A 71914-nucleotide genomic window follows, 5' to 3' on the forward strand; every position below is an offset into this window, starting at 1 on the left:
TTCAAATCAACAGTCTGAGTAGGACTCAGAAAAAATACTAAAATACTCTACCAAACTTCAACTCCATTGGAAGATTGCCTTGTCACCCTGTGAATCAACTCTACATTCAGAAGATTAAAAGTCCCAATTATGGTGGTTTTGGTATGGTTAGGAATTGGGGAAGGGTCTTCTTCCTTCTCAACTCCATGCTGCAGTGCCTTTGGGATATGGCCTGCTGGCCGTTGTTTGTGCAGCCCTGGTATTTCTCCATGAGGCAGAAAGTGCAATTGCATTTCCAGCCCAGAGCCCGTGAGGAGTGGGGCGTGCAGGGCTGTGCCAGACACAGGCCAGCAGCTGTGCCGCCAGAGGGTTTTGGTTCCTGCCCAGTGCAGCTGGTGCATCTCTGCCGTGAGTGCCTCCCCGTGCCAGGTGCCCATGGACAGCAGGTGCAGAATTCTGCACGGGGCATGGAACAGGGTGGGGATGTCTGCTGGCAACAGAGTGCAGCGGAGAGCAAACAGTCCAGGATGGTCCTGCAGTGTGTGACAGAGAACTCCTGACACAGCTGGGGACTGAGCCAGTGAGGGAAGGCACTGCTGGGCCTGCTGTTTGTGAGGAGAGAAGGGCTGCTGGGTGACAGGAGGGTTGGAGGCGGCCTTGGGCTCAGTGATCACAAAATGCTTGTGTTTGATTCCCAGAGAAGGAACGAGAGATATTGGGGAAGTGTTGAAATGCAACGAATTGTGAATTTGTTAAGCTTTACCAGGCAGTGCTTAGTCGTACCTTCCCTCACACCAGTGGTTAATGTGTGCAAGTGGATGTCTTAGCCTTGAGAAAAAACAGAGTGGGCCTACTGAGGAGGTAGCTGTAATGCATTCAAGGAGAAGAAGGGTCTTAACCATGGGAGGAGAATTTGAGGAATGGGTTGTTCACCACATGACCACCAGAGACCCTCAAGAGACCCCTACTCTAAATGTCAGTAATTTTGGGGAAGTGATTTAAACACGTCAAATATTTTGTAAGAATGTTTCGCATGTGAGTTTGAGCAAAGTAATGAATAAAAGTAATGAAAGTAATGTCTTAGTTCCATGGATACTAACACGTGGGTGTGCATGTTTCAGGGAAGTGATTCCCACACACCCAGCACTGAAATAAAGTAATGCCTCTTTTCTCACACTGAGCTGACAGTGTGGATTTGGCCCTGCTCAGTAACTTTCATTTTGGTCATTTATATTGAAGCATAAAGAAAGGTCGAAATGAAATCTTTTCCAGCTTATTCCCTTTGGTTTAGCTTTTTGAGGATTAAAATTCTGTGCTGCAGGTGTCCTGGGTGTGTGCAGAGAAGTGCAGCCTCAGAAACCCCTTGGCTTGCCCACAGGTTGTCATGCCTTGTTGCCAGGTGTGCCCAGCTGTGGCAGGAGAAGGAGCCCGCAGCGCAGTGGGCACCGTGCCCTGCCCAGCCGGGGCTCTCTGGCACAGAGCAGCAGCAGCATCAGCACCATTCAACCCACTCCTGCCTTGGCTTTCCCTGGCACACAGAAGCCTCTGGAAATCAGCACCGCCAGCGGCGTTCCCAGCTGGGAGCAGCTGCTGCTGGCGGGCAGATGCTGCCAGTTCGACTGCTGCCAAAGGGGAAGAGAGGCAGAGATGTACACGCACCGGAGCCCTGGGCATGTCCAATAAAGGTGCAAATATGTGGGGAGATTTGTTAGGAAGCATTCCATCTGTGATGCCAACAGTGGCTTCTCTCCTGGTTCTGTGTGTTCTAGACGAGTAATGCAATGGTTGGCTCTGACAATTAAGAAGCAGATGTTATGTGGATGTTCAAATGTGTAGTGATTATATTGTAATATATCCTTCCATAGTCCTCTTTCCCGTCCCCCTTGTAATAGCCTTGGTAGTCAGGGCATTTGGGAAGGGCTGGCTTGTGACCAGCAGGCAGGGTGTAACAACACCTGACCTTTAGTCAGGATGCAAGAAAGTAATCTCCACCAATGGACAGCAGAGAAAGAGTTGACTGACAAAACTTTTGGAGGGGCTGAGGGTATAAAAGGCAGAGCGTCCTTTTTGTAAATGACCACGTGGCTGCTAGTCACAGAGACTCTCATTGCCATGATTTTTCTTATTCAGTCCTTTGTTAAGGTTTGCTAAACTTTTAAAATGTTAAAAGTGAGAGTAATTTCTCACATGTGCAATGCTGTGGGCCATTGTCTTGGTCTGGTTTCCTTTGCTTGGGTCCCATTTGAGTTCTCAGTTGGGGTACAGGCTGTAGGTGCTTGGGGCACCCTTGGAGTTCCTCTTGGATCCCTGAACAACAGGGTTTGGCCCATGAGGGAAATTTGTGCTGCTTTGTGACAGATGAGAACTTCCCAGGCTCTTTTGTGTTTGCTGTAGGGAAGGCTGGTTATTGCTTTGCATAAACTCACAGACCAACATGGAGCTGTTCCTTTGTGATGTCAGGGCATGGTTGCCACGTTGTCATAGTGGCATCAGAAGGCTGCTTTTGTGCACAGAAGGCCTGAGTGTCAGAGCAGCCCAAGGCATGCTGAGAGCAGGAGTCCCCCCCTGGTCCAAGCATTTGTCAGTGGGAAGCTGCCCACTGACAAGAGGCTTGTTCTTTTAGCGTTGGGGCAAACTTGCACAACACTAATAGCATGATTCACCACCTTGCCAAAGCAACTTTTGCTGCTTATGGCATTTCCTTTTCTATTTATTATATGACGCACTTTGCACGTAAGTAGAGGTTTCCCTTCTGCTTAGGTTAGGGTGTATCCTAACCTGGTTTTTGCATGTCTTCCTGCTCTTTCTTAGTGCCTGAGTTTCTGATTTTGAAAGAGAAAGGGCATTGAGATGCCACTGCTTTGGTAAAGCTCCTGTCAAGAGGTTCAGGCTAAAAAGGGGGTGTCTGTAGCCACAGGGGCAGCATTTGCAGGGGAACCTGCAGGGCTTCCGTTCCCTCCACAGGAGACTCTGTGGCATCAGAGTCTGTCATTTCCTCAGTTTGCTGGGACAAGCAAGACACCTTTGAAAATGTAGACTGACAGAGCTTCTTGGAATGCCTTTTAAAATCTCTGCAGTTGTTCCCAGAATTCAGGGAAAGCTTTTTTCTTTCTCAATTTTGTCATGAAAGGATTTAACTGTCTAACTTGACCCTTTACCAAGTGCTTAACTAGTGATTCTCTTTGCAAGGAAATGCAAACTCTAAAGCAGTGAGTGTCTGCCACAGCTCAGGGGTATTTTGGGGAAGCATTTCTGGGCAAGCATTTCCAGCAAATTAAAGAGAATTAGTGCATGCAACTGATTAAAAAAAACAAAAACAAAAACAAAAAAAGACCTGAAAGAGTGGATTTAAAAAGCCGTTTTATGTGCTTTCTAGAACAGGAGCATTGAGCGTTAAAGAACAATTTGCATTTTCTTGGTCATATTGGTATTCATTTACTGGCAAAACAGGTTGAAGTGTAGGCACAAGCAACAATATTGTCCTGATCCCTTGCTGGCTGTGTGAATGAAATGTGTCTCCTGGAGAAATGTTACAAAATGGGAAATCTTCCCTATTTGGGTTGACTTGTGCTGTTGGATTCAGCAGCCCAAGCAGTTTTCTCACACCATCTGGTTCATTTTTCCTGCCCACTACAGGACACCTGAAGCGTATATTCAGAGGTGCTGACCCTGAGGTGAGTGAGAAAGGAACATTTCATGTTCCTGGTGTTTAAGAATTGTAGAGGAAGCTGAGAGCTTGGCCAGCAGCAATAGAGTGTAGAGAGCCAGCTAGGAAGGCTGAAAGAAAATCAATTTTCATGCCTGCAACAAAAATAACAAAGGCATAGGTGGATATTTTAAAATTTCCATCTCAGACCTTTGAAGAACTACAAATCCAGTTTTGCAGAGATTACCTTGCTTGCTGATGGCAGATAGGGTAGAATATTTACTTAAGAGCAATTTCCTGTACAGTTGAATTAGACCATTTTGATTTGGTCAGAGTGCCTTACAATTCTATTCTTGTCAAACTTTATGATATCTACTTAGAAGATGTGGTTATAGAACAGGAAGGCCATCTTGCAATGGTGCCTGCTGTATCTGAAGTGCAATGGGCACCTTTGTGGCTGGGGAGCTGCGTGGGCCCAAAGGACGCAGGGCTGGCGGCCGTGAGCAGCTGAAGATGAGGCAGCGTGGGGCCAGGGGGCCAAGAAGGCCAAGGGCACGGTGGCTGTGCCAGCAGCAGTGGGGCAGCAGGAGCAGGGCAGTGAGCGTGGCCCTGTGCTGGGCAGCGCTGCGGCCACAGCTGGAGTGCTGTGTGCAGCTGTGGGCCCTGGGAAGCAGAAAGTCATGGAGGGGCTGCAGCGTGGGCACAGAGGGACAGGGGAGCTGGGCAAGGGGTGCAGCACAAGGCCAGGGAGGAGGTGCTGAGGGAGCTTTAGCCTGGACCATGGGGGCTCATGAGGGACCTTCAGGCAGACTTCCATTGATCCCTGCCTTAGATCCATAGAGTCAATGCTCAGCAGGAGGGCTGTTTCCCTGCCAAACATCCCTTCACTGCATCCAAGTGCTTTAGACACTGGAGTGGGTAACACTTTCATATTTTGTTTATTTGTTTCTTTGCTAGAAGGAGAAGCCTTGTGTAATTTCTCCTTCTCCAGGGAGCTTTTTCTCAGTCTTTCCTGCCTTTTTCCAGCACTGGCAGAAACACATCACTTTCAGGTTAATGACTCCCGTGTCTTTTGGCTGCCCAGGGAATCAGTGTGTGTTGTGTTTGGGAACTGAGCAGGAAATCAATGCCCTTGCATTCCAGCTGGTGCTCAGAGATTAGAGGAGCTGGGAGGGGCTGGGCTGCATTTCTGATTCCAGCCACTTTAGCACCATCAGTGTGGCCGAGTCTAAGAGAAGAACTTGCCGAGCACAAATGCACAAAGAGTGCAGTTCCCAGTGCAATGCTCTGGGTCTGGTTGCATTCCATAGGGACCCACACGCTCCAGATTCCCCAAGAGTGTGGGTTACTGAAGCAACAGGAGAGCAAATTCAGGATGGCTGCTGGTTGGGGCACTGCTACCGAGTGCTGATGTGTGTAGTGACAGAAAGGACAGGATTGATTCAGGGTGACCCCCACGTGAGGAAAAATGTGCTTTGACTCTATGATTTAGAAGGTTAAACAAATGCTTTCTTAGGCTATGCTATATTACACTTAGTTCTATATTAAAACTGTACTAAAGAGATACTTTACTAAAAAGCTGCTAAAGAAAAACTCGTGACGGTCTCCAGAAAGTCATGACACAGCTTTTATCTAATTCGCTAGTCAAGCTAAACAACTATCACTAAAATCCAATTAACAAATCACTTTCAGTAAACAATCACTATAACATATTCTCATGTACTAAACAACAAGAACAGCCAGTAGAGATAATAATTGTTTTCTCTTCTTCTCTAAGTGTCTCACTACCTTCCCTTAAAAAAAAGCCTAGGAGAGGGAATTATATCTCTCTGTGTTCAAAGAATGTAAATACCACAGCACAGTAAAGAGAGATTATAAAAGTGAGATCTGTCTATCTATATATTTGAATCTTCCTGGCTCTGCTCCAAAGCAGTGGAAGATGCAAAGCTCACCTAAAGGCATCCCTTCAGGAGAGAAGAGACAAGTTCCATTGACTGATCCTGAGCAGGCAGAGATGTTTCCCCCTCCAGAGATGGTTGTTTCTTCCCCTCCTGTTTTCCTCCTCCAGCCTCTTGTGCCTTGAAGCCTTCTTTTTCTCCTTTAAATTTTTGCATGTCCTGAGGGAGTGGAACTATCCCATGCTGTAGCTGGGGTCTGGTGACTTTGCTCATACATGAATTACATGGCACATGGTTTCCTTTCCTGGCATCCCCAGGGCTGTGTAAGTGCATTCGTTCATGGGGCCTTATGAGCTTTGTTACTGCTGGTCAGAATTCTCAGTTGACAAAAGAGGGAGAAGAAACACCTTGGTCCTCCTCCATATACTGAGGTGGCCATAGAGGTTCTCTGACTTTCATCAGAGATCTTTGCATGCATCCTTATCTCCTGAATGACCTGGTTTTCTAACAAGAGTGTAGATGTCAGGAAGGAGGAATGCTGGTGCAGGCCTGAAGAGAACGTGAACTCCAGAAGTGTCTCTCACAAGGAGTGAGCTCACCCAGGAAGCCCCTGCAGAGTCAGGATGGAGCTGTGGGACAGGGTGGGGTGTCAGTCACTACTGAAAGACAAACAGGACATGGTAGAAGCAGAGGGAGGCCCTCACTAGACCCTTGAGCTGTCAGCTTCCTGAGAGGCTGTTGGAGCTTCAGTCCCAGATGGCCCCTGATTGGAGGGCCAGGGTCACTTTGGAATCTGTGCCTCCCCTCGGGCAGAGAACGACCCAGGAGAGCAGCAGCACAGTGCTTTGGGAACGTGTGAGCCCAGCAGCCTTTGAGTCTTGGCCCACAAAGGGCGTATGGGAAGTTGAAACCCATCTTCTCTTGCTTTCTGTGCAGGTGCTTCTAGAGAAAGAGCAGGAGCACACTGCCTCATCTGAGCTGCCATGCCAGACTCAGGGAGAGCTGTTCCCTGCCCGAGAGCAGGAAGAGCAGCTCAGGCAGCAGGTGGAAGAGCCACAGGAGAATGGCCAGGTGAGCCTGAATGGCAAGGGGACAGAGGGAAGGGCAGGAAGAGGGGCATAAACCAGAGCTCTTGGGACTGAGGAGGCCAGGAGTCCCACAGGCACTGGAAGCACAGAGCCTTGGAACCTGCAGAGATGAGCACCAGGACAGGATGGTTACAGTGGAAACAGAGCTGGGTGGGGAAGCAGAAAGAAGGGGCTGAATAAATGTGATTTTGAGGCTAAAAGAGGGAAAAGCTGAGCCTGATGGCAGCTCTCAGTCCCTTGCTCTGCTTTTGTGTGTACAGAACATCAAGGCAGAACCACAAGCAGAGCTGCCTGAAGCTCAAAGTGCCATCATGGCAGTGAAGAGGAGGAATGAAGACATCCAAGAGGAGAAGAATCTCCCTATGCACAGGGGTAATCAACAAAAACAGGTGAATGAAGGAATGGCAGCCACTCCACTCATGAGAGAGAGTCCTTTCCATTGTTGTTTACAGAAAATTGACAAACAGTTGCAGGCACACCTGCAGGAAACTGAGGCTAGGATCAAGGCAAGGAAGAAGAGGCTAGACGAAAAAATTAAAATCATCCAAGAGAAAATGAATCGCCTCCTTCAGGAACAAAAGGCTCTAGAAAAACAAGTGACTGAAATAGCAATAGGCACCGCAGTCACCCAAGGGGTGGTTTCTGCCCTCCTGGCCTTTCCAGTGCAGAGCAGCAGGGGTGGGTGATGCCTCTGAGTGCCATCCTGACGAGGCCTTTGTCAGAGCTGCTCTCAAGGACACTTCCTGCTCTGCTGGATCTCAGCTGATGCTCTGGACAGTGGCATTACTCCTCTGGCCATTTAGCCAGCAGTCATCCGAATGAACTCCTGCTGGCTTCTTCCAGGTGACCTTGTTTCTTGAGGTGTTTTTGCAGGTGAACATGGTCACTCACACAGATTTGGAATACGAGCTACAAGCTGTCTGTATCCCTTGCAGATCTGCTCCTGTCCTTTACTTTCTTCCCAGTCGATGACTCCTGGCTGACGGGGACAAGCTGTAGTCTCTGACTGCTTTGTTCTGTTTGACTGGAGGTGGAAGTGTCACCATCCTACCTGGCAGCCTGCAGAGAGTTCCAGCAAATGACGGGCAACCAAGAGCCCCGAGGCTGGCATGAGGCCCAGGAACTGAACCATCCAGAGATGCTGCAGGATAAGCACGTCCCAAGGAAGGTGCAGAACAAGAGAATTTCATGGCAGGAGGTAGAACATTAGAATGAGGAGCTGCAAATGTATCTGCAGACCTAGGAGGGGGAAAGGAGTCTTTGGGAGGAAGTGGAGCGGTCGTTGCTGCAGTCATCCTTTAGAACAACAAACTGGCTATGAACGAGTAAAACGAGCGTTTGCTTTTGACCATTTGGTTTCACAAGTGGACATCCAAAGCAATCCAGTTGATGAGCTCTGCATGTGGCTGACAGCAGCTTCCTATGGGCTTGCATTTCAAATAGCAATCTCTCTTGTATTTCAGGGCAATCTCTGCCACACCTTCCTGACATCAACTCATTTCTTGTCTCAGATCGACACCGACTCTGACACTGAAGCTGCAGCAGAAGCAGCAGCGGCATCCCAAGGAGCCTTTGCTCTCCAGCTGAAGAAATGGAGCCTGAGCCCTTGGTTCACCTGCCGTGCTGACCCAGCTGCTGCTCAGCAACAGGAGACGGCGGGTGACTCCCTGGAGCAACAGAGTACATCTGGCATCTTTCTTATCTGAGGGACAGTGCGTTGTGTGCACGTGTCAGCTACCTGTACCAAAAGATTCTCCTCAGTTTAGTGTCACAGAAGTGCTGGCAGTGCTCCGAGGCAGCAAGAGAGAGCTCTGGGTGTTCCTGCTGCCTCTGAGGGCAGCTTAGACTGGCTGGAGTTTGCCTGAGCTTCCTTCTCTGCCGAAGGCAGAAGCAGGGATTGTTCCTGGATAAGCAGAAGTGTATGACTGCTTGAGTCCTAGCCACTGGCAGAAGCCCTGCTCAGATCAGTCTCTAGGAGAACACATCAAGCCCTTTGTGATTCTGCAGCACAACCCAATGAATCTGCTTCTTGCCCTTAACAGCTGCCACTGCTGTGCTCTCAGATAAGATCTGTTACGGTTGAGAAGAGAGCCCAGTGGATTCTGTGTCTACCATCACCTGTTGGGACAAAAAGGCCACCGATCTGCGCCTCGGTGTGGCTGATCTCAAAGCCCATCCCGTTGTGTCCTGAACGAGGCAACAGCTTGTCCGGGGCTCAGGCTGACTCTGGCTTCTTCCCATCAGTACCTGTCAGTGTTCATGCTTGGGCTTTGCCAGCTTTGTTGTGGTCTCTGCCCTGCCCCTGAGGGCTGTGGGAATGCAGAGACTGGAGCCTTCCTTAGCTGGGAGGGTCCCGCTGTTGCCTGGCTGCTGCAGCGCGGAGCTGCCTGAGGCAGCAGCCCCTGCTCTGGGTCGGCTTCTGCCTCGCACGGCCTGGACTCACAAGAGGGTCAGCATCTCCTCCGGGCAGCTCTCTGTGTCACAGGGGTGCCTGAGGAGCACTGCTGTCCTCTGTGCCCGCCGTGCTGAGTTGGGAAGATGGGGACGTGTGCGGTGCTGAGAGGGTGAGTGCAATGGGAACGACTGAGCCATGCTGTCAGGGTGAAGAGAAGTGGCACGGTTCTTCACGTGGGGCACGGGCAAGGGAGTCTTTGAGCTCAGCCTGCTCATAAAGGATGAGAGTCCTGATGCTGAAAGCCCTGTGGGAATTGGTTCTAGCATGAGCTGCTCTGGTTTACAAACACAGAGGCATTTTTCTGGCAAACTGCTGCAAGGTGGAAAAGATGGGAACACTTGGAAATATTCCTCCTGTTCTGAACTTGGCATCTGTTCAGAGGAATTGATTCTAGATGTCTAGGTGCATTTAATCTTAGCAAGTAGGAAACCTTTCATAAATCTCACATGTTTATTCCCCAGAAAACAAAGGCATTGTTAGTTCCAGCTCTCCTTAATATTTCTAGATGACAAACTTACTTGCCTTGGTAGGTATTCTCTTCTGGACTCAGTCTCCTCTGAATGTATCTCTCTGTGCTTCCCTGTGTGCCTGCTGTCAAGAGGTCTCTCCCTTCAAAGGATGCTAGAAATCAGTCTTTGTGCCAGCCACTTGTGCTGTGGGCTTGCTGTTCTTTTCTTGTTGTTCCAGTTCCTGTTCCTGTTGTTGTTAGCCAGCTGTCCACCAAGGGAGGGCTCAGAGCTCCAGACAGTGGGGCTGCCTTTTGTATCTCCTAGAAGGTGAGATTTCTGCTTTAAAGTGAACATCTTGCATTTTGTTTCCCTCAGGGAGAACGGTGAAGATGGAAAATCCTATTCTAAAATACATTGAACTGGGAAATATTGGCAGTGGGTGAGTCCAAGCAATGTTACTTTTACAAAACTATGCATCAGGTGTTTTGCTGGTGGAATAGGTATCAAATGTGAAGTCAGACAAGCTGCAAATGTGTTCAGGCACTGGGCTTAGATTGTCAGTGCTGATCAGAATTTCTAAGTGTGCTCAGAAGGCATTGTCAAAGACATCTCCATGCTTCCAGTGTCCTGCAGGTCTGCAGCATTTACAGCACAGATCTCCTGTGTGGGCTGGCTTTCACTGCAAGATCTAAAGGGTTTCTCCTTTCTCTGCTTCTGTTTTGTTTCTAGGGGGTTTGGAGATGTTTATAGAGCACTCGACACTGCCACAGGAGGAGAGGTAAATGTCAACAGTCCCTGCAGACTCTACTGCACTCAAGGGGTTTGCCCTCTGGTGTGAGCTGTGGCTGGAGCTTTGGGCAGAGCTGTGCTGAAAAGGCACAAGAAGCACAGACTCGTGCCAGCCTGCAAAACACATTTGGTACTTTGTCCTCCTCAGCTTCCTTCAGGAAGGAAGGCACGGAGTGTCACAGGCATCTTCACATCAGCATTTTTCTTTTTAATTTATTACAATTGAAAAGGGTGTAATGTCACAGACGTCTTCTGTGGAAAATCCTTTCTTTAGGAGTTTTCCTCTTCTGGGAAGCGGAGACACCAGAAGAAAAATGTAAACAATGGTTATCTGCTGCTGTGGAATGTAACAGGTACATCAGTGATTGATCTTCTGTGAGTGTTTGGATTTACTGACCACTCACAGGAGAGTTTGTCCTTGCTTTCTGCCTGGACACATGTCCTGGGGTGACGTTATGATGCTTGTATCCCCATTCATCTGTTCAGTGCCTTTTAGACCGACTCTGAAGAGTGGAAGTTGTGGAGAGCATTATTAATAATTGGTTAGCTGAGAAAGGCCACACTGATATAATGCCACTGGTTAAGCTGAAGGAGAAAAGTCAGCAGTCAGCAAGCTGAAAGGAAGAGTCAGCAGTGACCTTGCTGCAACATGAGGATAGGGAGTTGAGATTAGTCCTGAATATATCCTAAGAATATGTAGAAAGTATCAAAAGTAGAACCATAGGAATGTAGAAGTAGGCGTAGGTGCTGATATGGAAGCTGACCAATCCTGAGCTCAACTTTTGCAATATGTATGAAGCTCATTATTAACTGTATTTAACCCGCCGTACTGATCAATAAAATTGAGCCTGTGATGATCAAACTGATGTCCTGGTTCCCTTCCATCGACAAATGGTGGAGAATGCGGGCATAACCGAATCTCTGCCCTTTTTCTCGGATTAAAAGAAAAAGGGATTACGCCACGGTCGGGAAGTTGGGTTTGGGTCCCAGCAGCCGGGACGGTGCCGGAATTTGAAGCACCCTTAAGGTTCACAACTGTGACTTAAGCCAATACGTGTCCGCCGGAGCCTGGAGAGCTGCAACAGCGCGCGCTGATTAATAGGTATGGATAGGCAAGCGGCATATGATTTATTTACCGCCTATTTAGAGCGGCGTGGGATAAAAGGGATAGATTTAAAAAAGGAGTTACCAGGGTTATTAGCTTATGGCCATGCTAAGGGTATCTTTTCTAATCCTCATACAGTTCATGAGTTATCAGAGTGGAGAAAGTTTGGGGAAATATTGTGGGATACAGTACTAGACGATGATAAGTCAGCAAAGAAATTCGGGAAGTTATGGCGGCTGGTGTATAACACGTTACTTCAGCAGGTCTCTGAGAGAAAGGCAGCAGAAAGGGCAACAGAAGCTCATAAGAGGAATATAGGGTATGGTCGTGAAGATGATCCCCTGGCACCTTCTGTAACTAAGGTACCTATGCCTAAGGGTCCCCAGCAAAGTGGTGTGGAGGATTTCTCTATAGGCGCAGTGGAACCGTCTGCACCTTTCCTGTCAGAGGGGGAGGGCGAGTCGGATGGTGGGGGTAGGAGCAAACCAGCTTTGCCTCCGCCACCAGCTTCAGGCGGGTCGGATGGTGGGGGTGGGAGCAAGCCAGCTTCGCCTCTGCCGCCAGCCTTGTCTCCGCCGCTACCCCTCAGTGAGCCGGCTCAGGTTACAGCTTCGGTGGGGGAAGGGTACATTTCCCCGCCAGAGCCGGCTCCAGCGGGGGGGCGGATTGCCCCCCGCAGGCTGGCTCCGCGTGAGCCGTCTCCGGTTTCACTGTCAGCTCCAGCGGGGGAGGGGGGGCCCCCGCTTCCCCCGCACGAGCCAGCCTCTGCCTCACTGCCCCCCCCGCGCGAAAACTCGGTGTCTGCACCGAAGCGCCAGCAGCATAGCACCCTTAAAGGGCCAGATCCCATCCCAGGGGCACACCGTGATCCATGGGGGGAGATGGCTAAACAGAGGAGGGAAGCTTGGGCTGCTTTGGCAAAAGAAGTAATGCAAATGGGGGATGGTGAGGCGGTGGAAATAGCTTCTAGTCTTGCATGTCCAGTTACATACACACCACAGTATGATGCACAGGGGAACCTTACGCATAATATAGCAGAATATACTCCCTTAGATTGGAAGCTGTTAACTCAGCTAAATTCTACGGTTAGTCAGTTTGGAGTAAAAAGTGAACCTGTTAAGCAAATGTTAGATTATCTTTTTAATACTCAGGTTTTATGTCCTAATGATTTAAGAGGAATAGTTCGGTTGATATTTACTCAGCATCAGCAGTTATTGTTTAATGCACATGACCCATTACATGGAGTAACAGTAAAGGAGCTGATGGGCTTAGGGGCATATTTGCGTACAGAGGCACAGATGATATCGGGAGCTGATAAACTTAGAGAGTCTATGAGGTTAGTGCGTGCTGCAATAGATATGGTTAAAGAGCCAGGAGGGTTACCAGCTTCTATGGGTATTAAGCAAGGAAGGGAAGAATCATTTGGAAATTTTATCGATAGAACAGCTACTGCTATAGATCGGGCTGGTGTTGCAGGGCGCTATTGAAGCAGGTGTGCTTTGCAAAATAGCAATCCAGCAACCCAAAGAGTGTTGGCTACTTTAGGGGCAAATTAGACAATTGAGGAAGCATTAGAGCGAATGGCATTAATGCCAACAGCTTCACAGGCATTTATAGCAGAAGCCTTAAAGGAATTAGGATTAGGGTTGCAAAAGCAAGCATAGTCTACTCAAAATCAGGTGTTAGCTGCTCTTGCTTCTCTCCAAAATGGCTCACTGGCATTCACGCAAGGAGGCTCGAGACCATTCATCACACAAGTTGCCGCCGTGACATAGGAGACACCAGCAGCTGCCGTGACATCGTTGCTATCTCCTGTCTGCAACCCGCAGCAACCGGGAGCCTTGGCTTGGACTTATCAGCAGCAGTAGAGGTCACACTAATGACGAACCGGCCTGAGAGGATACCCACTGGAGTAAAGGGTCCTCTTATATTAAATGGACAAACATGTGGAGCATTATTGCTGGGACGTTCCTCTATAACTATGTTGGGATTATTTGTTTTGCCTGGTGTTATCGATGCGGACTTTACAGGGGAAATACAAATTAAGGCTTACACCCTTTATCCTCCGATTAAAATTACAAAAGGACAACGCATTGCACAATTGGTACCACTGTCACAAATGACATCAGGAATACAATCATTTACTGGGCAAGCACGGGATGAAAAAGGTTTTGGCTCCACTGGTGTTACACTTTTAACTGTGGATTTACAAAATAGACCAAAACAAAAGGTCGAAATTACCTATGGGCATCAAAGCATAACCCTTTATGGATTATTGGATACAGGAGCAGATACTAGCATCATTTCTCCAGAAGCCTGGCCACAACATTGGCCTCTATTTCCTTCATCAAACATGCTCACAGGAGTGGGAGGATTTACATTGGCAAGCAGGTCGCCGTCTTTGTCTGTGTGCATTGAGAATCAACAAATATCTGCTGTGTTTTCAATTGTTCAACTGCTTCCTACAGTTTCCTGTTTAATTGGAAGGGACATTTTAACACAATTGGGAGTGGTGTTAACTAATCAGCACCCTTTGGGGTAATTGCCATTGCTTGGACTTTCCCCATTCCACTCACCTGGAAAACGGATACACCGGTGATGGTTAAGCAATGGCCATTAAAAGGGGAGAGTCTTATGCATGCCCATGAATTGGTACAGGAACAATATACAAAGGGACACCTGCGACTGTCCACAAGCCCTTGGAATACACCTATTTTTGTAATCAAAAAGAAATCAGGGAAATATCATTTGATACATGATTTGAGGGCTGTAAATGACCAAATGGAACCAATGGGGCCTTACAGCCTGGTCTTCCAAATCCAGCTATGATTCCAGAACACTGGCCACCTAAAGGATTGTTTTTTCACTATTGGCCTGCATCCTGATGACATGAAGAGATTTGCTTTTACTTTACCAGCAATAAATCGTGGGGAACCAGATAAAAGATTTGAATGGACATCTCTTCCGCAGGGCATGCGCAACTCCCCCACTTTATGTCAGCTTTATGTTGATGCAGCATTACAGCCACTACGTCGTAAATGGCCAGCAACTATAATATATCATTACATGGACGATATTTTGTTTGCACAGCAACAGCCATTCTCCTCTTTACAGATTAACACCATTAAAAATACTCTTGCTGCATATTCACTTGTTATTGCTGCAGAGAAAATTCAGACTACAAAGCCCTGGAAATATTTGGGATGGACTTTGACGGATCAAATAGTGATACCACAAAAATTGGAACTACAATTGGACATTAAAACTCTACATGATGCACAGAAGTTGCTGGGAGACTTACAGTGGCTGAAGCCTATTGTGGGAATACCAAATCATTTATTAGAAGCCCTACGGCCTTTGTTAAAAGGTGTGGATCCTACTACTCCTGTACACCTGACAAAGGAGCATCATCTTGCCTTGCAGCAAATTAGTAACTGTGTACAGCAAGGGTATGCGTCTCGTCGACAACTCGACCACCCCATTGACCTTACAATTTGGAATAGCCCTTGCCACTTGCTTGGTGCTCTCTCTCAGTTGCAAAAGAAAACAGGGGAGATACGGGTATTGGAATGGTTATCACCACCACTACAGCATAAGAAAACAATATCTTCAAAAATTGAACAATTGGCTGCATTAATCAAAAAGGGGCGTCTCAGAATTCTTGAAGTGGATGGTAGAGAACCTGCTACTATTAGATTACCTATGGAAAAAGAAACCTTGGACTGGTACTTGATAAATTCAAAGAATTTACAAGAAGCATTATTGATGTCACCTGCTAAAGTAGAGACTAGTAAATTAGTGCCTAGAGTTTTGCAATGGATGACAGAATGGAACTGGATTACTCGACCTTTAAGAGAAGAAAACCCCATAGAAGGAGCTATTACAGTTTTTACAGATGCAGGAAAGAAATCAAGGCGTGCTGCTGTTACCTGGCAAGAAAAAGGACAATGGAAGCATCAACTCCTCACAGCAGACCCTGCAGATAGCTTACAAACTTTGGAATTGTTAGCAGTAGTATGGGCGGTGTCCAACTTACAGGAGCCTTTAAATGTGGTCACAGACTCTATGTATGTTGCAGGAGTAGTCAAACGAATAGAGGAAGCAGCAATTAAGGAAGTGAATAATAAACGATTGTATGAGTTACTGATACAGTTAAGGAAAGCTTTACGGGAAAGAGCAAATGGTACCCTTAAGCAGTATATTGAGAAACATCAAGATTTGACAGATCCACAAGCATGTTTGGCTAAGGTTTTGTATGTGATTAATCATTTATGCATTTTTGGGGAAGATGATACCCCCCCTGCAATGAAACATCATCCAAGGTCAGGTCAGGAAAATACTAAGGAAACAGAGGTCTGGGTTAAGTATAAGAACCCAAGTACAGGATTATGGGAAAAACCTGCAAAAGTATTATATTGGGGTCGGGGGTATCTTTGTGTTTCCTCACCTACAGGGCCTTTGTGGGTGCCTGCTAAGTGGACTAAACCTGTTTTTGATGCAGACTCTGGTGGATCACCTTACGGAGGAGGACAAGGAGCAGCTGGGGAAGAAACTGCTTCTAGTCCTACAACCACTACTGTTTCAATTGAAGGGGTACTCAGAAGCGGTGGACAGAGCACTGGCACGTCACTATCGGACGGCCCAGGAGTTGATTCGTTTCATTGACTCATTATCAACTTTTCATTTAACAGATCCAGCGAAACTACATTGCCTTGACTGTCACAATCCACATTGTGCTGCCTGGATAGCTCTATGTTATGGGGGTTGTAAAAGAACTTTTTGGATAGAACAATCATTATTACGGGATTTGTGGTGTCATACTTGTGAACACGAGCATACGTGGGGAAAAAGCTGGCAAGATGAATTAAGGAGACAAACGGGGAAAAACGCATATATAGCTTTAAATCTTTATGAGTCTCCTGAACAGAAGGTTCTTGCTTATTATCGATGGGAAATACAATGTATTGTAAATAGAATTAAGGTTCAAAGTAAATCACGTATAGTTTCTATAAGGTGTAGGAAATTAGTGCCTTTAACACAGCATTCAGTTGTAGGACCCTTCCAAGGGGATCCTGATAGAGCATTAGATTGCTGCATTGATAAGTTGCAAAAATTAAGTTTGAAAGTGGCAGGACCAGTGAAATTAGGAGCAGCAAGATTGAAGGCAGATAAGAAAAAGAAGGCAAAAAAGGGAACTCATTTGAATAGGGGTATCAGTGATTGCTAATTAATTTTCTATGATTAGAACAATTTTACTGTTGTGGGACCCTCGGGAGGATATAGTTGTTGAGGAGGATAACGAACAAGAACTACGATTACGAAATAAGATACACCTTGTGTTAAAGAAAGACCTTGAGCTGTTAGCCTCATATAGTAAAAAGGCTGAAGAGGCTTTGCGATCACCACCATTGAATTGGTTGCTTTGGGTTGAAGATACACAATTTTATACTGGTCCTTACTTACATTCGCTTCCTTGTTATGTTTGCAAAAAGTCTAAAGATAAATGCTATGCATGGGTAGCTTTGCATTGTGCAGATTGTAATCAGATTTATTGGTATTCACAGAAGTCATTGGGATATTTATGGTGTACATCTTGTTTTGGAAAGTGGATTCAAAATCATATCTGGGTTAGAGCTCTTGAACAAAGTACTGGCCTGCCAGGACGGACAGGATTACAGCTTTTTGAGAGTGCAGAACAAGTGGTTATAGCATATCTTAGGTGGAAGTTACAGGAAAGCCTTAGAATATTTGAAATTACTAGAGCCTCATGCATCATAGCAGCTCGCTGCAAAGCTGATTTGCCTTCAAACTTACCTCGTGCTATACTTGTTAGCAAGGATGCTGATTTAGAATTAGATCAGTATATTCAAGAATTGACTCAGCCTTACAATAGACAATCTAGCAAACCAGGGAAAAGACAGCGAAGAAAGGAAAAACAACGTAAGCAGAAGGAAGGAAAGGAGAAGCAAAGCAAGCAGAAAGAAAAATGAGGTTTGTTCTTGTAATACTGCTCAATGCTGTAGCAAGTGAAGCAGTAGGAGTAACACACTTTAGTCAACCAAGGGAAAATTTATGGGTAACACTTGCTAATCAAACTAACCAATCATCACTTTGTCTTAGTCTTGGAGGAGTCACTAACCCATTTCGAACATGCCTGGTGGGACTTCCGGTGTGGTCTCCTGGAGAATTTTGCAGTTTGATAAACAATCAAACCTTATGTATGTCTAACATGTCAAACATCACATTGCCGGTACAACAAGGGTATACTGCAGGTCAGAGTGATGGCTATCGTCAATGCTTACTAATCCAATCACTTAACACCTCTTTGCATTCTCCTCCTGAAGAATTGGATCTTTTTGGAAGTACAAATGCCAGCATATCTAACACTACAGCTGGTGGATGGTTTAGCTTCAAACTTTCGGGTGCTCAGAATTTAAACCAGCCTAAAGAAACATGGGCCACCCTAGGTTCATCCCTGAATGTGAGTGAATTCTCTCCACAGCATTACAGTCAATGTAACGGCACAAATATCACAGCACCAATGAAATTACCCACAGGAATATTTTTGATTTGTGGAGACAGGGCATGGAATGGTATACCAGCTAAACCACAGGGTGGACCCTGTTTTTTTGGGAAAATTGTCACTGTTTCATCCTAATGTGTCCTTGCTAATGCAGCTGAGTCAAAATTCAAACAGGAGAAAACGTAGCATACATGACTTAGACTGCAGCAAGATAGGAGATCCACGGTTTTGGGGCACATTCAAACAGGTGGTGGTTTCAACTATCTTACCCGGAGGATCTGCCAATAAAGCCATGAATTTAGCAAAACAATTAGGATGCTGGGCAAGGGATGAGCTGAACAAGACATCACAAATTCTAGACATGTTAACTGCAGATGTGCAAAGTGTTAACCATGCTGTTTTGCAAAATAGAGCTGCTGTAGATTTTTTGCTCTTAGCACAAGGACATGGATGTGAAGAGTTTGAGGGAATGTGTTGCATGAATCTGTCTGATCATTCGGTGTCCATTCACACTAAGATAAAAGAATTACAACAGGGACTTCACAAACTCAAGGAAGAAGAAGGTTTAGGAATTGACGAATGGCTTAAAGGCTTAGGACTTGGACCGTGGCTGAGGAACCTTGTGATCTATGCTATAGGACTGCTGGGTGTAATTTTACTGTTTTTGCTTATTTTGCCTTGTATCTTTAACTGTATCCAAAACATGGTCAGCTGTACAATAGCAAAAACATGGCAAACTAATCTCCTTGCACAAGAAGAAAACGGGGGAAATGTGGAGAGCATTATTAATAATTGGTTAGCTGAGAAAGGCCACACTGATATAATGCCACTGGTTAAGCTGAAGGAGAAAAGTCAGCAGTCAGCAAGCTGAAAGGAAGAGTCAGCAGTGACCTTGCTGCAACATGAGGATAGGGAGTTGAGATTAGTCCTGAATATATCCTAAGAATATGTAGAAAGTATCAAAAGTAGAACCATAGGAATGTAGAAGTAGGCGTAGGTGCTGATATGGAAGCTGACCAATCCTGAGCTCAACTTTTGCAATATGTATGAAGCTCATTATTAACTGTATTTAACCCGTCGTACTGATCAATAAAATTGAGCCTGTGATGATCAAACTGATGTCCTGGTTCCCTTCCGTTGACAGGAAGTTTTGTTTGGGTTTCTCTTATCAGGGACACAGAGACTAGCAGTACATAGGGCTGTTTTTCACTTCTTGCTTTCAGCTTGCTGCTTTGCTTGCTTGCTTTTCTGCTCTTACTTCTGCTCTCGCTTTTGCTTCTGCTTATTAGCTAGTTTAACTAAACAGTCCAAATTCCCTCCTGGACTGTTTCTCCTCTCCTGTTTCTGTGACCATCTTGAACCTGCTCCGGACTGGGACTGGGAACACCGAGGATGCACACCGTTTGGCTGCAGCAGCTGGCCCAGCACCAGAGGGACTGAGAACAGAGCAACCACCCCCGAAAGAGACTTTCTGATTTTGTCATCTTTCTCAGAGCGGTGTCAGCTGGTATTGTTCATTTTGTGTGGTAGGGGTGCTGTGCCAGTCAAATAAACAGGCTCTTTCCACCTCTCTCCAAGGTATTTTTTCCCGAACCGGTTGGGGGAGGGGCCGTGTGGGTTTTGCTTTCTGGAGGGGCCCTCCTTTGCAGATTCTTTAACAAATTTGCCCTAAACCAGGACAACACAGAACTTTGCTATTAGATTCCTATTCTATTCTTAGCTTAGCAGCTTCTGAATTTCTCTCTCTATTCCTTTTAATACAGTCTTAATGTAATATGTATCATAAATTAATAAATCCAGCCTTCTGATAATGAAGCAAGATTCTCGTCTCTCTCTCTCGCCCTGAGGAGCCCTCACAAGCCATGTAACCTCTGGTGGATCCCTCGTGTAAGGACGGAAATTAATTTGATAAGACCAGAGGAGCAAATTGCTGCACTGGGTAAAATCCTGTATGTGTAGCATTTGATGGTTGCTTTAGAAGTGACCACAGAAGTGGATTCAAGCCGGGAGCTGAAGAACTGAAGATCCTGATTTGGACAGCATTCACAGCCAAGGCTGACCACAAGTGAACCTAGACACCCCCGGGAATATGTTTGAAAAGAGCAGCAGAACCGTGGAGCTGGCCAGATCTTGCTGGACTGTTTCAAAAGGTACTGTTGGCTTTTCCCTTCCTGACAATCCAGCCTTTCATAGTTTGTGGCTGTTCATATTGGGAAGGTCCCTTTTGGATGATGAGGTTTCTTTTTCTCCTTCAGAGGAGGCTTATTGCCCTCTGGCAAAAATGGGTTGAAGAGGATGGACTTTTCATGTCAGAAACAGATCGCTGTGAGTTTTGTCAATGGGGAAAGCTTTTTGGATCTTTACTGATGTGCTTTATGCCCTCGATGTTTTTGTGTGGGAGTGCATGGACTCTATTTTCTGATTCGTTTGGGGCCAAGGGTGCAACTTCCCTAGCATTTACCCAGCATTTAGAAAGCTCTTTCCAGTTTTGAACCGGAGAGCAGCTGTTTCTCCATGGATTGCTAATTGCACAGGGCAAGCTCCGTTCCCCCCAGATTCAGCGGGAGAATACCTTTTGGGGGATGAGTTGCTGCTTCCCAGCCCCCCCTGCTTCCCGGTGTGGGGGGAAAAAACTCTTCCGCCGCGAGAAGAAGTAGGTTTTTTTACTCTTTCTCCGGAGCGTGTGCAGATGGAGCAGTCTATTTCCCCCCCTTCTTTCTCTCTGGGGGAATGGGAGTGGGCGGCCCCGCCACAGCCAGCGCTGCGGGTGCCGCCCCTGGAAGCCCGGCAAGCCCCGCCACAGCCGGTCTCTTGGACCCCGCCCTGCTCAGAGATGGGGTGGTACCAGCCCCCAAGGCCCCGCCGCTTGCTGGGCCCCCGCAGCCGCCTCCCAGACCCGCGCTGCAGCTGTTGCCCTGGCTTCCACCCCTGTGCCTGCGCCAGTGTTGCTAGGAGACACCTTGGGCGAAAGCAGCAACTCGGCGCCGCCTTCCCGGGTGATCCTGCTTCCACCTCCGCCGCTGCCCCTCACGGCTGTTTTCACTGCTGTCCGTGTGCACTCCGCTGGCGACTGCATCTCCACGGCTGACCTCAGAGTCAGCGGCAGAAGACGGCGCCGACCCTGCGCCTTGCCTGCTGCCGCTTTCAGAGGCATGGGACACAGCAGTGTCGTTTCCTGCAGCTTAGCCACTGTTGCTAGGCGATGAAGGTGCATCTGCATCTTCCTGCTCAGCGGAGGAGGGATCCTCTCCAGCCCCTCCAGCCCCCCGATGGCTTCCACCAGCCCCCCCGCCGTCTCAAGCCAAGACGGTCCCTGTTCCGGATGGTGCTGAAGACAGCAGCGAACCTGCGGGACACTCGGAGCAGCCTACGGCCGCTCCTACACCCTGAGTGTTTTGGATTGTCCTGGGGCTGCCCCTGCAGCCCCTGCGGGGGCAACTGGGACAGGGGAAGAGGGCGTCAGCCACTCCTTCCATGGAGCCGGCATGGCCCGACAGCTGGGAGGGGGGGCAGCCCGTCTGCCTGTATTCAAGATCAGCATTCTCGGCAGGTTGGGGAGTTTTTGGTCAGTTGCTGTCCCTTGGAGATTGCCATCTCTGCCGCCTCTCTTGGGCCCTAGTGGCGAGGAGCAGAGGGAGAGGGCACAGCTGGAGCAGACCATGGCTTGTTTGCTATGGGAAACAAACATTCCTAGATCCAAGATGAGGATTTTTGGGTCTGCTTCTATTCCCTCACTGCTGGCATGCCTCAGTGGTTTAGGGGAAAGGGAGCGTCTCACTACCAGTGCTGCCATTGTACTGGCAGCAGGATGCAGGCATGTGGGAATGCAGAGGCTGCTTCGTGGGTTTGGCCTGGGCTGTTGGGCTCAGGACATGCCTGGGCCAGGGCCATGACTTGGCCTCCTGATGTCTCTGCAGGTTGTGGTTTCTGCTACCGGTCCTGGCCCGCCTTTTGTGGGCCAGCTTTGGGGTTCCTGGTCCATTCTAGGGCCAGGCCCCCCAGGGCCTTCCTTTCTCTGGCAATGCTCTGCTGCTGCTGCTCTTTTCAATCACACACACACACAAAAAAAAAAAAAAATTAAATAAAAAAATATTGAAATAGCTGGCAGCAGCTCTGAAGCACTGAAGCATTGAAGGGCCAGAAAAGGACATTCCATGAATTGTTCAAAATTGTTTGAAATTGTTTTATCACTGTCAATGGTTTTTGATAACTATTGATGGGAATTTTCTGCAGCAAGTCTGTTTCAGGACCAAAAAGGACATTCAGATACATCCAAGAGGAAGATTTTTAGCCCATAGGCTGTTCCTGAAACTCACCTGTTTGGACTTGAACTTTCTGTGTATTGTTTTTTGCATTTTCCTATATTGTAAGATTGTTTTAGTGATATATTAGTATTGTATGTTCTACAGGTGAAGAAATTTCCTGTTCATTTCACATCAGCATTTTTCTTTTTAATTTATTACAATTGAAAAGGGTGTAATGTCACAGACGTCTTCTGTGGAAAATCCTTTCTTTAGGAGTTTCCCACTTCTGGGAAGCTGAGGCCTCAGAAGAAAAATGTAAACAATTGTTATATGCTGCTGTGGAATGTAACAGGTGCATCTGTGATTGGTCTTCTGTGAGTGTTTGGATTTACTGACCACTCACAGGAGAGTTTGTCATTGCTTTCTGCTTGACACAGAACTTTGTTATTAGATTCCTATTCTATTCTTAGCTTAGCAGCTTCTGAATTTCTCTCTATTCCTTTTAATATAGTCTTAATGTAATATATATCATAAATTAATAAATCCAGCCTTCTGATCATGAAACAAGATTCTCGTTTATCTCTCTCACCCTGAGGAGCACTCACAAGCCACGTAACAACGGAGAGCAGCGGTTCCTTTCAGAGAAGGACGCGCTCACTAGCTCTCCATTGCTAAAACAAAGGTGGCGCCTTCGAGCACCTCACTGCTCTTTGTGGCTACAGCTTCAGAGTCCTGAATTCTCATTTCTGGCTGCCAGAAAATCCATCTGAAAGTTACTGGTAGTTCCTTAGCCACCTGCAGTGCTGCACTTGGGAACTGCACATAGGGAAAGATCTGCAAGGAGTCCCTGAAAGACCTAAGCCCTGCCCATATCACAAGATGTATCCACAGAGTATTAAGGCATGGATTACTTCTTCTGAGTCCCAGACAAAGCAGCAGAGAGTGTGGTCAGGGTGGTAACTGAGACACCGCTGTTACCAAGTGGTCAAGGCAAAATGTCAGTGGCCCCACGTGTACTGTAACTGGCTCCCAAGGGAGCAGAGAAATGGGTTGTTGGAATCACAGTTCCTAATTACAGCCGTGCCTAATCACAAGGCAGTTTGGCACAGCTCAGCTGTGTCATTGTGAAATCACTCGCTCCACGTGCCTTGTGGTCTTGTGCCACCAACCTCTCACGATACTGATTTACAATGTCATTTTAGGTGGCCATCAAGAAAATACAGCTTCAAGGACTGAGGAAGAAGGAGCTAAAAGTCAATGAACACATGGTCATGAAGGTGAATAGAAGTCCCAGCCTGTCAACTGTTTAGACAGGTGAGCTGTGCTTTTGTCCCATGAATGTTTGTTTGCATGTGGCAAACATGCAAGGTAAAATCCCACTTTGGTCACTGGCAGAAAATAGAGCTGTAATTATTGGCTGAATATTATTGCTCTTTTCATCTCCAGTGGATGGGAAGAGATTGCATTTTGTCTGCATGAGTCTTCGCTGGCACATGGTATTTGAAAATTGTTCAAAAACCCGGATGAGTTGTGTCTTACTAAATCAATGATCTCTATATTCACAGCCACCACTTTGTTTTGGAGCTTGATTTTTTTCAAGTGTCTTCTTACGTCCAGGTAAACTAACAAGGTTTTCCCTTGGATTGTTGCCACTGGTTTTCATTGCTATGCATGCCAGGAAGACTAGGTGCTTTTTTCCAGAAACACCATGCATGACAGGTTTTTTATCTGGGCTGTTACTAAACTGCACATTTTACTTGCTGCCCATCTAAGACATCTCCTTTTTCGCAGCTGTGCCTTTCTCCTTGAGACTGTACAGATGGCAAACAATGCACAGCCAAGAGGGAATGTCTCTTCCTTTATTTTGTCTTTGTCTCAAAGAAACCTGAAAAGAAGAATCAACCCATCTTTTCCGAACAGCAACCTAGCCATTTACATTCATCTCTACGCCCTCGTTTCCTTCTTTCAGCTACCTTGTGGGTGAGGAACTGTCCCTGGTTATGGAGAACATGGATGGAGGCACTCTGAGCAATGTCATCAGCCAGACCTACCTGTCGGAAGATGAGATGGCAGCCATCAGTCGGGAGGTCAGCAATCCCATCTGTGTTTCCAAGGGCTTGGGCAGGATTGTCTGGGAAACAGGGGCTCAGAGCTGGAGTGATTTCCTGTGCCAAGCTTTGTTTCTGTGTTGCTGCTATTCTATGGGCAAGTAAAAGCATCTCAAGGGAAAGGCCTGCCAGTGCCCCTGCACTCCCTGTACTCAGTGCCAGTACTCTTATCTCCTGTTGTTGTATTCTCATTCTGTCTCTTGTATTTGTATTTGCTGTTCTCCACCTTGCCTCTCTAAATGTTTTCCTGGAGTCTGTCTTCACTGCATTCCTTGCCTGTAAAAGCAAAGGCGCTGGTGGCAGGATTGAAATGATCAGCAAAGAAAAGACTCATTTCTCACAGTCCTCAGCTAAAAAGGATACTAGTGAAGCCAAAATGCTCTTTGCTTATGGAAAGTGACTGGTGTGATACTTCCAAGCCTGTGCTGAGGCCAGCAAAAAAATCTTTGTCATGCAGCCTACCACCCAAAAGTGATCTGCTTCGCACCAAAGGGAGAGACTTTTCCTTTCAAAACCCCTCCTTTGTCCTCTGCATGGAAAAAGCACGTCCACTGCAGCAGGAGTCATCCTGGCTGGTTTTCAGGGGACAGCCTACAGCAGCAGGTGCTGTTGCTCTTTCAAAAGCTGGCATGTCTTTCCTCAGAAAGGTCCTGCTCTGCAGGTGTTGGAGCAGCAAGCTCTTCCTCTCAGTGGCCATTACTGTTCTGGCCTTACTCCCCATTTCCCTGGAGAGGGAATCTTTTAGATTCTTTGTTTCCTTTCTTTTTTGATGAAAACACATCACTCATTTTTGCGCTCCTCTTTCTGTTTTCTCTCTCAGTGCCTGCAAAAACTGGATTTTCTTCATTCAAACTACATCATCCACCAAGATGTGAAGAGCAGAAACATCCTTCTAAGAACTGACAGTTCTGTCAAGCTGGGTCAGTATATTCTTGGTCAGGTGCAGCATTCCAGGGATGTGGGTGTGGGGCTGCTTGGAGTGACTGCCAGCTCCCCAAAAAATGGTGCTGGTGGCAGTGCAGGGACCCCTGCTGCGAGCTGAGGGCACAGTTGCAACACACACAGAGGGATAAGGAACCACAAGCAGTCAAGAGTAGCCCTGCTCTGTGCGTGTCCCTTCCAGACAGAGGAAGCTACAATCTAAAGCTTCAGGGGAATGGAGTCCGCTGCTGTGAGCAGTGTTAAGAAACCTGGATTTTTTTGGAAGTGGCAATTCCATACTCCTTTGGTGTAAGCCCCAAGGAAATCGAGCATGGACAGTTCTCCAGGAGATCCAACAGCACATTCTTAGCCTGAGAGTGGGGAATTCTTTTGCTTGGTTTCCTAATTGGAGCTGGCTTTCATGGTTTGTTGTTTTCTCCACAGCTGACTTTGGCCTCTTTGCTCAGCTCAGCCCTGAGCAGGGCAGACGGAGCTCCGTGGCCGGCGCTGCTGGCTGGCTGGCGCCTGAAGTGGTGACAGGTCAACCATGTGGCCCCAAAGTGGACATATGGTCTTTGGGAATCGTGGGCATCGAAACGGTGGAATGAGAAGTTCCTTCCTGGAATGCAACTCCTGTCTTGGTAAGGTGCAAATACTCACTGATCCCATCTGTCTTTCTCACCTGTCCCATGTTCTGTGTGCCATTGGACAAAATTCCATTGCCGTCTGCTGGCACCACTTCCACCAAAGTCCCCTTCTAAAAATGCCCCTGCAACACATCAGCATCTGCTGTAGCTGTGGTTGTATCAGAAAGGGAACTGGCAGTTCAGAAACCTAACCAGTTCAGAAACCTGCCATTTTGGCCTCCAGCCATGCCTGACATTTCTCACTTGTATTTTGAACAATGTTGGAACTCTGTTTCTGAAGGACAAGAATTTTTCAGTGGAGAGGGTAGACATGTGATAAATATCCTGAGAAATGGGGGTTAGACCTTCCCAGTTTCAATTTTATAGAAAACATAGGAAAAAAGGAAAAAGAAAAATAAACAAAAAAGGAAAGGAGAAAAAAACCTACTACCAAAGCAATGCCCAAGCAGTTCTTCTTGCTTTTTCATTTTTTAAACACAGGTCTTCTCTTCCATTCTGTAGCATCATTTCCAAATCCTGTGGATCTTCGAAACTTTCAGGGTCTTAAGTCATCTGGACATTGTTTAGTCATGTGTGTGGGTAGCCTGGATAAGTTGAAGATGTGTTTTTCTCTGACTGCAGTTAGAATTGTTTGCCAAACCCTTGGCTGTTTCTGGGTACTTTAACAAGTTGATAAGCTTGCAGGCAGGTGCCTGGGCTGGAATCCAACGTGGGCAGTTGGCACCGGTGCTGTGTTTCTTTATCACATGAGCAGGGCCATCCCTGGCCTGCACAGTTCTAATGACAGGGAGGGCTCCAGCTCCCTACCATGGCCAGTGGCTGAGCTCAGCTGAGAGTCAGGATTAAACCCTCTTTGTCACCTCTGGCGATGTGGGAAAAGGACAGAAAGCCGCATAAATTATTTGTACACAAGGGGAGTGCATTGCCATTTCTGGATTTGAAATTCTCCTTTGGGTTAAAGAGGATAATAGCAAAGTCTCTTTGGTCACCATCTATTTCAGTGCCATGAGCACAGAGTTATCATGACAGTGGTGGGCATTTTTATGGAGACTGCAAGGCCTCTTGCCATTGTTATTTTTGTCTATTTGAGATGGATTCTGCAAGTTGAGGTTTGAATAGTTCCAAATCGGTGTCTTATGTTTCTAAATACCATCTTGCAAAAGCAGAATGAGCTCTTTCCCTCTGACTTGTCAGCGTGTTAGAGCTTGGTTCCACATGAACCACACTGGATAAGGATCAGCCGATGTCTTGCCAATCTACACTGTAATTCCTTGGACTGAGGAGTATCAGAAAGACCCGCTGAGCTCCATGGACACTGTCAGCTGCATGGAAATGAGCATCCTTGGCCTTGCTGAAGAAACTGGAGCTAGGCTTAGGTTAGATGCTCTTGAGCAGGAGAAAGGCTGGAATCGTCGGGTGTTTCCAGAGGCCTGCGTGCCCAGAGGGACTGAGTTTCGGGGAGCAGCTGGATGTTTCTGCACATCATGGAAGGGGATTGCCAGACAGCTCAAGCCTCACCACAGGCAAACACTCCCCAGCTCTTCTCAGGCAACATTTGCTTTGGGTTTCAAGTTGTTCCCACTTGTCTGTCTGTGAAGATGCCCCTAAAACCACAAGGCAAGCCTCTCAGAACTGGTGTTACATTTGCAGAAATGAAGAAGCCCAAACTCAAGAAAGTTGCTAAGGCACTGGTTTTTAGAGAGGAACTTAACCCCCTGTGCAGTTTCTTCTCACTGGGAAACGTGCCTGAAACCTGGGCATGAGGATGTAAAGGCCACAGAGTCTCTTCTGCTTCTTGTGCAGTGCTGCTGAAACACTCAGTGACCGTGTTTCTCTCCCAGCCCAAGTCACATTCTGCACATCACCAAGCCAGAGCCTGGTGATATGGAGAGCCTGCCAGAACCTCCCATTTGTTTCCTGGCACTTTCTGGGATGGGCCTACCATTCATGCATTGACTTGAGTAGCCAAATGAGTAGAGGGTGACCATAGGGATGGAACCTCTCCTTCTGATTTGACCATGGAAAGTTTTTCTTTTCCATGTAAGTAAATCAGAACTTTTCAGGCTGCTGAGAGACAGAGCTGCAGGTGGCTCCTGTGTGTCCAAGCAGGTGTTTTCATCCCAGTACATTTGTTCAGGCATCTTAATGTGTCTGTCTTGAAGATGAGATTCCAAAGATTTGTTTCCTTAACTGAGGAATACCTGGTGGATTTCCTTTCTTTCCCTCCAATTCCCATTCTTTTCAAGAACAAAGCAAAAAGCTTGATTCATTTTGTTTTATGGCAGCTGTGCTTAAGGGACCAAGAAGCACTGCAGAGATACTTTTCATGTACTAACCCTTGGATACAGTAGAGTCAGTATAGCAAAGTCCTTCTTCCAAAAAGTCTCTCAAGCTGGTATGAATCGTCAGGGAAGGAAATGTGCTTGTGCTGATGTAGTTCCCACTAACTAGGTCAGTATATAAAATCAGCTGCCAAGGCAAGATCTGTGGGATGTTGGAGAGGCTGTGGCTGCATCGGGGTTTGGGTTTTTGGTTGGTAAAGGAAAGTCATCTCTGGGTCTCTGCCAGGGCAGAAACTGCCACTGCAGAGTGGAGCTTAATCAATGGGATCTGGGAGAGCAGTGACAGATGGGAAAGAAGCAGATGGAGCCTGGTGTCTCCTTTTCCCCCAGCCTCAACTCCTGATCGCCAAAGGAGGAAGACAAAAGCTGCAGCAGCCCAACCTATTTTCATCTTGCCTGGCTGACTTCCTGAGCTGCTGCCTGCAGAGAGACGAGGCGCGGCGCTGGTCTGCCAAGGAGCTCCTGCAGGTAAAATGTGAAGGGGCTGCAGGTGAAACAGGCTCTGAGGGATGGGCGCCTCCTCCACTCAAGTCCAAGGCAGCAGATGAGCCCCCTTCCTCCTCACCTCCACTCTTGCTGCTCTTCAAATGAAAACGGTGAGGAATCCTAGACTGGGCTTTGCTGGCAGGGCCCTGTTAAGGTCCTCTGGTGCAAGTGTCCTGCAATGAGCAGGGACATCTTTAAAGAGATCAAGTTGCTCAGAGCCCTTTGCCACCAGAGCTGGAATGGTTGCAGGGATGGGGCACCTACAAGCTCTTTGGGCAAGCTGTGCCAGGGTGGCACCATGCTCTGAGTAAACAAGTTCTTCCTTAGACCTACTCTGATTAGATGCCCTTTGTGTTTAAAAATATTTGTCCATATCCTTCTGTGACTGGCCCTGTTAAAAAAGATGTCCCCCACTTTCTTCAAAGCCACTGTGAAGTCTTGGAAAGTTGCAATAAAGTCTCCCTGGGGCCTGTTCTTCAAAAAACTGAATAACTCCACCTCTCTCTGCATTTCCACAGAGGAGAGGTGCTCTGTCCTCTGACTGTTCCTGTCACCATCTTTTGTAATTTGGTTCAGTTTGGAGTGTTCAGTTTTATCTAATGGCAAAAGAATTGAAGTAGAGCAATGCGGGGTACAGAGACATGAAATGGTGGTGAAGGAACCCAAGCAAGCCAGTCCCAGCCTAGGGGTCAGAGATTTGGCTGTGGGCAGGAGGGGCTGTGGGGGATGCAGTGGTCAGTGGCCTTTGGATGGCGACGGTCCAGCTTGCAAGGTGCCCAGCGGGCTGCTGCAGCAGTGGGGAGTCGACCCCGCTGGCAGGGCCCCAGGGTCGCTCCTACGAACGCCCCTCAGCGTCAGTGGCTTTGGGCTGTGTCTGTGTGGACAAGATCGCTGCGGTGGAAGACGAAACAAAGAGATGGACACTATCTGGGGACAGTCAGGTTTCTTGCTCAACGAAGGTCATCCAGACAGTGACAAAGAGTAACAAGTGACAGAGAGTTCTAAAGGGGGGAGGAATCCAGGGGAGGCGTTTACAAAGGACCAATCAAGGGAGGTGAGGGAGTGAACTTGGGATAATAGACATACAAGGAAAACCAATAGTTACATAGTTAGGGAGGGGCCCCGGTACCACAGCCAATCATAGCCTCCAGGGTGGAGAACATTCTGGAAAGAAGGGTGGAACAGGGAGTGAGTGACTGGGCCCAGGGAGGGAGGAGCATGCTCCCACATAGGGAAGCAAAGGGAGGAGAGCTTACATAACTAGGGGATTGACATAACATAAGGCAGGGGTAACCATGGCAACAGAGTGACTGGCATAACTAAGGCGGGAAAACCAGTTGAGAGCAGAACCATTATACAAAATGGGGGAGGAATTAAATAAACTAACAGAACACACTACAACACCTCCCTGTTTTTTGTTAAATAAAATTGAAAAGAACAGAAATGTCCATGCAAAATAACTTGAAACGCAGGGACCTGCAGCTGGTCTTGCCCCTTGTCTTCTTATACTTGATCAAGTCCATCGACCCACGAATAGCTGAGTGGTAGTGTGGTGGGCCTCTTTTCATACACAGCTCTTTCCGCCTCTGAAGAGAGGTCATGCATCTCAATCGGCCCGTTGTACTGAGCCAAAACATGATTGACACTTGAAGTGGTAAGCTTTAACATAAGTCTTTTGACCAGTCTGCAGATTAATGAAACAAAAACTAAAAGCAAAATTAACCCTAACACAATCTTACAAACGGTTTCTAAAATAGAACTGGCCCAGCTGCTCAGGCCCCAACCCTTAAAAATGTCCCCTAGCCAGTCCGAAGTTTCCTGCTTCACCTGATGGATTTGGTCTTGCAGGCGTTTGATGGAAAGTCTAGCGTCCTCGGCTCGAGATGTCAGGTTCATGCAGCAGAGGCCCTCAAACTCCTCATAGTGATGGTGGTGGAGCAGCAGCAGGAAGTCAATTGCTGCTCTATTCTGGAGTGTTGCCTTCCTTGTTATCTCCTCGTCCGTAAGAAGGTCATATAAGGCGGCTGATGTTAAATTGGCTTGTTTAGCCACCCAACACTCCAGGCGGCCCAATTCACCTAGAGATTTAGCCACTGATACCCAAGGCAATACAGGGTAAGGGCAACAGCTTTAGGTTCTGACCAATGGGTAATTTCGTCGTCACGTTCAGCTGTGAGATCCTTAAGATCTCTTTTAGATCTGGCCAATTCTGATGTGACGTTTGTCTTTGTCCAATTTATAATTTGCGTCATGTTGGGGGTAAACAACGACAGCCTCCCAAATGTGCACGGCCCTCCAATCAGACAAGAGGGGATGCCTGCCCACGCTCGGTTGCCACAAATTAAAAAAAACGCTCCCCTGGGTAGGGCGAATGGGGTCTCACCAGTGGTGGTGGGTGCGTTGATCTTTAAAACTGCTGCACACAACTGGTGAGCCTGATATTCTTTCTTTTGTTGTTTGACGATTTTGATGCCCTTCTTGATGGCAGCAAAGGGGTAATCAAACTGAAAACACACTGTGGCATTCAAGGAACCGAGTAGTTCTATCTCTGCAGGCTCGGAGGCTAAGGGGACCAGCCCCTTTACTCCGTCTCTCCAGGCACCGTTGGTATCAAAACCAGAGGGAATTGTGAGGCTCCAGGCCAAAATTGGGGCAAGGGACAACTGAAAGGCAGAAGGGAACTCACCTGGAGAAAAAGGGATCCCCACAAGGCAGGACGACATAGGGTCCTCTGCTGAACCGGTGTCTAGGCAGATGTGGTCCTGCCCTAATGCTTGAGCCAAGGTGCGCCACACGTTAGCTTTTGGCTGGGGGATGACCCACGACTCCAGGGGTGGTAACAGGAATCCGCAGGTCATCAGCAGTAGTACGCAGCTTGGGTTGGGGGCCATCAGTGATGTTACTGGTGGGCACTTGGGGAGAGGTACTAAAACATAAAAGGAAAACAGTTCAGACACAAAACACTTAAACCGATGGTTCTGTCTCAAATAATAGATTCAACTCAGATGAAAATGGGGAGGAAACGGGAGAGGATGGTCTAGAACATAAATTAAGGGTAAGTCTGGAAGGGATGGGGAGAAAGAGGGAGAGGACTCCGTTGGGATAAATAGATCGAGGTGTGAAGAGTACGGAGATGATAGGGGCGAGGATTTCCTTCTCCGCCGCCAACATGCCTCATGCACCTGTGGTACAATCCCTGATGTTTTTGCCTGCTTGGGGAGGAAGGGCCTGACCCACTTAGATGGAACCCATTTTGGCCCCGAGGGAATGGATATGCAAGCGTACCCTCTCCCCCAAGTGACCAGGTTGAAGAGCCCTTCCATCCGCCAGGTCTCTGGATCCTTGATAAGGACCGGTGGCCTGGATTTTGGCTGCAGCTGCTGGTGACTGCTGAAATGCCGGACAGCTGGAGGGTTCAGGTTGTCAAAAGAGCAATTTAAGAAGTTGAGAGTATAGAGCGCTCTTGACAACCGGATGTGGGGGGTCTCCACCTTCACAGCCTCTTGTTGACGTTTTAAAACTTTCTTAAGGCTCTGGTGGGCCCTTTCCACCATGGCTTGGCCTGTTGGGGAATAGGGGATGCTGGTCTTATGTTCTATTCCCCATTGCTGCAGGAAACTCCGAAGCTCCCAGGAGGTATACGCTGGGCCATTATCTGTTTTAAGGGCCCTAGGGATGCCCAAAACAGCGAATGCCTGAAGAAGGTGTTTCTGGACATCCGTTTCTTTTTCCCCTGTGTGGGCAGAGGCAAAGATAGCGCCCAACAAGGTATCCACGGAGACTTGGACATAACCTCCCAAAGGATGGGATGTGTGTTACGTCCATTTGCCACACTTCACAGCTCGCCAAGCCCCTGGGATTTGCCCCTGCAATGACGGTCGGCATTTGGTGAGCTTGGCATGGGGGACATGTGGCCACGATTGCCTTAGCTTGATCTTGAGTCAGTCAAAACTGTCGGACAAAGCCTGACGCATTTTGATGGAAGAGCTAGTGGCTGATCTTAGCCTGGCGAACACATCTGGGAGTGGGCCCACTGTGACTGCAGCTGCAGCCAAAGAATCAGCTCTTCGGTCACCTTCAGCGATGAACCCAGGCAGATCGGTATGCGACCTCACACGCATCACATAAAAGGGATGCTCTCGGTGGGAGACTAAATTTTCTAATCTGGAGAGCAGGTTAAACAAATTTTGATTAGAGACTTCTTGGAGAGCTGCTGATTCTGCCCTGGAAACTACCCCAGCAATATATGCAGAATCAGTTACTAAATTGAAAGGTCCAGGGAACCTCTCGAATGCCCGGACAACAGCATCTAACTCAGCAATTTGTGGAGAACCCTCCACAATGGCAACATCAGTCTCCCACCGCTGAGTCTGAGGATCTTTCCAAGTCATCACTAACTTGTGAAATGCTCCAGACGCGTCAGTGAAAACTGTCAGGGCATCCAAAGGGGTTCTACTCTGAATCCTTTTAATGGATAATTTAAACTCCGAATTAAACAATTTGTGGGCCGGCCGATCAACTGCAATAAGGCCAGAGTAGCTATCCAAAGCAAATTGGAGCATTTCATTTGTTTGCAGCAATTCATCCAAGGTCTTCTTTGTGATTTGGCCCGAATCTAATTCAATTGGGATGTGAATGCATGAGAAGTAACAACCTGCCAGCTCCCTGATCCGAGATCTTGCCTTCCGGATCAGTTCGGCTACCAGCTCTTGTGGCCTTGTCATTCTTTTGGATCTATGGTGGCTGAGAAACACCCACTCTATAATTAAGAGGGGATCTCCCAAGCCCTGATCCTTCAAGCTCTTGTCCCACTGATGAATCAATCCATGAAGGTGTGGCAACTTCCCCAGTACAATGAATTTGAATGGCAAGCCCGGATGATAGCGATGAGCCTGCCTGGCCAAAATGGTTTTTTGGATCTTCTTGAAGGCTACCTGAGCCTCTGGGGTGAGAGCCCTAGGAGAACTAAGCTCCTCTCCCCCTTTCAATAGATTGAAAAGGGGGGCTAGGTCTTCAGTTGGTAAACCCAGACAGGGTCTCACCCAATTTAAAGACCCACACAGTTGATGAGCATCCGCTAGGGTCTGGACATTTGTCCTGATTGCCAATTTTTGCGGCACAATGGTCCGCTTAGTAATTTCAAGGCCCAGGTATCTCCAGGGTGGCATCCTTTGAATCTTTTCAGCCTGGAGCTCGAACCCTGCAGCAATCAATGCATTGATTGTCAGGTCAAGCGCATGGGCAAGTAGATCATTGTTAGAGGCACACACGAGGATGTCATCCATGTAATGATGGAGAACGATGACATCCCCAAGGGCTGTACAAATCGGAGACAGCAGAGAAGCGACATACCACTGGCAGATCACTGGACTGTTCGTCATTCCTTGTGGAAGAACTCACCAGTGGTATTGCTTGTCCGGGGACTCACCGTTGATGGCGGGAACCGTGAATGCGAAACGTGGGGCATCATCAGGGTGTAGAGGAATTTGGAAGAAACAATCTTTGATGTCAATAACTGCCAATTCCCAATTTTGAGGAAGCATTGCTGGGGATGGCATCCCTGGTTGAAGAGACCCCATATCAACAATCTGATCGTTAATTTGCCGGAGGTCGGTCAGGAGCCGCCACTTATCTTTATTAGGCTTTTTGATAACAAAAACTGGAGAATTCCAAGGAGACATCGTCTCCACAATGTTGCCCTTAAGCAGCTGCTCCTGAACAAGCTCGTTGAGCACCTTTAATTTTTGTTTATTAAGTGGCCACTGTTATTAAGGAGCCACCCGTACTGGCTCCTTAGTCCGCCATTCCAGCTTCCAGGTACGGCGCTCCTCAGTGGCCACTGCCCGAAAAACCTGGGGTGCCTTCAGAAGGTCAATTTTGGCACCCCATTGGGCTAACAGGTCTCCTCCCCACAGGGGCTCAGTATAATCGAAAATGAATGGGCGTATAGAAGCCAATTGCCCATCTGGCCCTGTAATTTGCACAATGCTTTTCGACTGTTTTGCCAATTTAGGACCCCCTACACCTTGAATGTGTCCAGCTGCAGTTTGCAAATCCCAATGTGATGGCTGTTCCCGAGAGGGAATGATCGTCACATCCACTCCGGTGTCCAAAAGACCCCTCACTATCTTGTTATCATTGCCCAGAGATAGCTGGCATGTCAATCTAGGCTTCTCCCTCCCCACTACTTGGGCCCAGGCTACCGTCGGAGGCGAGGAACCCTTAGGTGACTTGGATTCCTGCGCTTCCTCCGGCACCGGGATGGCCTGGGCGATGACTTGCCCTTTGGGGAGGAAGAGCGGGGGTCGGACACAGTACAGCCCTACCGCAAACTGGTCCCGGTCTGTTGTTACGAGACCCGGGACAATGTGTAAATCTTGCGAGGTATATTTAGTGTCTCCAACAATGGTCCACCTGCCACGTCCAAGCTTCCTCCAGCTGCTGGGATGTTGCAAATCGGCAGACACCAGATGAAAGTCAGAGTTAGTCAGATAGACTGCTCTGGTCAGTTGCAGCCTGTAAGGGGAAAAAGATGACACGGTTGTTAAAACAGGCTGGGGCTGTAACCAACAGGTGCAATGTGTCAAGTCCGGTAATAAGTAGTCTAATTTCGGTAAGTCATGTGGCGGTTCTGCTCCCTTCCCCTCCCAGCAAGATGTTATGGGGCCCACCTTATTTATGTCTTTGCGCAGGGAGGGACTGCGCTTTGATATTAGTTTTTTGTTCCTCATTTCCCTGCTTCAAGGCAGGGCATTCTCTCCTCCTAAACTTTAGAAAGTCCTGTCACAGTGGGCACTGCGGCATCCAATGCCCAAGCCTTCTGCACAAATGACATGGTGCGGATGCCGGTCAGGATGGCTCCAGTGTTTGCGAGCTGGTAGCTACTGCGGCTTCTAGATGTTCCAAGAGGTCAACTTCGGCGAAAGCCACAGATGCCCGACGGGATGGGAAACGAACTTTAGGATCCAGCTCCGTTGACGTTAGTGGCACTTTCCTGGCGCATACCTTGATCATATCTTCAATTGTGGGACGAGGGGTTAAGGGAAGCGACCGGATGGCCTCCTTGCACGCAGAGGTGGCATTCAAGAAGGCCATCTGGCATAAAACTTCCTCCCTTGCTGCATCTCCCAGAACCTGGGCACTTACAAATCTATTTAACCTCTCTACAAACAAAAGAAGCGGTTCTTTATTCCCTTGTTTGATCTCCCCATATAAGATCTGCACGGTTGTTGAGGGAAGCTTAAAAAAGGCTCTTTCAGCCGCTTTGCAGGATTCCTGTAACTGGGCCGATGTTAGGGCCCTAGCTTGAGCCGCCCCATCCGCCCAGTTCCCAATGCCCACCAGATGTTCGGTGGACAACACCCAGCCATCACCATCGTGAGATGTAGAGGGACTCCCCCATAGAAAACGGAGACCCTCTACAACCTCCTTCCTCCATCCAACCTACCAAACCCTGAATTCCATGGGGCTTAGGAGGCTGGAGAAGAGGGACCGCAGGTCCGCAGGGACCAGAACTCCCGGTGCAAGGCCCGACCGAAGGAGCCCGCGGAAGTATTCACTAACACAGGAGAAACCCCTCTGAGCCTTGCACAGTTCCTTGACCTGGGCCTGAGATAATGGCACCCATTGGGCCTGCGGCCTCCCCTCCCCACTATGGTGGAAAGTGATTGGGGCGGTTTCCAGGATGGGGGCCTGCCCCAGTTTCCGATCCTCCACCCCCCCCCCCCCCCCCCGCCCCCCCACCCCTGGAACTCAAACCGTGGGAACCGGAAGGAGGAGCATGGGAACCGGAAGGGAGGGGATCGGGGATCGGAGGTGTGGCTGGGCAACTGGGCGGAGCAGCGACATGGGCATGGTGTTTTTGGATTCTCCGCTTCTGAGGTGGAGTCAGGAGGCGGGGAAACATAAGGAGGCGGATCTTTCGGGGTGGAGTCCATGAGGGATGGAACAGTGGGAGGAGCGGAAGGAGGAGGCGGCAAAGGGAGCGGGTCAAGGGACAGGAAAGGGTTGGATTTGGAAAGGAAAGGATTATGGGGAAAAGAAGGGGTTGTGGCGGGAAAAGCCACAAGGCTGCCTCCATCTTGGGCTCCATGGGAGCCATCTTGAGGTGGTGAAGCGAACCTGAAAACTTTGGGCATGAAAACAAGGGACTTGGGGAGAGGGGAAGAGGGATAGGAAAGTGAACTCCGAAGAGTTTGGCCAGGACTCTTTGGAGGGGGAGGTCAAGCCGGTCAAGAGGAGGCAGAGGAAGGATGGAGTCTCTGCATGTTGCTGGCCTTTAGAACTCCTCTCAAGGGCTCGGACCAAGGGACACAGTGTGAGGAAAGACAGGTAGGGACATGCGAACTGAGGAAACTGGGGGCTAAACTTGAACGAGATGGGTTTCTACTCAGTTCCCAAGGCGGACGCAGTGAAATCAACACCTTGCCCGCCCAGTATGCCGCGGACGAAAGATTTGCTTCCCCAGAATTGACAGCTTGATCTAATTTGGCTAAAACAGCTCCCCAAAACCGCGGCTGCCTAACAAGTTCTGGGGAAGCGTCAGGGAACTGAGAAAAAACCCATTTAATTAACCATTTTATTCAACTTTGGGGATATTGAACCCTCCCTCAACTAAATAACCCTTAACTTGATAAAGAACTCTCTTTTGAGCCATGGTCTGCTCAGCACCCATAGTTGCTGTCCCCAAGTCTGGAGTTTCAGCAACGCGCATGACTCAGATGTTAATACTTGCCCTGGGAAAAGGAAAACTAAAACACCCATGCGCCGACACTGGCCCCTGCTCCACAGACTGTCCCCAAGTCTGGGGTTTAAGACCCAACGGAAAAGGAAAAGGGAGTCAGGACTGTCCCCAAGTCTGGGGTTTCAGGTCCAAGGTAAAGTTAAAAGGGCAGGGGGGAAAGGTCACCATGTCTGGGACTCACCTAAACCAGAGGCGGTGAAAGAAAGCCCAGGGCAAGCAGGTCCCGTCAGCAGAACCCTCCTTGGGTGTGAAGAGTTGTGGTCCTGCGTCCCCCAGGAGCGCTACTCCTAAAATGGAGCCCGCTACAACTGGGGGTAGTTTGATGGCCAGAGATCCAATGATCTCGTCCGTGGGGTCCGGGCATCCAGACGTCCAGGTGGGCCCCACGCGCCAAACTGCAGCGGTCAGCGGCCTTTGAATGGCGACGGTCCAGCTTGCGAGGTGGCCAGCGGGCTGCTGCAGCAGTGGGGAGTCGACCCCGCTGGCAGGGCCCCAGGGTCGCTCCTACGAACGCCCCTCAGCGTCAGTGGATTAGGGCTGCGTCCGTGTGGACAAGATCGCTGCGGTGGAAGACGAAACAAAGAGATGGACACTATGTGGGGACAGTCAGGTTTCTTGCCCAACGAAGGTCAGCCAGACAGTGACAAAGAGTAACAAGTGACAGAGAGTTCTAAAGGGGGGAGGAATCCAGGGGAGGCGTTTACAAAGGACCAATCAAGGGAGGTGAGGGAGAGAACTTGGGATAATAGACATACAAGGAAAATCAATAGTTACATAGTTAGGGAGGGGCCCCGGTACCACAGCCAATCATAGCCTCCAGGGTGGAGAACATTCTGGAAAGAAGGGTGGAACAGGGAGTGAGTGACTGGGCCCAGGGAGGGAGGAGCATGCTCCCATATAGGGAAGCAAGGGGAGGAGAGCTTACATAACTAGGGGATTGACATAACATAAGGCAGGGGTAACCATGGCAACAGAGTGACTGGCATAACTAAGGCGGGAAAACCAGTTGAGGGCAGAACCATTATACAAAATGGGGGAGGAATTAAATAAACTAACAGAACACAGTACAACAGGGGTCTCACTCTGAGCCTCTGAGGGGCCCTGGTTTGTGCCCCCCAGCCCACCCTTAGAGGTTTCTTCCATGCAAACAGGGACAGCTGTGAGGGACTTGTCCCAGCCCCATCTGCTGCCTGGCACGCTCAAGCAGATGGGAACTGTGCCAGGGTTACTGCCAGGTTGTGTGGCAGAGAGGGAACTGCAGGGCCCAGTGCCACTGGGCTGGCCATGCTGGGAAGGAAGGTGCCATCCAGCACATGAGGGGCAGGGCATGGAAAGGTAGATACTGCTTTCTGTCCCTGTGGCAATCAGCACAGTGCCTGTCTTTCAAAGGCAGGGGCCTATGTGAGTCATTGGAGTTTCCTGAAAGGAATTTAACCCAGGGACAGAAAGCACCATTTCTACAGCACTGGCAGGACTAAAATCTCAGCAAGATGAAGACACCTGGATAAATGGATGAGTGGGATTCTGGGTTAGGTTTGCCTGTGATGGCAGGGTCCTGCACATGACTGCTGGGTAGCAGATGGTCCCATTGCTTCATTTTCTGGGTCTTTTTAGGACCCAGAGCAATCCGGATTGAGCCTGTGAAGCACTGAGCTTGGAAAGTAATGGTTCACTGTTCTTTGTCTTTTTGTTGTTTGTTTTTTGTTTGTTTGTTTGTTTATTTGTTTGGTTTTGGTTTTGGTTTTTTTGGGTTTGTTTGTTTTAATTTTTTTGTTTTGTTTTTGTATTTGTTTTTGGGTTTTGGGGTTTTTTTGTGAACAGCATCCATTTGTAAAATCAGCCGAGGCTGCATCCACCCTGGCACCACTCATCATCTCAGTGAAGAGGAGGATGGAGAAGTAAACCATGCTATATTCATATCAGGACCATTTTCTCCATAGCCATCTTAGAGTGGGATTGTAGAGTAGGACTGTAGAGTAGGATTTAGAGTAGGATTATGTGGAGAAAAGACAAAAGACTCTGCACAGTTCCATGTGAATCAAGGAGAAGCTATTTATTGTTCTTCTAAACATAGTTTAGAATTATTTCCTATCCTATAGGTTTCTATAGTCATGCATTGTTTGGTTGGTTGCTGCACTTTGTCCATGCATCTCTTGACTAGTAGCTCTATTTTGTCCTGAGGCAAGCACACATCTTTTTCTTAATCTAATTGGTAGATGTTTTAAGGGCAATTTTATTTGGGTTGCTACCCCTTTGTCTGTCAGAAACTCTTCTGCTTCTTCTTTCTGCTCGCAACATCACCTTTTTATCCACAAAGTTGAATGCAGCTTTATTAAAAACCTGACTTAGTCCTAGAAGGTTAGTTAGTTTAGTTAGCTTCAGAAGGTTAGGCTGGTTCATTTAGTGCCTGTCCATTTTTCTCTAAATGCCACTCTACAGGATTATAGAGTAGGATTGTAAATAAAAAAAGTTTCTGAAACTTTAACTCATCTGTAAGAATCCTTTCTTTCTCACCCTGTGAAGAAGCTGAGCATTTCCTTCTGAGTTGTCAGCTGTCTCTTAAAGGTGGAAATGGCTTCTTTGGTGTTGTGAAATGTACATATTACAGGATAGGCTCTTCACAGATATTAAAATGAATATATATATATATATATATATATATATATATATATATATAAATAAAAAATTAATAAACTAATATACTATATGTGTTATGTTGTCTTAGTTAGTAGTACTGTATTTTTTTAAGTAGTGTGGTATGTTGCGGTGTGATGTCATGGTTTGCCTCAGATACCCCAGGTTCCTCCCTGATAATTCCCTGCCAGGTGTGTCAATCATCCCTCCTTTCCACACCCTGACCCCTGCTGAGCGTTGTCTGTCAATCCTGCCATTCCAGAAGGGCGTCAAGTGATTGGCAGAATTCAAAAGATGCCCTCCCCTCCTGGAAGGACATTGGGCCATCCAGGTGTCCTCTGTCCCTTGAGACTTCTCTGCCCCATACCTGGTTGGTGGTCCCCCGTGTTCCTTCCCTTCCCCTCTACTTTAGGTAAAAGGGTAAGCAAACCATGTAGTTGGGGGTTCTCCTGGAGTTGTTGCTGGATCCAGAGGCCTGTGGGCCAGGAATAAAGCTCTGGATCGAAACCCTCCATGAGAACCGACTCCTTTCCTTCCCCTCACCTTAAAGCTTCTCCACCAAAGGTAAACCTGAACTCCTGCAGGCCTGGACTTGCCTCCAAGCGCCCAGCTGCAGCATCCAGCTAGCCAAAAGTGTCTCTGGGGTAAAATTCCACAGTTGCCACTATTTGGTCAAGCAGCAAAGGCCAGACAAGCTCACGTGCATCCCATCCAGCTATATTGGTAATTATTTCAGTGGTAAATATAGTTTTAGGTCATTACGTTATGTAAAATAGAAACTATGCGATGTAGGATGCTTTTTTAACTAGCTCAAGAAAGGGATGGGATAATCAAGAAATTCTTTTCCCAGAGATAACAGCAACAGGACATCTAAAGCCCCAAGAGAAGAATTCTTGTATCTTTATTGGAAAAGACCAACTTTCTTCAACCTCCTTCCTGACTCTGAGGAGCCAACAGAATTAACAAGTAGAACTTGACAAAAACCTGAGAACACCCTTTGTTTGAAAAGAATTTATGGATCATGTATGAGATATATGAATATGCAAAAGACTACTGCCTTTAAGGGCTAATCCTTTGTTAGCCTGTGTGCTTTTGGGGCATAATTGCCCAGGAGGCACCAGGACTGTCTGTATGTCTTTGTTTTTATTGTCCTTTACTGTTCTAACTCTGATTGTCCAAATTCTTATTGCTCTAACTTTTATTACTATCTTAATAACCATTTTATTGCTATTAAACTGTTAAAATTTAAAAACAAGGGATTGTTGTTTTTCGTAGTGTGCTTTGAAAGTTGGGAAGACTCTTCATTCATCTTCTCCAGACCACACTGCCTTTGGCCAGCACACTGGCCTGTTTTGGTACATCTGTGACACTTCTAGTTGAGGCAGAAAGGGCAATGGCATTTGAAGGCAAAACCAAAGGAAGAATGAGGCAGCCCAAACATCTTGTGCAGATGCAGGCCTTCAGCTGTGACTGGAGAGCATTGGGGTTCTTGCCACTTGGATTTGTATCCCTAAATGTAATAATCTCTTTGGCTGGAGGAGAGCCTTGCTCAAGTGAGAAAGCAGAAAGATCAGAGAGGGTGCTTGGGAAGGTCTCCTGTGGTGCAGAGCTGTCAGCGCCTGTGAGGCGAGAGCGGGCCCGGCCTTGCCTGGGCTGGAGCCCCAGCAGAGCCCCGGCAGAGGCCGAAGTAGCCTGAGCCCCGGCAGAGGCAGGCTGGAAGGAGGCCCTTGGAGCTGCAAGAGGCAGCAGCCGAGACCTCGGTGCCTCTTCCTGGGAGCGGGCGAATCCTCTGCTCTCAGAGCCCAGATGGCAGCTGGCTGCTGCCAAGGAGAAGCGCAGCCGTGCTGGGCACAGCCCGGCCTGTAGGCCATGGCCGTCTGGAGTGTGCCCAGGAGCAGAGAAAGGCTAAGGGCAGCCATGGGCCACTGGGCTGCCTGAGGATTCCTCCTCTTCTGCCAGCTGCCCTGCAACTCCTGGCAAAGGCCAGCAGTGTGTGTAGCACTCTGGGCACCGGGGCAGGGAGCCGGGCTGCTTGGCAGGCTGGAGCACAGGGCAGCCTCCTTCAGGCCCAGCACTTGTGCCAGGGGAAGCGAGGCCAGCATGAGGCAGGGACAGCTTGGCAGGGCCCATCTGCAGGAGCCAGCACCTCACACAGCTCTGGGAGGAACCACCTGCAATCCTGCAGTTCTGCACTGAGCCAGAGCAAAGGTGTGAGATGCAGAGTGTTTGGCAGAAATATTCAGGCCCACCAGGCCAGCCTGCTTTGTCCTCTCTGGTGCACAGCAAGTGCTGTGCAATGCAGCTCTGAGCTGCTGGGAGAGTGGCAGTCGGGGTGTGCCTGAGGTGAGTCAAGGGGTCAGCTGAAAATGTAATTAGGATAATTGAAAAGTGCAGATGAGTGGAGGGGCCAGCTGGGAATAGAATTGGGATAGTAGAAGATTGCATGTTTTAGTTAAGATTTTAAAATGAGGTAAGAAGCTAAGTTAGTAATACAGCTAGCAGAAATCACATACCTTAGTTAAAGAGTACCAAATATATTAGGAACGTAAAGCTAGGAGTGAGAGGGATAGAGAAAGCAATTGTGAAGAAGCAGAGACCATGGAAATACCTTGCCTTAAGAATAATTGAACAGTTAGGAGAGGCTTGGACCATGAGCAGCAGGTGAAAAGGTCTTGCCAACTGGCCATGGGAGAAGAGTTCACCACGAGGAAGACAGCTTTCTTCCTCCCATACAACCACTCCCTCATTTCAAAATCCCACTGACCCAGTTAAGGGAGTACAAATGCACAGCTGTAATAGATATTCAGCTTATAAAAATGCGAAGCAGGCAGGTAATAATTATGTATTATGGGTCCTTAGAAACCTAATGTAAAACCTTTTCTGTAGAAATAGAGAGCAAAAGTCTGCAACACCTTGCACGCGTCTTCGGAAACTAGTTCACATGTGACCAGCGGTGCAATAAATACCCTTCTTTTCTACTATAATTACTTGAAGAGTCATCTGTCCGTGCTTCAAGTGTTATGCTGGAGTGGTGAACTGATTTGGAAGAGAGCAGAAGAGTTTCAGCAGGCAATTTTTGGAAGAGATGGAAGGCTCTTGTGACTGAAGGAAAAGCCATTTGGAATGGTGTAATGATCCCAAAGTCCATAAAATTGTATCTTTGTGTCTGAATTTAAATCAGAATGATTCTAGTCAGCTTCATGCAATTTGTCTACAAATTTATCAGTCTCCATTCTTTCTTTGACGAATTTCTGTAAAAGACTTAGTGTGTAACCCATCTGGAAGTGCAAGAAGAGCATTATATGCTAGTTGTTGGCCCATCTGTAAGACTTGATCAATGCTCCTAGTCTGGGCAGTGGCAGTAGCCCAGGGCCCCTTGCTAAGTTACTGTTGTGCTGTTAAACCAGAGGATCATCCTGCACTTTAGGTCTTGCTGCTTCTTGAGCACACTTTTCCTCCCAGCTTTTATGAAACATCACCTGCTGATGAGGTGGCATTATACATCTTATTGGGGTATGCACATCAGCTGGAATTAATGTGTTAGATGGAAAAATATACTGCAGAAGTGACTGTGCAAGTTGGCATTTTCAACCAAATTGTGAAATTGTAGCTCTCAACTTTTCTAAAATCTTCCAATCGAAAGGTTTTCAAACTCTACTTGCAGCATTAGTTATGACAGGAAAAACTTTGTGGTGGTTTGACCAGGAAGAAGTAGGAATTCTGGGATGCTGTGGTCAAACCAATGGGTGCTCGGATTTTGATATTGGCACCTGATGTGGCCAGTGGCATTTGGACACACCTCCGAGAACACACAGGGGTTAAAAACCAGAGCTTCGGCCCTGGGAGGCTCTCTTGGGACTTTGAGGGAAGGAGGTCGGATATCCCTTCCCCCGTCCAGCTGCTGCTGCTGGGTGGGGGAGGGGCAGCCATGGGGTAGGCCTGGGCCTGGACAGAGATGGGGGGTGAGGAGGCCCTTGAGGATGAAAGGGTGTAGGAGCCCCAAGAGACAGCCATCGGGCAGCCATCCCTCTCCCCAGGAGAGAGAGAGAGGAGAGCCGGTGTCTGAATTTGATAGCGGCCGGCCCAGGAGGAAAAGGGGGGGAATGCAGTGAGGAGTGAGGAGGTGCCGGCTGGAGCAGCAGCGAGTGTGGGAGTGCCGGAGTGTGGGAGTGCCAGAGATCTGGGACAGGCAGAGACTGAATTTTTAACCCTTTCTTTCATGATTGGGACCTCGCAAAAAGGCTGATCCTCCTCGGAGCTGAATAAGAAGAAAGATAGGAAATGAGATAACCAAGAACTAGGCCTGAGGGATGTGGAGAAGACTGGCTGAGTGGGGAGAGATGATTGGAGTGGCCTTCTGGCTGGACTTTTCTTATGTAGCCATAGACTCAGTTTTATTCCCGTGACACAGAGACTGCACTTAGGGGGAGGCAGTGCCTCAGAACCAGGAGGGTTCATTGTGGGGACCCCTCGGCCCCAGGGGGTTGGAAAAAAATGGGGGGAACAGATGTCCCAAAGCAGAGACTGTGTTTTTTTGGAGTGAGACAAGGCATCCTAAAAGGCAACCCTAAAAGCAGCTCTGGTCCATGCACAGTGGTGAGAGCACTGGGCATGCAAGGAAGATGTCACAAGCAGCAAAAGGACTTTCCGGGCGGTGCCGAGTGACATGGAAGCACACGAGGTTTCAGCGTGTTTCCAGGGGAAGCCTATAGTGCAAGAAGGACTCCTCTCCTCTTCATGGACTGAAGTTTGAATATTCTAAACGGTGGTGCCAGACTGGGCAGTTGGTGATTTGGGGGAATGTATCGGATTGGGAAATCTTTGGTGGTGGGGAGGAGGAAAGTGCTTTTTTTGTAAGGTTTTCAATTTTTTTTCCCTTATAGGTTTTTCCTTCTTTTCTTGTAGTTTAGGTAATAAAGTTTTCTTTATGTTTAAGCTGGAGCCTGCTTTGCTTATTCCTGGTCACATCTCACAGCAGACTCACCAGGGAGAGGGTATTCTCATGGGGGCACTGGCTCTGTGCCAAGCCCAAACCATGACAAGCTTCTACATCATTGGAGAGAAAAGTCCCTTCTACAATAACTTCTGTGTCGCAATCGAGGCGGTCACGACATAAAGCAGAGACCACAAGCAGTCTCAGTTGGTAACACTTGGCCACAGTTTATTAATGAAAATGGCTAATCTTTTATACACTTTCCAGTTGTTTACCCTTCCTCTACCTTAGCTATTGGCCACAATAATTCAATACCATGCCATTGGTGAAAAGTTACTCTGACTCCACCTAACTTTCTAAAAATGCTTCATCCAGCTGAAGAATGTTCTTATCTTCCTTCTCTTGATCTCCTTGGTTACGGCCTTGGAGAAAGCTCCTTATCAGCTTCTTCTTCTTCTTACTTCTCGCTCCTTTAGCTAACAGGCCCGCTGCTAGCCCCTTCCACAATTCCCCCTTTTTTGTTTTTGACCTGTAAATACAGCTGCTATGGATTTTTGCAGGGCCTTTTGCAAAAACCCAAGCAGAGAGGGGACACACAAAATCACAATCACAACCATCAACAAAATTCCCATTCTTCCTTCATCCATCTTTAAGTACTGATGTATGGTCTTAGCCAGTGTCATCCGCACGTTCTGCTTCAGCTGCGGAGCCATCGATCCTGTCCTTTCCCGTATGCTCTAGGTAAGGTTTAACACAGCGAGCAGGAACCCATTGAGGACCATTATCTGTCAAAACACAAGCATAACCCCTTCCCCAGGTTACCAGTTCCACTGGACAAGACCATATACCAGTAATCAAATCCTTGACCCATACCTTGACATTTCTATGGAAATTTGGTTGCTTAGAATTCAAAGAAGAAAAATGGCAAAAGATTGGAGATAACTGTGAGTCAGGTAGGGGACGCAAGAAGTTTAACACATAAACAGCTTTATCTAATCTCACTTGAGGTGACTCCTGTTGCATTCCCCCTTTTTGTTTTTGAACCTGACGTTTAAGAAGTCCGTGAGCTCTTTCAATAATTGCTTGGCCCGTGGGGACATGTGGAATACCTGTTGAATGCTCAATGCCCCAAGCACAAAAGAATGCTTGCATTTTCTGCGAAGCATATGCTGGGCCGTTATCTGTTTTTACATGACATGGAACACCTAGAATGGAAAAGGCATGATAAAAATGACGAATAGCATCTCGAGTTTTCTCTCCTGTGAATGCTGAAGCAACCATTGCGTGAGAAAAAGTATCAACTGTAATATGAACATACTTAAAGCGACCAAATTCTGACATTTTTGTAACATCAGTTTGCCATTCTTCTAATGCAGAAAGAGCTCTAGGGTTGGTACCATAATACTGAGTGACATGAGTCATATGACAGTTGGGACAAGAGGAAAGAATAGATTTTGCTTCGGCAGTAGACAATTTGAATTGCTGCTGTAAAGCTTGAGCACTCTGATGAAAAAATTGATGGGATAAAATTGCCTGCTGCAACACATTGGGTACAGTTTTGATTGCAGCAACAGCTACTAAAGAGTCTACATAGGCATTGCCTTCAGCAAAAAATCCCGGTAATGATGTATGGCTGCGAATGTGCATGATAAAGTAAGAATGTTTTCGAGCACCAACAACTGTCCACAACTTCACTAATATAGTAAACAATGGTTTCTCTTGAATATTATACAACACTGCTTGATCTAAATGCTTAACCAAATTTGCAACATAAACTGAATCAGTAACTATGTTTACAGAACCTGGAAACAAAGTAAAAGCCAAAAGAACAGCAGAAAGTTCAACCAGTTGAGGAGATCCCTGCTGAATTACTGTCTGATATTCCCAGTGATCCATCCTTTCTCCAAGCCACAGCTGCTTTTCCGGTTTTCCCAGATCCATCTTTAAAAACCGTTATACCTTCCACTGGAACAGGAGAACAAATTTGCTTGCCTTCAAAAGGAATCTCTTTAGTCAGTGTTAGAACAGGATGAGAAGGCAAGTGATACGAGATTTGGCCTGTAAAACAAGATAAGGCAGATTGCAATTCATGATTATTTTGAAAGAACCATTCAAAATACCACTCTTGCACAGGTATCACAATGGTCACAGGGTCCTGTCCCAAAATCTCATGACAACGCCTGCGACCCTTGATGATAACATCTGCAAAGAGCTCATAAAGTCCTGGAGCTGTTTTCCGAGATCTGAAAGATAAAAATATCCATTCCAGAATATGCACCTGATCTTCCCAATTATCATTCCATTGACACAGTATTCCACATGGTATTTCATGGTCTTTCAAAATAAACAATTGAACACCAACAGAGGGATCTATCCTGTTAACAAATTTGTGTGCTAGGGCTAATTCAACTTCTTCTAGGGTCTTTTTTGCCGCTGAGGTCAATTGCCTCTCATCAGTGGAGGAAGTGATGCCTGACAGCAGATCAAACAATGGTTGCATCTGATGATTAGTTATGACTAAATATGATCGAATCCAACCTATTAAACCAACCAATTTCTTTACATCAGTAGCAGTTTTGACATCAATGTCCAACTTTACAGGTTGAGGCATAACTTGAGTGTTGGTCACAAACATACCTAGGTATTTCCAAGGCATGTGTTCCTGCACTTTCTCTGGAGCAATAACCAAGCCAAAGTCTTTCAAATTTGTCACAGCACATTGTTTAAGAGCTGACAACTGTTGTTTGTTGTCCGATGCCAACAAGATATCATCCATGTAATGATAGCAGTAGCAGTTTTTAAATTGCTCCCTCACTTTTGACAAGGCCTGTGCCACAAACCATTGACAAATAGTTGGCGAATTTTTCATGCCTTGTGGGAGTACCTTCCATTGATATCTTTTATCAGGTTCAGCATGATTTATAGAAGGCACCGTAAAAGCGAATTTTTCTTTGTCCTGCTCAGCCAATGGAATAGTGAAGAAACAATCTTTTAGATCAATGACAACTATTTGCCATTCTTGTGGAATCATCGTGGGTGTAGGAAGGCCTGGTTGCAAGGCTCCCATTGTTGCCATTACAGCATTTATCTGCCGTAAATCATGTAAAAGTTTCCATTTTCCCGATTTCTTTTTTATTACAAAAACGGAGGTGTTCCAGGGACTGAATGATTCCTCAATGTGTCCTGCTTGTAATTGTTCTGTAACTAATTCTTGCAGGGCAGTAAGCTTTTCAGTAGTCAGGGGCCACTGGCGAACCCGGACAGGCTTATCTGTCAACCATGTCAGGGGTACAACTGGACGTTCATTGCCCTGCAACACAGTGGCCCCCATTAAAAATCCGTAGTAATTTTGACACCCCATTGAGATAAACGATCTCGTCCCCACAAACTTTGAGGAGCATCGGCAACATAGGGTCTGATGTTAGCTTGTTGGCCATCAGGATGTTTCACATTAATTACAATGGCTGACAGGCCACCTGTTGTAGCACCACCCAACCTGAGGAGTCCAAAACTTGCATGAGTGAGAGGCCACGATTGAGGCCAGCAAAGTCGTGAGAGTATTGTGACATCTGCTCCAGTGTCAATCAAACCTGTTACTGATATAGTTCCTGGATGACATCCACTGGCGGTGAGAGTGCATGTCTTTTCTGGACGGCTCTGTTACTTTCTCAGTCCAAAACACTTGAGGTACTCCTGTCGATCCAAAGCTTCCTGTGCCGCGACTTCGGTCCACTGCATTTGGAACAGAACTCACAAAAGGTACAAGCTGAGCAATGCAAGTTCCTTTCTGAATAGTGACAGGAGGGTCATCAATGGATACCATAGCATGAATCTGCCCTAAATAATCAGCATCAATAAGCCCTAGATGCACATGAATACCTCTAAGTGTAGTACTTGATCTCCCTATCAAAAACACACTCAATCCCCGTCCTATCGGACCATAGGCATCAAGAGGCACTTTACATATTTCTTTTGTTAAAATGGTTACTGTGTCAGTGGTGGGTATATCAATCCCTGCGGACCCGCTTGTTGCCCCTGAAAATTGTTCGCAAATGGGTAGCTTTGCAGGGCTGGGAAGGCCCGCATTTGCTGTTGTGGTTGTTGGGGTATTTGTTTCCCCACGCGCCCCTTCGCGCTCCTCTTTGGGTTTCCCGGCAATAGCTGACCATTTGCATAATATCTACTTCTGCATTGCTTAGCATTGTGCCCAGATTTAGCACAACGGTTGCATACAACATCGCTACTTGCACTTGGCCTAAATGTTGGTTTCTGGACAGTACACTGTGACTTTATGTGCCCTTGTTGTCCACAATTATAACACTTCGCTGAAGGTCTTAACACTGCAGCAAGAGCTGCCATTTTATGCTCGACTGAACCAACTTTTGAGCAAGCAGTAACCATCTCAGACAAGGTGGGTTCCCCAGGCAAAGTATCAATAATCTTTCTGCAATCTGGGTTTGCATTTTCTTTAGCCAATTGTACACACAATTTGTCTCGCAAAGTTTCATCATCTACTTGTTTCTCAATAGCGGCAGCAAGTTTTTCTGCAAACTGCAAAAATGGTTCTCTTGTTCCTTGTTGTATAGTAACATATTTCTGTTTTGGAGCTGCCATTTCCATTATTTTAGTTAAGGCACTCATGCCAATTTGCTGAGCTTGTGCCAAAATCGAAGGATTCCACCTTGCCTGTAAATCTGGATTAGCAAAAGGCCCAGAGCCCATTAGGGCATCAACACCCACAGCATGACGAGGGTCGTGTTGAGGCAACTGCGTATTTGTTAAAGCAGTGCACTCAGCCACTCACCTCCAAGTTTCTTGAAATACACCATATTGTACTGGATGGAATAGAATTGTAGCAAGATGAGTGATGTCATAAGGTGCAAGCAAATCTGCATTAATCACACATATTAATTGCATTACCTCTGAGGAATTAATATTGAGCTACTTTTGATTGGAGGTCTTGCACAACCCTCCAGGCGAAGACATGATGACTGTCATTCTGTCCTGTTCCAGGAACTGCTTTGAAAACTGGAAAAGCCATAGGGTTATCACAAGCAACATTTGCAATGGCACTGTTCTCCTGAGGTACTCTTGGAGCACCTAACCTTTCTATGATGTCCCAGTTCTTTTCTTCAACTGCTTTCCTCCTAACAAATTCCCAAAACTCCTGAGGGTGTCGAGGAAGCACAGTGACTTGACATGGAGGCAAAGTCCATGGGGCAGTAAGACTAGAGCTCTTAGGAGATGAAGAGACCAGAGCTCCCTGCCCCAACTCCGGTGTTACTGCGGGCGACTCATCACTTGACTCACTGTTGTTGTCACTGTCAGGTAAAGGAGGATACGGCCTTGCAGGGTGTTCAAGCATCTCAGAGGGGAGTGGGGGGGGCAGACTGCTGGACCAGAGAGGTGGGAAGTCGGGGGGCAGATGGCTGGACCTTTCTCTCTGCTAAAGACATTTCAGCTAACTGGCGTAGCGGTGTAGTATATACAGGCACCATCTCGAGCTGCTGCGCAGGTGTGAGATAAGGAGGCTTAGGAGTCTGATAAGAAGAGGCTAGGGCAGGTTGCCCAGAAGTTTTGGCAGCTTTCCCAGAAGCCTTGGCAGCTTTCCCAGAAGCTTTGGCAGCTTTCCCAGAAGCCTTGGCACCCAGCCCAGAAGCTCTGGCAGCCTTCCTGGAAGCTTTGGCAGCTTTCCCAGAAGCTCTGGCAGCGTGCCAGGTAACTCCCATGGCATCCGAACTTTCTTCACCAAGTTCCCCATCAGGGCCCCCTTCTACCTCAGCCCCCCCGTCAGATATCAGCCCCGACTCTTCGTCCGCATCTTGCTCCGTTTCTCTCTCTATTCTCCATTCCTTTAAAGCCTCAAAGAGCAAATTCCAGGTTACTGCTAAATCAACAGCTGTTTTATCTCCCACTCGAATAACTTGCCATAGTCTGTCCCCGACTTTCTTCCATGCCTTAACACTAAATGCTGTGTTGGGATCAGTGCCAAAATTCTGTGATTTAGCCCACAGCAATATATTACGAAGCTCATAGTCTGACGTATTAATTCCCTTATTTCTTAACAAAACTTTCCATGTAGACAGAACACTTTCTTCCTCTTTAGATAAATTTTGTCCCATTATTACTAGTTGGTGGCTCACCTACTTCCAGGTGTCTTGATTGGAGGGAATCAGGTCCAGACCTCCCTGTGGCTTCCACCTGCCACTCTCAGCTGCACCAACGCCGCCTCCCCCACTATGTCCCAGTGGGTCACGGTTGCCAATTGCTAGGACCCCGTATGGGCTCCCTCCGACTATGTTCTTATCACGTCGGCGTCTCCAAAATGTCGCAGTTGAGGCGGTCACGACATAAAGCAGAGACCACAAGCAGTCTCAGTTGGTAACACTTGGCAACAGTTTATTAATGAAAATGGCTAATCTTTTATACACTTTCCAGTTGTTTACCCTTCCTCTACCTTAGCTATTGGCCACAATAATTCAATACCATGCCATTGGTGAAAAGTTACTCTGACTCCACCTAACTTTCTAAAAATGCTTCATCCAGCTGCAGAATGTTCTTATCTTCCTTCTCTCGATCTCCTTGGTTACGGCCTTGGAGAAAGCTCCTTATCAGCTTCTTCTTCTTCTTACTTCTCGCTCCTTTAGCTAACAGGCCCACTGCTAGCCCCTTCCACACTTCTGCAATAACTTTATTCTACTTCCGTTTCTCTTTTGTGGAGATAAAGCTTGGCCTGCAATTCATCAGAAAGCATTAGGAGGATTGTGCTATTTTGGGAAATTGACACTGTTTGCCCCTGGCATTCAACAGATGCTTGACATCAGGCACAAATTCCAACGTCCAAAACATAGGTGCATCTATTAGGCTCAGACTGCAAGGATAATGTAGAATTGTGGAATTGGCCTTCGGATAAATTGGCATCACTTTTTACACCAGTTTTAGCTTCATCAAAGGCCCTTACATAATTCAAACGATTGGCTTGTTGGACAGCAAGACAAATTAACATTACATGTGCAATAATGAACGAGCTCACCACTGACGTAGGTAGCATACTCCACGCTGTTTTACAGGATAGGGCTGCTATAGATTTTTTGTTGCTAGCACAAGGAGATGGGTGTGAAGACTTTGAAGGGATGTGTTGCATGAATCTCTCTGACCACTCTGAATCTATTGACAAGAAACTGTCATTGCTTAAGGAGAATATGAAAAAGCTGACAGTTGTTGCGAATTCTTTTGATGAGTGGCTAAAATCCTGGGGAATAACAGGCTGGCTTAAGGACTTAGTACACTTTGGCATTATGTATTATTGCCTGTATTATGTATTCCTGGCTATGTAATTAATAAATAATTCTACATATTATTGGCTTTGTATTCTTTTTTCAATTCTGCTTATGGTGCCTTGCTTGCTATGCTGTGTGCAAAAAGTAATTGACTGTGCTTTTAAATCAGTCTGGCTTGTGCAAAAACAAAAGCAGGGAACTGTTGAAGATATTTTGCAGGTTGAGGAGTTTTGGCAAGACAATGGCCATATTCAGCCAATGCACTGAATCCAGCCTGCTTGTACTAATGGACAATGAGCACTTTCACAAGGAATGAATTATGGACATATTCAGAAATGGGCTGGGTATATCCTTGAAAAAGATACAAGAAGAAGAGTCATCAGGACTCAGCAAGTTTGTCAGCAAGCTTGGGAAAGTGAGCCATGGGTAGGCCAGACAACCTCAGCAAGACACATGAAAAATTAGATGATCCAATTTGCATTCTATTTTAGACGTGTGAACAGCTAGGATTAACCAATCATGTATTAGCTAGAGACGCGTTGACAGTAGAGATTTATTATAAATAGAGTCCTTTTAGGAATAATAAATTTAGCTTCATTGAATCATATTGGTCATGGTGTGATGTCCATGAACTTCTGCACTCCGCACTTAAGGGTGTGTTGGTGTTGCCCAGGAAATGTACACATTTGGGGAAGTGCCCTTGGAAGAGAGGGGCTTCATTCCAAGGGAACTGCTTCCCCAGGAGCCCCCAGTGATACAGGTGCAAGTGTCTCCATTTGATTGCCTGTGTTTCCTTCAGTCCTTGAGGCCCCTTGCACTTGGCAGAGGGGCAGGGCAAGGCTGTGAAGAGCAGCTTTGGCATCTGCCTGGGCCTGCAGAGACCAAGCTAGGCACCTGTGGCAGGGTTTGTTGCCCACTTTTGAGCACAGGTCTGAGCCGAGTCCAGCCGAGTGCCCCAAAGTTCTCTTGGGGAGCTGTGAATTCAAAGGCCTTGATGCACACATTCATGCCACCTCCCCTCTCTGGTGTGTTTTAACTCTTGGCAAGATGCGTTTGCCCTGTGCTTTCTGGAAGCTGCTCTGCTCCAGAGCCAGCACCGAGCTTGTCTTTGCTGGGCTGGTACCATGGAGAGTCCTTCCCTGAGCACTTGGCTGGGCTTGGGGTGTCCTGGTCTGTCTTAGACACTTGGGCCAATGGATTTCTTCCAATCAGAAGCATTTTGGTTGGGCTGGGGGGGCCCCAGAGCACTTGGCAGCGTGTCCAAGGGCCCTTGCTGAAACGGCGCAGCACGGTTACCATGGAACGGAATGGAACAGGACCCTTTGTGACACGTGGTGACATGGGTGCTGGTGGTGACGAGGCCACGCCACTGTGTTTGGTGCACATGATGAGACAGGAAGTGACAGAGCAGTGCTGTGAGGTGTCCCTGCACAGCCAGCTCATTGGTTGCTGACCCGGAGCTTTTCTGAGGCATTCCTCCCCTAGCCGGCCTCACGACCAGACCTTGGGATTCCGGGACTCGGAGCTTTTCCAAGGCATCTTCCATCCCTGAGGGTGGTGCCCTCGTGGCCAGGCTGTGGGAACCTCCATCGTTCACCAGGAGTCTCCTGTCATTGTGGCAGGAGGCCTCAAGGGCAGGACTTGCTGTCCCATAGCCTTCATGAGGCTCCTCTGTTGCAGGTGCCTGCAAGGCAGGACTGCAGCCCTTGCTGACTCGGGCCTTTGACAAGGCATCTTTCTTGAAGGTGCCCTCGAGGTCAGACAGAGGGATGGCAGGCAGAGTTCTCAGCCTGTTCAAGGGGCTTTGGGGCAAGAAAAGCAAAGGCCCTGAAGCTGCCCCAGTGCAGCAGCCTGCAGAGTCGCAGCAGTTGCAGCCACTGCAGGACAGTGATTGGTGGAGCTGGGCGGCAGGGCCGGTGCCTGCAGCCGTCCTGGCCCCATCCCATCCCATCCCGTCCCGTCCCGTCCCATCCCATCCCATCCCATCCCATCCCATCCCATCCCATCCCATCCCATCCCATCCCATCCCATCCCATCCCATCCCATCCCATCCCATCCCTGTGCCCATAGACGGGATGAGACAGGGGCCGGGGCTGCCCCCACCAATGGCTGTGCTCTGTCCCCTGGGCTCACGGGGGGCTGTCCCTGCCTGGGGAACGCAGGGCTGGGCTTTGTTCTCCGCCCTCTCCCACAGCACCTCAGCTCTGGCTGCGCTCGCTCTTTGCCAGATGCGGCCATGGACCAGACTCAAGAGCAGGAGCCCACCCATGGCCGCTTCCACCGAGCAGCGCAGGTACCTGCAACCATCCCCACCTGGGCCAGGCCTGCTGGCACTGCTCGGCCGGGTCCCGCGCTTGGAGTAGACTATGGAACATCCCTCTCTTCCCGCCCATCCTTCTGCCGCAGACACTGCGGAGGTTCCTGCGTCTTCAGCGCAAAAAGACCGGTGGCACCGGCACCCGAGGGCACAGCCGAGCCCGAATCCAGGCCCAGCGAGCTGTGGGGAGAGGCTGCTGCCAGCACAGTGTCCTCTGACCTGGCCGCCAGCTCTGACTGGGAAATGGATGAGGGCTGGGAGGAGGCTGACATGGCCCTGACAGAGGGAATGGCCACCACCAACACCATCCCACAGGGCATCCCAGAGACTGAGGCCATGCCCACGCTCACTGTGAGTCCTAGACCTAATCTGGAGTTTTTCCAGAAGGGTTTTTATTCTCTGCAGCAGCCTGGGGCCAAGGCTGAAGGCCTCCCAGGATCACGCGGCCCCTCAAGCCATGTCCGCTGGCCCCCTTCAGCCCCATCACAGTGGGCTGGGAAGGCAAGCACTTCTTGGGGGAAGCTGGGCAAGTTGCTCTCTTGGACAGCACTCCAAGTCTTCCCTATGTCACTTCTTCGAGGTGCAAGCTGTGGTTAATGCCATGCTGCAGAGACTCACATCCTGTGAGCCTGTGGACACCAGGCTGCAAATGGCCATTGTCTGCCTGACTGAAGAACACCCAGCCCACGTGGTGATGAGCCTCCTGCGTTGTTCCACAACGTGTGATGGGTACAGGGCACAACTGCCTCGAGAGCTCGGTGCTCACCGGCCCGTAGGGCCCCTTGCCCTGTACAGCCTGTGCAACGGGCTCTGCCAGACAGGCGGAGAGCACCGGCACCCTCGGGCCCCTGTTTCCTGAGCCTGCTGCAGCTGCATGGGGCATGGTACTGATGCACAGCTCTAGTCACACAGAGCCACCGCGCTGATGTGGAGAGCCATGGGCAGCTCGGAATTAGCCCAATTAGAACATCCAGGACTTATCAGGGAAAGGCCACCTATACAATACATATATTTTACTATGACTCAAATGCCACCTATACTCCTGCACCACTGGGGCTCACTTGTTTCCTTCCTATGGAGACCATTGTGACACTGGGGAGCATTGTGGAACCAATGGGCCATGGTGACACTGCAGGCCCTTGTGGAACCTGTTACACTGTAGGAACTTCTGGAACCAAGGAGAACATTGTTGACACTGCAAGGTACCATTGATCCTAGGGGCCATTGTGACACTGTGACACTGTGGGGCCTTGTGGGATCAAGAACATCATTGTGGCTCGGTTCGGCTGCATGGTCCCAAAGGGCTAGTGTGAAGCAGTGGGGCTTTGTGAAGCCAAGAGGCCATTTCAGGGCCTTGTGGAGCCAAAGGGCCGTTGTGATCCTGCAAGGCACTGTGGATCCATGGAGAGCATTGTGGCATTGCAAGGCCCCATGGAATCATGGAGACCCTTGTGACACTGTGGGGCCTCATGGAAGGAAGGGGTCATTGTGACATTATGGGAAGTTGTGGAATCATTGGGGGGGGAGCATTGGACACAGCAAGGCTTCATGGAACAAATAGACCATTGTGACACGTTGGGGCCTTGTGGAACCATGGAGACCATTAAGATTCTTAAGGACTTGTGTAATCAAGGGGCCCTTATGACACCTGAGGGCATCATGGAAGCAAGAGAACCATTGTAACAATGCAGGGCCCTGTGGCACCAAGGGAACATGATATAGGTGTGGCTGCCTTGACCTACCAGGGGTCACCTGACAAGTCTGGCTGACCTTGGAATATGGAAGACCACTCCCATCTGCCCCTGAAACGCTGGGGCTCTGGGCTTTTCTGTTTATGGAAAGGAAGTGTTCATTTTTTCCAGGCATCCATGGCCAAAATTAGGATTCCACTCCAAATTTCTGTGTATCCAAGGATTGCTCCCAGACAAAAGTTTGGCTGGACAGACAGGTCTGGCTGGTCTTTGACTCCTGAGGGGCAGCACTCACCTATTTTCCAAACACTGGAAAAGACTCTGTGCTTTTCTTTTTATGAAAAAAAAAACATCCCTCTTCTCCAGACACAAATGTCTGAAATTAGGACTCCGCATTCAGAATTTCAAATATTCAAGGGTTGCTCCAAGCAAACCTGTCAGGACAGACAGGTCAGGCTTGCCTTGACCTCTGGTGGTTGCCATTCATCAGCTTCTGAAACATGGGGGCTCCGTTCTTTCCTTCCTATGGAGACCAATGTGACATTTGGGAGACTTGTAAAATGAAGGGGACATTGTGACACTGCAGAGCACCATGGATCCAAGGCACCATTGTGACACTGTGGAGCCTCATGGAACCAAGGACATCATTGTGGCTCTGTTGGGCCACATGATCCCAAGGGACCAGAGCAAAGCAGCAATATGGGAGTTGGCCTGGCTGTAACTCAGAGTCAACCAGATTTTATCCCGGAAGAACTGGGCATGAGTTTCAAGCCCTAGGAATCATTTGTTTAACTTAGGGTGAGTTTGAGAGTTCTCCCATAAGCCTTTAATGTTGTTATGCTAAGTCGTCCAAGTTCTCCCCTATTGGTTACTTGTTTCCCCTACATGGTTATTGTTCTAGAGTATTCTACCCTCAAGTGTATATATTGTTGCTTCACCTTTATCTCAGGTCTTTGGATCCTGTGCCTTGTACTGTGCTCGACTTCTCCCTGTTTGATGTTTTTCACCCTGTTACTGAAGTTCTTTTTGGGCAACTCCATCGATCCTGCTTGTAGGAGTATCAGGGGCTAGGACAGTTGGGATGGACAGAGACAAGAGATGTCTCAAGCCAGATCTTGGAACTTGTGGTTTATTGCAAAGGGTGTGGGTGCAGGGGCCTTGTTTGGAGCTGCCAGCCACAGTTCGGAGCAGGCCCAAAAGAGGAGTTCAAAAGAGGCACCCAGAATGGATGCCCAAAAGAGGAGGGGAGTTCCCTTTACAATACAATAAATCTTCTGTGCTGCATATTCTAATTTTCCCTAACCAATCTAGTACAAGATACAAATCTTATAGCATTTACATACGGCCTATAAGAATAATTACATTACCATACTGTGTTACATTTTGAACCCTAAAAAGTACTCTTTGGACCCCTTCTGCTAAGCTACTAGGGTCTGCCCTGACCTGTGGACCTGTCTGCAAGTAGAGGGTATTATTTCATCAAAAGGGGATTACCTTCAGCCAGCCATATCATAGTTTTCCAGTCGTTCAGTAACTAAGGTATCTCAAAGCTTGTTTTCATTTCAATCTCACTTATAGTTTCCATATTTTCAAAATGTATTGCCAGGCAATCATATTTATAAGGCTTTCCTGTTTCATCTTCCCCAGCATCTGCTTCTTCTTATTTTCACCACCCTTGCCCTGAAGTTGGGGAACCAGAAAGGCTTGTCACAGCCACCCTCATTGCAACATTTGGCACCCCAACACGGACCCTGACATTCAGTCATGTCAGCTGGTGTTAGCTGATGGATAGGCCAGTGCTCCCTGGGATTTTGGATTGTGCTGTGCCCGCAGATTCATCATTGCTTTGAGGGACCTTGCCCAGGATCGACAGGGACAACGACAGTTTCACCCGCATAGGATTGCAGGTGGGTTTGGGGAAACGCAGGACAATTATTGCCTATTTTGTCCCTGTGTTTTTACAATACACATCCACATCCCATAACTGATTTGGGGTGTTCCAGTGGCTGTTCCACCTAAGGTGGAGAAAGAGAAAAATGGGCAGCCGGATCTCCAAAGTAGAAAGGTATATATATATGGATGCTTTAAGTTAATTCTCATTGATCATGACCAAATATTTTCAAAGAACAAATTAAAAGCAATTGTGACATGGATAATTAAAAATTTTCCAGATGCCCCTGAGCCTGACTGTCCTCCCTCCATCTTGGCTCCTCCACTTCCTGCTACCACAACCTTCTCTTCCACTGTGAATGAACCTCCAGACTCCACCCCCACAACTGCAGGTCATGCCCCCATTGTCAAACATTCCACCTCCACCCTGGGCCATGCCTCCAGAAGGCCACTCCAGAAGTCTGCCATCCTAGATCAAGGCCCTTCCTCCCCAACACCTGACAAAATGGCAGCGCCCTTTGCATCACCCGCTGGCAACACTATGGCCCCCCATGATCAGAGATACTAAGCTCAACTGTCACACTATTTCTAATCCAAATGTTTCTGCTCCAAGTTATTCTTCCTCCCCAGAAGACAGTTTGGACTCCTCAGAGCCATCTCACCCCTCAACCCCAGAAGATCCCTGGGAAAGGATCCGGACAGAGCAGTTAAGGAAGGAGACTGGCAAATAGTCTTCAAATTCCTCATTGCCCCCACATAATATGAAAGAAGGGGGCAGAATCCGAGGTATCAACCATTGGTTTATGGGGAAATCAAGGATTTTTGTAGGGCAGCTAAAGACCATAGGAAGGACTTACCTTGTTTTAATGACCTATTTAGGGCCATGTTTACAGCACATGTCTTAACCCCCTATGATTTAAAATATATTATGACCATGTTGTTGACACCTACAGAATACACCCTGTGGGAAGGGGGATGGAAGTGTTTACTAAATCAATTAATAGCAGACTATGCTAATAATGAGGCAAGGGTGGAACTGACAATCGACCATCTAGCTGGAGAAGGACAACACAGCCTAACAGATGATCAAGCAGCAGGTATCCCCAGAGAAATATTGGATGATACCAAAGAGATGGCTTTGAAAGCTTTAATCCAGGTATTGGATGGTAGCACCCCCAATTTCGACTACCTTGGGTGGCTGCAGCTAAATCTTTAGGACAATTCAACCATCTTGGGTGCCTGTTAAGTAAGCAAACCAATGCTACCTCCCTCACATAGAGTGACGTGGTCTCAGACTTAGAGACCAACAGACATTCCACCTTGCAAAACAGTGATGGAGTTTTTACTCTGGGCACATGGGCATGGCTGTGTAGACTCTGAGGGCATGTGTTGCATGAACCTCTTCAGCCACAGCGAGTCAATCCACAAAAGAATTCAGGTACTGAAGGAAGGGTTCAAGAATCTTCAAGTGGAAACCAAAGACTGGGTCAATGAACTTTTCCAATCCTGAGGACTAAAGGGTTGGATGATATCGAGCTAAAACAGGACAATTATTTTCTTAGTGGTTGTTGTTGTTGTTATGTTGTTAATTATCCCATGTTTGTTTGGATGCTTTTAGAAAGTTTTACAAAATTCTTTCAGTTCCATCTTTGTTGTAAAACAGAAAGGGGGAAGATACCCAACACAGGCTCCTCATGGACTCCTTGGACGAGAGAACTGGAGGCCAGGATGGTACAAAAACCTCTCAGAGACTCAGTGTGAGAAAGAAAATCCTTAAAAGTACCTAAAAGTGTTCTTAAATCCATAAAGTACCTTAAAAACCTTGAGTATCTCAAGGCATTAATGAGCCCAACTGAGTGTCAATGCAAAGCTCTCAAGGGAATCGTTAAAGCAGATAATGGGAGCCATGATTGCACAAACTTCCCACAGAATCTGGATCAAAAGGGAAACACCAAGTAGCTGAAAATAACTGAAGTATCCTGAAGTATTAATGAGCCCCACTGAGTGGTGTTACTGACAAAGCCTCTCCAGGGACTAATTAAAGCAAATAATTGGAGGCCATGATTGCAGAAAGCTCTCAGAGACTCCAAGGCAAAAGGCAAACCCAAGTCCTTTGAAAAACCTGCAGTCCCTGCAGGGAGCATTAAGGAGCCCCCAGAGCCATTCCTGAGCAAGGCTCCCCAGGGACTCCTTCCAGCAGATCCTTGAGGCCACTGGGATGTGGGCTAGGGGGGGATGCTGAGGGCAGGACAAGGGGCTGACAGTGCCCAGCCTGGCTGGGGCTGTGCCAGGAGGCCCCAGTGCCTCAGGACAAGATGTCTCCTCACAGCCCTTGGTGGCACAGACCCTGCTGTGCCCAAGGGCACCAAGACTTGGCTTCTCTTTGTCCCCACCTGTCATCACTGCCTCCAGTTCTCTGCTCTGCCTGGGGCCTGGGGACACTTTCTCAGTCTTGTCCCTCAGTGGAACCCATTAAAAGTCCAAGAAACTTTGGAGTTTGATTCTGACTTGGAGTTCTACAGAGGTTTCTTCAGCTCCCTCTAAGGGACTGATGTTCAAGGCCTGAGCACAAAGCCCCAGAGGCTCATTAAAATCCTTGTGCTCTGTCTGTGCTGCTGAGCTGGGCTGGGTTCCTGGCGCAGCAGATGCTCTTGGTAACCAAGAAGAGCTTCAAAAGCACATTTCTCTTGATGAGCAGCTCTTCTGCCAGCCCAGCAGGGCTGGGGCACTGCCTGCAGCCACCCTGGGCACAGCACAGAGGCACAGAGAGCTTCAATCAGTCAGGGCTGGGAAGGTGCTGAGAAGTGCCTGGGGCAGAATCACTACCAGCCCTTGGCACAGGAACCTCTGGCTGCAGGACAATGCAGCTGCAGATCCTGGAGACATCTCCTAAAGCTGGAACATCCCAATGCCTACAGACCCTATGAGTTCATTCTCTGATTGTCTCTTGTGTAGAGCAGTCAGGGGTGCCCAGGGCTGTCCTGCAGAGCAGGGTCCTGCCGCCCAGGGTGCTGTGCTGGGGCAGGGACTCTGCTGCCTGCCAGGGACAGCTCTCAGCCAGCCCTGACAGCTGCTCCCAGCACTGGGGGACAAGATCTGGGGGGGAGGCGACAGCTGGTAAGGCTTGGAAGTGTTCTTCTTGTGTGGGAAGGATGCTGCATGGTTCAGGACTGCTCCCAGCAGGTCATTCAACTGCAGAACATTTCTAAGCAGATTATACAGGGAGTATAGAGATGCAGGGACTGCATGAAAGGGGAAATCCTTCTTTTTTAATCTGTTGCTCTGGGTTGCCTAGATGGGAAATTGCACATAGATATCCATCTCTCGGTTCAGGTTGGGAAAAAAAAATCTCAGATCTCAATAAACCAGGCAGTTACAGAGATCAGCACAGGGCCCCTTACAGGCAGCATCAGTGTTGCTTTTCCAGCCTCCTCAGGGTTGCTCTGACATTGCCATAAGAGCTTGCAGAGCCAGAGCTGCCTCTGGGCAGTGCCAGAGCTGGCAGGGGTCTGCAGGGAAGAGCTGAGCCCCCAGGGCTGGGCTGGGCTCTGGCAGCACTGGCAGGGCCCAGCCCTGGGCACAGGGAAGCAGCTGCTGGCAGGGACAGCTGCTGGCAGCAGAGCCCTGGGAAGGCAGTGGAGGGAAAGTGCCTCCAGGCTGTGCTGGGATATTTAAAGTCCTCTTCAAGCACAACTATTCCATCATTACTTTTTTTACAGATCCTGATGCCAAGACAGAACAAATGTCTAACAGAAGCTCCATCAGGCACTTCCTCCTGCTGGCATTGGCAGACACGCGGCAACTGCAGCTCCTGCACTTCTGCCTCTTGCTGGGCATCTCCCTGGCTGCCCTCCTGGGCAACGGCCTCATCATCAGTGCCATAGCCTGCAGCCACCACCTGCACACACCCATGTTTATCTTCCTGCTCAACCTGACCCTCAATAACCTGGGCTCCATCTGCACCACTGTCCCCAAAGCCATGCACAATTCCATCTGGGACACCAGGAACATCTTCTACACTGGATGTGCTGCACAGCTGTTTGCCTTTATGTTCTTCCTGTCAGCAGAGTATTTCCTCCTGACCATCATGTGCAATGACTGCTACGTGTCCATCTGCAAACCCCTGCACCACGGGACCCTCCTGAGCAGCAGAGCTTGTGCCCACATGGCAGCAGCGGCCTGGGCAATGCCTTTCTCTTTTCGCTGTTCCACACGACCAATACATTCTCCTTGCCCCTGTGACATGGCAATGTCCTGGGCCAGTTCTTCTGTGAAATCCTACAGATCCTCGAGCTCTCCTGCTCCAAATCCCACCTCAGGGAACAGGGGCTTCTTGCTCTTAGTGGCTGTTTAGGACAAGATTGTTTTGTCTTCATTATTTTCTCCTATGTGCAGATCTTCAGGGCCGTGCTGAGCATCCCCTCTGAGCAGGGTCGGAACAAAGCCTTTTCCACCTGTCTTCCTCACCTGGCTGTGGCCTTCCTGTTCATTATCAGTGGCACATTTGCTCACCTGAAGCCTTCCTCCATCTCCTCTCTGTGTCTGGATCTGGCCCTGTCAGTTCTGTACTCAGTGGTGCCTCCAGCCCTGAACCACCTCATCTACAGCCTGAGGAACCAGGAGCTCAAGGCTGCAGTGAGGAGACTGATGACTGGATGGTTTCATAAACATTAAACTGCTGGCTGGAGTTTTTGCAAATCACTTTTAATAAAAGTTTTCTTTCATACTTCTTGTTGGTTTCCTTTTGGAGGTTGTTTTTTTTGCTTTTTTAATATTGTCCGTCAAAAAATGTCATTTTTTGTGCCATTTCCCATTTTGTTTCTCTCCACCTTCCCTGTGGCCAAAGACTGTGTCAATGAGGGGCTGCGCCCTTGGTGGCTTTAAATGAACTAAAGGATCTACCAGCAGAGTTTTCTGCAGAGATGCCGTTTTGTTGCCTTCTCTGGAGCTGCAGCAGCAATATCTGTGTGCAGAGCTGGGGGCAGATCTGTGCTGGCCCAGCAGCTGTGCCCAGCAGCAGTAGCACTTGGTGTTGCCAGTGCTTCTGCCGTGGCCCTGCTCCACTGCCCTGGTGGCCCTGGTGTTGCTGTAGGGCCTGAGTGGTCTCGGGGCCGGGCACAGTCCTGGGGGTGGCAGTGCCGGGGCTGCAGCAGGCACAGACCATTGGTACTGCTGGGGCAGCTCTGATGCCTCAGACCAGGCCCTGGGGGCTCCAGGCTCCTTGCCCAGGCTCTCTCAAGAACACGCCCAGGGCAATGCTCAGCACAGAAAACCCCCATGAGCAGCCCCAAGCTGGCCGTGGTCAGGCTGGGGGCAAACAGCATGGCTGGTGCTCAGCAAGGGCCCTGGGGGACATGGAAAGGAGCACCAGAGCAGTGTGCTGGACAGTCCAGGGCAGCGTCCCAGAGCGTCCTGATGGAACTGCCAACAACATCCCCCCTCTGCAGCCCTGGCCTCTCCCCCAGCTCACACAGGTGCCCCATCCTTGCAGGCACAGACACGGCAGCACTGGCTCAGCAGCCCCTGTTTGCATTGCACACAGCAGGGGGAGCACCCCCATGCTGTTGCTAGGAGGACATGAACCTGAGGGAGCACAAATGCCATCAGCCCCTGGGGCCAGCAAGGGCTGGGGGACACCAGGGAAACCAATCAGCTTTGTCCTGGCCTCTGCAGTCAGCCAGGAAGTTTGTTCCCATCAGCTGGGAGCTTCCTGTCCCACTGCAGATGCTGTTGCTCATAGTCAGGGCTGCCAGGCAGCCACCCCCAAACTGCCCTGAGCATTTCCTTGGTTTCATCTTTGCTTTCTTTACTCTTTCTGGCACAAATTTCTTCCTATTGCCTAGGCTTTTTCCCTCCCCTGCAAACAGCCCATCCCTGTTTGCCCTTTCCTCTCTGGCCCCACTCCCCATTGCAGTTCCTGACTTGGCACCATGGGAACGTCCCTTGGGCAGCAGGATCATCCTACAAGTGCTGCAGGAATTGTCTGCAGGCTCCTGCATTGCCTGGTGCTGCTCCCTTGCCAGAGGCACCCCAGGCCAGGGGGGCACATCTGGGCTGCTGTGTCTGGCTCTGGGGCTCCCTGTTCTGGTCAGTGAGGAGGGGCTGCAGAGGCTCTGCAGGACTGACAGGATGGACTTTGGGGCTGGCAGGAGAAGCTGAGGGACCTGGGCTGCTGGAGCTCCTGAAGAGGAGGCCCAGGGCTCATCCTGTGACTGTTCCAAGGGTGCTTTCAGAGAATCCGAGAATTAGCAAGGGTGGAACAGGCCATGGAGATCATCATGTCCAACCTGTGTCCTGACATGGCCTTGTCTCCCCTGGGCCTCCTTTCCTCCAGGTTAAACAACCCCAGCTCCCTCAGCTTCTCCTCAAAGCTCTTGAGTTCCAACCCCCCCCCCCCCCAGCCTTGTTGCCCTACTCTGGACACGCTCCAGCCCCTCCACGTCCTTCCTAAATTGGGGGGCCCAGAACTGGACACAGCACTCGAGGTGCTGCCCAAGCAGTGCTGAGCACAGGGGAAGAATCCCTGCCCTGCTCCTGCTGGCCACACCATTTCTGATCCAGGCCAGGAGCCATTGGCCTTCTTGGCCACCTGAGCACACTGCTGCCTCATGTCCAGCCTGCTGTCCATAAGTCCCTGCAGGTCCCTTTCTGCCTGGCTGCTATCCAGCCATTTTGTGTCCAGTCTGTAGAGCTGCACGGGTTGTTGTGGCCAAAGTGCAGGACCCGGCACTTGGACTTGTTAAACCTGAGCTTGTTGGATCTGGGCCCTGGATCCAGCCTGTCCAGGGCCCTGTGCAGAGCTCTCCTACTGTCCAGGAGATCAACACTCCCAGCCAACTCCGTGTCACCACAGTTCCATGAGGCCTTATGGTGTCCCAATGGTCTCCATGATTCCATGAGGCCTCTCAGTGCCACAATGTCTCTTTGGTTCTATGGGACCCCTTGATGTCACAAAATCCCTTGGATCCTTGGGCCCTGCAATGTCACAATGGATCCTTGGTCCCCCAAGGCCCTGCCATGTCTCAATGGTTCCTTGGTTCCACGAGGTCAGGCAGTGAAACAATGCTCTCCTTGATTCCACAGCATCACAATGTCCTCTTGGTCCCAAGGGCCTCCATGGTGTCAAAAACGTTTCCTTCATTCCAGGAGTCCCTGAGGAGAAGCACTGGCCCCTTGGTTCCATGGGGCCTAGCAGTGTCACAATGGCCCCATCATGACACCAGGTCCTGCTCTGTCACAATGCTCTGCATGGTTCCACAAGGCCCTGCAGGGTCACATTGGCCTCTGTTGTTCCAGGAAGTGTCAGAGTGCCACAATGAATTCCTTGGTGCTGCAGTGTCACAATAGAGCCCTGGTGACACAAGATCCTTCAGTGTCACCAGGGACCCTTGGTTCCATGGGGCACCACAGCATCACAATTGTTCCCTCAGTTCCCAAAGTCCTTTCAATACAGCAATGCCTCCTTGATTCCATTGCCCGCAGGCTCTCCCAAGGTCTCCTTGGTTCTGCAGTGTCACAATGGCCCCTTGATTCCACAAGGCCCTGCAGTTTCACACTGGCCTCTGTGGTTCCACCAGGACCAGACTGTCACCATGGACTGACTCCTTGCTTCCATTCAGCCCTACAGTGTCACAGTGGACCCTTGGCTCTCTGCTGCCATGTCGTACACAGTGTCACCAGGCCCCACAGTGTCACAATGGCCCCTTGCTTTGCCAGTGCCCTGCACTGTCACAATCATCAGAGAATGAACCAGGCTGCAAAAGACCTTGGAGAACATCAAGGCCAACCTGGGACTCAACACCACCTTGTCACCCAGGCCATGGCATTGAGTGTCACATCCACTCTTTCCTTAAACACTTCCAGGGATGGTGACTCACCCACGGCCCTGGGCAGCCCATTCCAATGGCAGCCCAATTCCTGGGCAGCCCAGTTGTGTGGACAATATTTCCTAATGTCCAGCCTAAATGTTTCCTGGTGCAGCTGAAGGCTGTGTCCTCTTGTCCTGTCCCTGTTCCCTGGGAAAAGAGCCCGTGCCCCACCTGGCTGCACCATCCTGTCAGGGAGTTGTAGAGAGTGATGAGGTCTCCCCTGAGCCTCCTCTTCTCCAGGATAAACAACCCCAGCTTCCTCAGCCGCTCCTCCCAGGACTTGTGTTCCATACCCCTCCCCAGCCTTGTTGCCCTTCTCTGGACATGCTCCAGCCCCTCCATGTCCTTCCTAAATTGGGGGGCCCAGAACTGGCCACAGCACTCGAGGTGCTGCCCAAGCAGTGCTGAGCACAGGGGAAGAATCCCTGCCCTGCTCCTGCTGGCCACACCATTCCTGATCCATAGGAGTGCCAGGGGTTTTATGAGGGAAATGGTGGGGAGGGGGTGGGGACAAAGTGTGATTGATTGTCAGCCATGAAGAGTCTTGATTTTCATGTGTATTCAGACTGCTTTAGAAGCGTCTGGGGATCAATATCAATTGGACATTTCTGATATCAATCTATAAACAGGAAAAGAAAACCAAATTTGCATTGTTTTAAATATAGCAGATTCACTTTGAATACTCTTCTGAAATCTGTCTAATTAACCACAGAAGAATTGAAAACATTGATTATTCCCAGTGTTTTTTCCTGTTTGGGTATTTGAACAAATATTTATGAGCTTTGCTCAGTGAATTCCTGAACAGAGGAGCTCAAGAAAGAAGAGGCCTCTGGGGAGTAAAATTCATCATCACCCTCCAAGTGGCTGAGGATCCATCCCTATCAGAGCAGCAACGAACAGAAATGGGCACAGCTTGGTGACTGCCCCAGCTTTGGCGTGGGCCGTGGGCGCGGAGCAGGAGCAGCTTTTGAGGGCCCCAAGGCCGGGGCTTTGTGCTGCCCTGTACAGATGGGATGGCAGCAGGGGCTGCAGAGCTCTCAGCACCTCAGCCCGAGGGGAGCAGGTCTGCCAGGGAGCCTCCTTTGGCCTTGGGCAAGATCCTTCCCCCATGGCTGGGGCAGAGTCCTGGCGCAGCTGCAGCTACTGCTGTGCCCTTGCCAGGGGCTGAGGCCGTGGGGCAGTGCCCAGAGCAGCCTGGCCTGAGCAGAGCTGTGGGGCCAGAACCAGCTGAGCTGGGCTGGGGAGAGGCCCTTGGTGCTGCCCAGAGCTCAGGAAAACTGGCAGAGCTTGCAGGGAGCTGGGCTGGGCTCAGAGAGCCTGGTCCAGAAACCATCAGTGTACATCTCAGCCTGGCTGAGCGTGCAGGGGCCAAGAAGAGCAGCCCAGTTTTGGCAGGTTCTCTTTGTGGGAGCTGAGTTTGTGAGGCCCTGAGCCCTGCCAAGTGCTGAGGCTGCACCTCCAGCTCCAGAGATGTGATAGATGGGAGCAGGGACAAATAATTCCTGCTGGATTGTTTCTTGTGTTTGCTTATACAGGTGACCTGGAGTCATATGTAGATGAGCTGTTTTGTTTCAGATAACTCGGGTAAAGTGATAAGAATAATATTTTTAGCTGAAAATAATACTTCACACATAATACACAATAAGAAAGAAAAGACACATAATCAAAGGAGCATCTGAGTTTTTAGGAGCATAAGACTCATTGATGTTCTAGCAGTCAAACCTGTTCAAATACATTCCTCAGTGCTTCCTTGAGAGGAGAGGTGACCACCAGAGGCCAAGGCCAGCCAGAGCTCTCTTTCCTGGCAGCTTTTGTCTGGGACAACCCTTGCATACAGGGAATTTTCAAGGGAGGTATCAATTTTGGCTGTGGGCACCTGGAAGGACAAATGGTTCTTTTTCATAGGAAGGAAAGCACTGGGCTCCAGTTCTCCAGGGGCTGAGGAGAGGCAGTCCTCAACATTCCAACAACAGCTGGGCCTGTCAAGTGGGCCCTGGGTGGCCAAGCTATCCAGACCTGTTCCATGTTCCCTTGGTTTCATGTTCTCCTTGCTTCTGCAGTGTCACAATGGCCCTGTGCTTCCATGAGGCCCTGCAGGGTCACAGAGACCCTTTGGTACTGTGGTACCCCACAGTGTCACAATGGTCTCCATGGTTCCATGGGGCATTGCAATGCCACAATGGTCTCCATGGATCCATGGTTCCTTGCAGGATCACAAAAGACCTTTGGGTCCACGAGGCCCTGAAGTGTCACAATTGTCCCTTGGATCTTGAAGTGTCATCATGGTTCCACAGGAAGGAAAGCATGGAGCCCCAGCCTTCCAGGAGCTGATAAACAGCAGCCACTAGAGGCCAAGGCCAGCCAGATCTGTCTGTCCTGGCTGCTTTCATCTGGGAGCGATAGAATAAATATCTTGTATCTCAGATATAACTATTCTGTATCTCAGATTTACGGGATTTTGGGGGAAGAATCCCAATTTCAGCCCATGAGCACCTGGATGAGAAGGCCAGTTCTTTCCCTCAGGAAGGAAAGCATGGAGGCCCAGTGTTTCCAGGGCAGATTAGAGGCGACCACCAGAGGCCAAATTGAGCCAGGCCTGTCTGTCCTTGCAGCTTTTGTCCAGGAGGAACCCTTGCATGTAGGGAATTTTGGAGAAGTACCAATTTTGTCCAGAGCTGTGAGCAGAGACTGAAGGAGCTGGGCTTGTCCAGCCCAGAGCAGGGAAGTGTGAGGGGCTCCCCATCCCAGCCTGGCAGTGCCAGCAAGGAGCTGATGGAAAACACAGAGCCAGGCTCTGCACAGGGGGCTGAGGGGAGACAAAACCAATGGATGGAAGGGGAAAGAGGGGAGATCAGCCAGGACAGGAGGAGATGAAATGAGTCAGGTTGGTTTCAGCATTTCCTCACCACCAAGGGAAGCCTGACTCCCTTCTCCATCCACCACTGACAGCTTTGCAAGTCAGGAATTATTCAAGCTGTTCTGTCCTCACTCCAGGATGAGAATCCTGGTACAAGAACTTAATTGTGTCTACATCTATCACAGAACCATGTTTATCTGACAGTAATTTTAGTATGGAAATCACTTGTGAATGGTGGACCCACCAGACACTGCTGGGACATTGCACATAGCTCAGGGAAGAGCGTAATTGTTATTAAATTATGTCCTGTTCAACTATGGTGTGTTGGCCATGAAGAGAAACTTTCTCTGCCTCCGAGTCTCACCAGTTCCTGACCCCCAAAGGACACAAACCTGATGAGTTTGGGTTCCCACCACAACTCATAGCACCTCCCTCCATACTCAGAGCAGAGCTCCCCTGTCCCAGAAAGTGCCTGGCAATGCAGGGATGAAGGAAACAGGATAGCAGGTGGGGATCAGGGGCAGGGCAGAGTCATGGAGAGGAATGGCTTTTGCATTTGATGGAGCTGTGACTTGCCTTGGCTTTGTTGGATGACAAGAAATGAACATCCCTCTGTGTGTCAGGCAGCTCTTTCTCCAAGGAAAGCAGGTGGGAGCTGGAGCCAAGGAGCTGAAAGCTGCAGGTGCAGCCTGGGCTGGAGGGAGCTCAGATTTGCACAAGGCTGCTCTGAGTGCCAGGGCTTGGATAGGGGAAATGGTGGGGTGGGGGTAGGGACAGAGTCTGATTGATTGTCAGCCATGGAGGGTCTTGATTTTCATATCTATTCCAACTGCATGAGGAGGTACTGGGATTCAGTGTCAATTGGAGATTGCACATATCAATAAATTAACAGGAAAGTAAAACTAAACAGGATCTAAAAAAATCTCTTCTCGCTGTCTTTTTAAATACCATGTATTCACTTTGAATACACTACTGAGATCTACCTAACCACGAAAGATTTGAAAATTAAAATCAAATTATCCCCAGAGGCTTGGCTTCTCAAGTTGTTCTCAATGATAATGAGCCCTGGGACACTGAATTGCTGCACTGGAGAACTGAAGGCTGAATAAGCCTCTGGAGCAGTACAATTCAGCAGCAGCCTCCAAGGTGCTGAGGATGTCAGCAGCCCCCACTGAGGCCATCCCTTCCCAGCGACCATGGGGGAATGGACAGACAAGGAGAGCGTCCCTGGGGCTGGGGCAGCACAACTCAGAGGCAGCAGCGGCTCCAGCTGGCCAATGGAGTGTGGAATGTGGCTGGGAAAGCCCTGCCTGGGCTGTGCCAAGCAGGACAGACTAGCTCTGACTTCCATCCCCCAAAGAACTCTCTCAAGGAGACATTTAAAAGGATTTACAGCTGTTTGTGTACTCTGAGTTGCATGCACTGGAGAAATACCAACAGGAGATTCTCAAGAGCTTGAAACAAAAAATCAGCCTTTACTGGCAACTTTAGAAATTCAGAGAAACTGTGGCAAAAGTTCAATTGACGTTCAATGAACAAAAAACACTTCCCAAAGCATTACCTTGGCCCATTCAACTTCACAAACTCTAAGCCTGTCCAATTTTAAGTTAATCAAAATTTGCTGGAAGAGGTAATTTGAAGAAGGAGAAGACCACACAGAAAGAGAGAAAGAAATGGAAAAAGATACAGAGCAGCACACACAGCTACCAACTCCTGGATTCCAGCACTGTTCAGGTGGACATTCCAAGAGGAGGTGGGGTCAAGATGTGTGCTTGCCTTGTGGTCAGCCTTAAATACCCCTTGGTCTCCCTGGGCCCTTCCCCCAGGTGGGACTTCGGCTCATTTGGTCCCTCAGGAGCTGGGCTGGGGCTGCAGAGGTGGCTGTGGAGCATTGCCTGTGCTGTGCCAGGGACTGGTAGCCACTGCTGGGCTGGGATAGAGGCTCTGGGGGGATTGGGGTTCCAGGGTAGGGCAGGACTGGGGTTCCAGGGCAGGGCAAGGCTGGACCTGCCCCTTCCTCCCCATAACATGAATGATTCAAGACAACAATCTCCTCCAGTCTCTCACAGTAGGGCAATGTTGGAGGTGGATATCCCAATTCTGGCCATGTGCACCTGGACTAGAAGGACAGTACTTTCCCACAGGAAGGAAAGCACAGATCCCCAGTGTTTGGAAGGCAGGTGAGAGCCTGACTAGGCCAAGGCCAGTCAGACCTGCCACTAATAGCAGATTTTGTCTGGGATCAGTCTTTGGATGTAGGGAATTTTGGAGGTGGAACCCCAATCTCAGCCATGGGCAACTGGAGAAGCAGGACAGTTCTTTCCTATAGGAAGGAAAGCATGGAGCCTTCCCAGGGTTTTTCGGGATAGAAGAGAGGTGATCCTTGTGAAACCATTGCCAGTCAGACATGTCCTGGCAATATTCCTTTTGGAACAATCCCTGGATATAGGGAAGTTTGAAGGTAAAATCCCAATTCTGGCCATGGGTGCCTGGAGGAGAAGACGACTTCTTTTCCATAGAAGGGAAAGTACGGAGCCCCAGTGTTTCAATAGCAGAAGAGGCCCTCAAAATGCCAAGGTCAGCTGGATCAGTCACTTGGCCCCTGGGAGGCCAAACCAGGCAGACCTGCTCCGTGTTCCCTTGGTATTGTGGGGCCTCACAGTGTCACAATGGTTCCTTGGATCCATGATGCCCCACAGTGCCATAAAGGTGACTTGTTTCTACAGTGTCCCACAATGTCACAGTGGCCCCCATGTTCCAGAAGGCCCTGCAGTGTCACAGTGGTCCCAATGGTTCCATGAGCCTTGCGTGTCACTATGGTCTCCATGGTTGCCCAGTCCCCACAATGTTACATGACTCCTATATTCCATGTGCCCTGCAATGTCACAATGGACCTTTAGACCCTGGGGGTTTGCAGTGTCACAAAAGTCTCCTTTGGCTCCACAGTGTCACAATGGACCGTTGATGACAGGAGTCCCCGCTGTGTCACCCTGGATCTTTGGTTCCATGCAGCCCTGCAGT

This window comes from Melospiza melodia, unplaced genomic scaffold (genome assembly GCF_035770615.1).
Source record: "Melospiza melodia melodia isolate bMelMel2 unplaced genomic scaffold, bMelMel2.pri scaffold_51, whole genome shotgun sequence".
Lineage (NCBI taxonomy): Eukaryota > Metazoa > Chordata > Aves > Passeriformes > Passerellidae > Melospiza > Melospiza melodia.